The following is a 72,089-nucleotide window of genomic DNA, read 5'->3' on the forward strand; positions in this document are numbered from 1 at the left end:
AAGTTTGGATTTGATTGAAAATCAATTAATAATTTCATAAATATAGAAACCTAAAAATATGATTGTCATTGATTATGGTTGCTCTAATTTTTTTCTTCGTATTTTTGCATCACACTATTATTATTATTATTATTATTATTATTATTATTATTATTATTATTATTATTATGTTATAAAACTATTAAGAATATTGAATATAAATTATAAAGAAAATAAATAGACAGAGTAATAGAGAGAGTGAAACTCTTGTGTCTTATTTCAATGGGGATGGACCCTTATTTATACAGATAAATATGATCTAAGAAAATAAAATAAGTACCACAAATACAATCAATAATTAATGTTGATATTTAACTTTGGGTAACCTGGTGATTCTCCATTATTATGGACATCTATATATATAATATTTATAATACTTCTTATTAGATGTCCATAAAAATTGTCTCATTAAAAACTTTGTCAGAAAAACCAAGTGAGACAAAAACTTGCTCAAGGGTAAAAGGGTGCAGTGTGCATTTACTCCCCCTCATTTTGACGTTCTTGGAGATCCTTAAATCAGCGCATTCCGATCTTAAGTACCATAATCTAGAACGTTGATATTGATAATGACTTTATGAATAAATCTGTAAGATTGTCACTTGATCGAACTTGATGAACATTAATATCACCACTCTTTTGAAGATCATGTGTGAAGAATAACTTTGGTGAAATGTATTTAGTTCTATCTCCTTTAATGTATTATCCTTTTAGCTGAGCAATGCATGCATCATTATTATCTTCATAGAGAATTGTTGGTACTTATTTATTGGGTGATAATCTACATGTTCCTTGAATATGTGGTTTCGTTGATCTCAGTCACACATTCTCCACTTGCCTTACGAATTGCGTGTATCTAAGCATGATTTAAAGTTGTCTTGTTAAAAACCTTGTCAGGAAAACCCAGTGGGACAAAACCTGAACTAAGGGAAAAAGAGTGCAATGCGTATATATATCTCTCTCATGCAAATATCCATGTAACTTTGATGATCAAATATCTCATATGATTTAATTGGTTATAAATCACCACTTTTACTTATCACAACAAATTATCTATGACCATATATTTACTATAACTCTTCTAGAGCATGTGTGTAGAATGGAACATCAATATTTTACCCAACATATTAGATCATTCATGTATATGTGACATTGTTCATTATCATATCATATCAACAATGTTATAAATATGCATCATATTTGTGGATAATCATTATATAAGACTATGTTAAACCCAAAATTTGAAATTTAAATGTGAACACATGAATGAATATCTTCGATAATATTAATTTTCATTTGCAATAAAGATAGTACTTCAGGACCGTATATTTGTTGCACTCCCATTACATGTTATTTAATTTCTACATCAAGTGATTTTATACACTATGATTCGTTATGCATGTGAAGTACTTCGGGACTTCGTTACTCATAATCTAATTTATGAACAAACAATATATTTTATAATCATCAATCTAATAGTTCGTTATACAATAATTTTATGAAATAGTCATAAGCTCTTCATGAGCCTTTTATAATTATATATAAATTATAAATCCATATTGCATAGACAATCTTACTTGTAATTACAAATAATTATTCACCAGCATGTCTTTAATCCATACAAAGTTCTTTGTTATATAATGCGTGCGACTGAGTTTATATCTCTTAAGACATGCTAAATTCTTCTGGAATTTTTTTGGTAAGGCATATTTCAAATTCTCATAATACTAGGAGCTCCAAATAAATAATTTTTGTTGCAACGTTTATGTGACGCATATCAATTCTTATAAAACATATATACTCCAGGCTATAATCAAATCTTGATTATATTTTCTCATAACAATTTGTATATGCCTTTATTTTAATCAATCTCTTGTATATGTAAATTTTGTACAATAATTCATTTGTGTACAAATATACCAATTTCTCATTAGAATTACCATTTCTTCTACAAATATTTATTTGTACTGCTACAGGTTTTACTTCACTTTATGTGAGTAAATTTTATATTGTCTAGATTGTGTCTGTAACGTTCCAAATTTGCTAATAAGACTTAGTGCCCTGATTAGTGTGCCAGGGGACATAATTGGATTTTATGTGTTAATGTGATTTAATTTTGATTATATATGTGAATTCTATGATTTATATTATAATATGACTACGTGTGCATGTTTAGGGGTATTAAATATGCTTATAGGCCTGTTTTAGTTAAAAATTGTATTTTCATAATTTTGACTCATTGAGGGTATATTTGTGATTATATGTGCTTTGTGAGAAAGACCACATTATTGTGTGGATATATTTTAGATGTGTGGCCCGAGGCGATCCTAGTGAGTAATTTGGCGGAAAAGTCACATCAGGGATTAATATCCGGCTCGGGATGAGCCTAGGGGTATTTTAGTAATTTGGTGAGTTACCGAGGATATTAAAGTATGAATTGTTATTGGCGGGAAAATACTAGTGTTTGGAAGATTAGTGGGATTAATTGGGAATCTTAAGTGGAATTTGAGGTTTAGCGGGAAAATGTGGCAAATGACGATATTCCCCTTTGGGGCATTAAAGAACTAAGTAAATGTTAGGGGCATTTTAGTCTTTTTGTGTCAAGGGAGATAGACTTAGCCTTGGTTCCCCTCAAAAGCTAAGTGAAGCAAACTCAGCAGCTCAACTCTCTCTCTCTCTCTAAAGCCCTGGTTACCCCAGAACAGTTACGGTGATCGGTGAACCGGAAATTTGACCCGCTACCCGAGTCCTTTGGTTAAAAATGTGCTCTAAGTGTTATTATCAGGCTAAGGTGGAAAACCAATAAAAAGGAAAAGATATATTTTATTTAATGCATAAAACTATTCATGGGCCCATAAAATCTTTTACAAGCTATTTACAACTCAAAATGGTCATTATTATTTCAAATTTACAAACCCGTCGACCTAAGCGGCAAAAATAGGGTAAACCCCCTAGTTCCTCTGAGAACTCCTTGGCCGTGGTGGTCAAGCGGCCGCATATGTACACATCACCACCTAAGCTCTCCACTCAAGGTTGGGTGAGCTTTTCTTTCCCTTTACCTGCACCACATAGCACCCATGAGCCAAAGCCCAGCAAGAAAACACAGTATTGCATATAAACGTTATCAAATGATTATTATTATAATCACACAGAGCTTATAGCTCTTAAACAGATGAGTGAATATCACTTGAGGTTCTAGTAAACCATACTGAGTGGCTGACAAGCAACTTACTAGCCTTAATAGATGAGTGACTGTCGGGTAAGTCACTAGCTTAAACAGTCAGGTGACTGCTGGGTAAGTCACTAGCTTAAACAGATGAGAGACTGATGGGTAAGTCTCTAACTTAACAGATGAGTGACTGATGGGTAAGTCACACAAGCGCTTTTAGTTTTCATCGAACTTGAGGTCGGTCCGGCATTAACGCTCTTCTGAGTCATTTAATGCAGATGTCGATTAGATCTAATCTTTATTGTTTTGCGTTGAATAAGCTAAGGCCGCCTTGACTTATAAGTCAGCACTGTGTGACCAGTGCCCAGTACCACTGCCGAACTTGACTAATAAGTCCCAGCTTCACAGTCGATACTGACACCTTTGCCAAATCTGACTAATTAGTCAGTACCATGCACAAGTGAGCAAGATTTGCTAAGCATAATCAATCCATGTCTACATTTACACAATCAACATGCCTCATGAACAACCATGCATGTCACATATGGGGTGCAGTTCTCTTACCTCTGGTTCGAGCGAGAATTATAATAAGAACGACTCCTGAGAACGATCGACCTTTGATTCCTTAGCGGTTACCTAATCATAACCAATTATAACCTCCATTAATGAAAATCAACATTGAAAGGGTCTTAGCCTAAGCACCACTCTCGGGACCTTGAAACATGCCCACGCGATGAGTAAATTCGATCCCGGGCCTTAAGGATTGAAACCCCAAGCCAAAAACCCTTAAAAACACCCAAAACGGGACTTTGAAAGAACAGAGTAACGCTACAGCGCTGCTCCCAAGCACCCCAACGCTATTCTCAGAACCCCAAAAACGCCCAAATGCCTCCTGTGTAGCGTTATAGCGCTACCTCCAGACCAGGTACCCCCTGAAACCCTCTTCTTCAACTCCTTTGATTATAACTCGATTCCAATGCTTCCAAATCCCATTTTTGATGCCAAATGAACCCAAAAACCATCCTAACATACCCCAAACATTACAACCATAAGAACCCTAGCCAACACTCCCAACAAAACCAAGTATTCAACCTAGAAATCACAACTGCAAAACAGAACTAAAACAGGGCAAACCAGGGAATTCAATGGCTAGAAACTTACCCAAAGCTCAGCTTATGGTGCTCTTCAATGGAGGAACACTCTCCTAAACTCCCAAGGCTTACTTCCCAAGATTGAATCCTCAAGAATGGTTCAAAAATCACAAAGAAAACTGAAGGAGAAGAGATACGGGAAGGCTCTTGAATATACTCTGTTTTTCTACCTCTTTCACAGCTCAAAAATGGTTTATATCTATCCTAGGGGTGAAAAGACCAAAATACCCCTAGGTCAAATAAGGTTTTCCAAAGGCTCCCAAGGGCAAAATTGGTATTCCCCACCTATCTCGTTAATCATAATTAACGCTCTCCAATTCCCGCTATTCTCAATAATCTCAAACACCAATAATTCACATCTTGTTACCCTTTAATTCCCGGCAACGTTCTAATCATTAAAATCACCCCGAGCCTCATCCCGAGCCCCGAACTTAAACCTGTTATGACTAGACCGCTAATTAATATTCCAAGATCGTCTCATGCCGAATAGCTCGAACAAACCCACATTATGATGTGGTCTCAACAATATATCACCGACATGCATACAAATATACAATTATACCCTCAACAGGCCAAATTACCATCACATCCCTGTAATTAAAATGTGGACCCACATGCACGCATATTACATCATATTATAATATAATTCACATATACATGCATATTATCAACTAATGGCATAATTAAGCAAGTATGGCCCTCCCAGCCTACTAATCTCGCCATTAAACCACATCGGAGAATTCGGGGCATTACACTCTCTCTCTCTCTCTCTCTCTCTCTCTCTCTCTCTCTCTCTCTCTCTCTCTCTCTCTCTCTCTCTCTCTCTCTCTCTCTCTCTCTCTCTCTCATTTCCCTCTCTCTTGAAGCTTGGTAGAGGTTTTTCTGAGTTTTGAAGAGAATTGAAGCTGTTAATTGAAGGTTGGAGCTAGGAATGGGATTAGGAGCAGCTCAGGGTTTGAATTCACAGTTGAGATAAGGAATCATACTCTGTTTCAAGTGAAATTTTGTTATGGCTTAATTTTTGGTTGGGCTTAAACTCAAGAGTGGAATTGAACTGTTTATTGGGGTTTTGATGAAGTTTATGGGTTCACTTTGATGCTTAGAGTGCATTAGTGATGTTTCGGGGTTCAATTTTGGGTTTAGTTGTGATTTGGGGTGAATTCTAGGAGATTTGGTTTGGAGGAAATGCTGGAAATTCTGGGTTCGCAGGGTTGCATCGCGGCGCTGTTCTTGGTGTGTCACGGCCTACATGAACTCAAAGGTTGGGGCAGTTATCTGAATTGCCTTAGCACCGCAGCTCTAGGTGGGTTGCATCGCAACGCGTGTCCAAGGAGTTAGCTTAGGGGGGCTCTCTAACTAGAGGAGCATCGCGGCCCTTCAGGGCGAGCCACGACTCTAATTGTGAAAGTTAGACAAAATGGGGTTTTTGAGTACAAGAACTCAAACCTAAAGGCTCGAGAAGGATTCTACTACCTGGTTTAGTAGAATTCGATGTCTCGGAGGCTAGGAATCAATCTTGAAGCTTTTAATTGGTTTAGTTCTTTATGGATATCTATTATTGTGTCGTGATTAGGTGTACCACAAGGCTTGGGAAGGATAGGATTGTGCTCATTGTCACCTCACCCTATCGCAGAGGACTCAAGGTAAGAAAACCATCTCTTGCACCAAGTGTAGGGCGTGCGCCCCAATGATAGGGCACGGGAATGACCGTGTCATGAAACCATTTATAGTTGAATGTCTGGTGTGTTTAAATTTATGTTGATATACTTCTTGGTACTGATTGCTTGGTCGGGAGACCGTTAAGGGCATTACATGTGTAATGTATGCCGTAGTGGCAGGGTCAAAACGCAGATATGATATTCGTCACAGTGGCGGGACCATTATGAAGATGGAATGTCCATCTACTCGACATGAGTTGTATGTTGTTTAGAAAATCTATGTGAACCAATTGCGATTATAAAGTATGCAATACATGTTAATGTTTTATCTGGATATCTGTATGATTTGTTTGGGTTTTCTTGCTGGGTCTTAGCTCACGAGTGCTTTGTGGTGTAGGTAAGGGCAAAGGGAAGCTGGACCAGCCATGAGTTAGAGAGTTGTAGGGGTGGTGTGTACATACTTAACCTGGTCGGTCGCCACGGTCGAGATATTTTGGGGAACAGGAGTCTTTAATTGAAAATTTGCCGCTTAGGTCGGCTAAGTTTGTATTTTTGATAAACTTGTATTTTATTAGAAACGTTTGGGATCCCCTGTAATTACTTAACCTTTTAAATGAAAAGTCCAACTTTTGACCAAAACTTTTGATACTTAAACTTTCATTTAACCCTAATTATACTTTTAAGTCCAAATGACTCGCTTAACGAGTTAAGCACTATTTTTAACACACGATGTGACGGTTCTGACTATTCAGGGCATTACAACGTCAATGATTTGGGCAAAATTATATGCACGTCGATAATTCTCAACAAGTTTAATATTATGATCCTTGCTATTTCATAATAGTTTATTGCATATGCAAACATTTAGTATTGTCTACAATAATTCATAATATGATAATTTCCTCTCATATTGACATAACTTATAGAGATCTCGTTATTTTCAACATACTTGTTAAACATATATATTATTTCTAGGTACCTATATAATCATTTCAAGGGCTTTAATTATTATCAACTTTATTATGTCTATAACTTCTTTAGGGAGTCTCTTCTGGAGCGCCATTTTTATTTATTGTTCAAATAATCAATACTTTATAATATTAAGGTATCTTCATGAGTACCTCTTGCGTACAACATCTTCAGGACGAACCAAATGAACATTTGTTTTCATAATTTCTACTTTGTTCACTTACGCTTCAAGCATTATTAGACTCATTCCGATTCAATTTAAATAATATTGATTTGCAGTTGTCATACATATATGTATGATATCATTTTGAACTTCTGGTTTTTATTTTGTGCAAGGATCATTTTTTCAAAATATTCATTGATCCAACTGCATTTCTCTCCCCATGATCGAGAGAATGTTTTAAAAATTAATATAACATGTAGGGATTTTAATATATCACAATAAATCAATATTTGTTCAAACTCATATATATTATTGAGTCATTGAACTTTAGGTTCAATAAATCACAATTATGAACTTATTTCATTTTCAAGAATGAGTCATATATATGTATAATTAGAAATACATAAACGTATAATTTTTGTAAGTCCATGATCATATGATCTTATCACATCGATAAAAAACTTATGCAATATAAATTCAACAATTATTCAAGAATGCAAAGAAAATACAATCAAACACTCATTATCAAGATAATATAAAAAATTTCCTTATACATATTGGACAAAATAAATAACTATATAGAAAAATAATGTATAAAGGCAAAATAATTTTCAAAATAAATACATTTTCAACTTATAAATAATTATGAAAAGTTTGAAAAATAAATGCACTAATATTCTAATGAGTAAGAAATTTAACAATAAAGTTGCACAAGTTAAAATCTTTTTAGAAAATAAAATATTTGAAAACTAGTTGAAATATATATTATTTAAATTACAACATATTCAAATTTATTTTCCCTTCCCATGTGCAAAATATATATACATATTTTTTTAGCACCATATAAGAATTAGTAATGAAAGAATCTTCTAGTTCTTCATTAAAATTTAGGAAAATTATTTCCATTTTATTGCATATGATTGGTCATGTCAAAACAATTCAATTAATGAACTTCAGGTTCACTATACTTTGTATTTCGCTAAAATTTTCAACATATATATAACCGCTATAAGTTTCATTTTTTTTATACTAGAGAATGAAACAATTTAAATATCCTTCAAAACATATAATATCATTGAATCTTTAGGAATCAGAAGTCTCCATTCAATTTTTGTAATATATTATATATCACCATTTTCTTTATTCAACGGTGTGCGGGCTTAAAAACACAATTATTTTTTTCAGATATAAACAACTTCATCATTCATTCAATTTAATACACAATGATAATAATCATATTTGTTGTAGCCAAATAGATATAATCATAATATAAATATGTCACTCTTTTTTTTCATTTCTTTCCAACAAGTGGTCAAATTTATTAATGAAATAAATCATTCATCATTCTTATGACTTGACATATTTTATATTATATATATTTAAATGTACCACTTGTACATATAATAAGTCATTTATTGCCACATTCACAATTAGATAGAAATTGTAGGACTGATACATAAAAATATATTTAACTTTAGCTATCAATTGTGTTAAGGTTTCATCAAGAACCTTTTTCAAATAATCTTTGTAGCTTTTCCCACAATTTGAGGAATATAATTGTATATATTTTGACTAATGACAAAATTTACTATAATACCAGTAATTTGGACATTCACTTTTAGGAATGTGCAATGAATAATTAACATAAATAGTGACTATATATTTTTCATAACACAGATAATTATTTGAGTATCATTCACTTCGCAAATTCACTTCAAGGAATAATATTGAAAAGATATTATTTGCTTCTTGGAAAGAAAAATTACAAATATGTTAACACGCCTAATATATGAATCTTTATAATAAAATTTTATTTTCTATCATTATTTTCAGGGAATGATGTTTAAATATTTTAAATGTACAACGAAATTGAAATACATGTTAACTTCTTCATTGTACAATTCACATATATTCAATTCAATAATCAAAGGTATTTTTACCGAATCAATTTTCCTTTTTCGTCAATTATATTTTAATTATTTCATATTTTGATGTTTTGATGCAATTTTCTAAAAAAAAAATATTTTTGGGACTTCAAAAATCAGTCTCCAATTGCATCAATCATAAAACATTTCAATGTTCTTTAGTTATATTCATAGATGTAATATTATTGACAAATATGAAATATTCACTTCAGGGAATGTTTGCTAAAATATCACATATGTTTAGTAATTATATTTATTTTTCAATATTGTCAAAAAACACATAAATATATATATATATATATATATCTTAATCAATAATTATAATGATGAATATCACTTTTGCATAATCTTCGGGGTATATGCAAGATCTTACATCAAGGATCTATGATTTTTTTTTTTCAATATGTCATAGACATTGGACTTTACAATTTCTAATGTAAGCATTGTAAATAACTATAAAATAAACACTATAGAGAAATCAAGATCAAAGATGTGAGCTAATATTAACACATACATATAAATATAATCATATTTATGATAATAAGTCATTAAATCTCATACGTGCTATCACAATGGTGAAATAGCAACTCATATATATACAAGTTTTATTATCAAAATAAATAGTATGATAATGATATAAACATACATTCGCAACAAAAGATTTTTACCTCAATGAAATATGATGACTAGAAACTTGATAATGAATTTTGATATCAACACATGATGGTAGTTGAATACTGAATCTTTAAGTTTAGATTCAACGAATGATTATGGCTAGAGACCCATCATAATATTTTGAAACTACAACAACGATAGTTAGAGAATCGTGTTTATAGCGTGTTATAAAACTATTAAAAATATTAAAATATAAAGTATAAAGAAAAGAAATAGACATAGACATAGTAATAGAGAGAGATGTAAAGAGAGAATAAATCTCGTGTCTTATTTCAATGGGGATGGACCCCTTTTTATACAGATGAATATGATCTAAGAAAATCAAGTAAGTACCGCAACTACAATTAATAATTAATGTTGATATTTAACTTTGGGTAACTTGGTGATTCTCTATTATTATAAACATCCATGATAATTTTGCAAATAGACAAAGAAGATTTGAGAGAATCAAAAGGGAGGCTAGATTTTCATTATATCAAAAAGATAAAAATAAGAGTACAAGAGCAACAAAATATATAGCCAAAATAATGAAAGGCTAAAAGACTAAACTACCCTTACATATTAATAAAAACTTATATTATTAACATCCCCCTCAAACTCACGATGCATTTGCAGGAAGCATCGAGAGTTTTCTAACTAAGAAATGAAAACGAGAAATAGAATGAGCCTTCGTAAACAAGTCGGCAATCTGCATAGCGGAAGTGACAAATGGTAAGGTGATGGTCCCATTCTGATAGTGGTGACGAGTAAGATGACAATCTATCTCAATATGTTTCATTCGTTCATGAAAAACGGAGTTGTGAGTAATCTAAATAGCACTAGCATTGTCACAATGCATCGGAGTGCGATCTGAGAGAATAACACCCATATCGGCAAGTAACCAACGCAACCAAACAATTTCAGTGGTAGTTGAGGCCATGGCACGATATTCTGCTTTTGTAGACGATCAAGAGACAACAGTCTATCTTTTACTCTTCCAAGAAATAAGAGAATCTCCAAAAAATATACAAAAACCAGTGGTATAGTTGCGATCAGTACAATCACCACCCCAATCTGCATCTGCGTAGGCACGTAACTCTAAAGTAGACGTAGGTGGAAAAAGCAGACTCTAAAATTGAGTTCCCCGAAGATATCAAAGAATACGAAGCATAGCTGCCCAATGAACGATAGTGGGAGATGCAACAAACTAACTGACAATGTGAACTACATAAGCGATGTCTGGCTTGGTGATAGTAAGGTACACTAAGCTACCAACCTGAGTGCGATATAGAGAGGGATCTAACAAGGCAACACCATCAGAAGAAGAATACCTGGCATTAAACTCAAGAGGGGTATCAATAGTGTGAGCATTAGAGAGACGAGCCTGATCGAGAATGTCAGCAATGTACTTAGATTGAGAAAGAAGATAGACACGAGGAGAGTAAACTATTCTTTCCCTAAAAAGTACCGTAGGGAACCCAAATCTTTCATCTCAAATTCACGAGTCAAGTGCGTTTTCAACTCTGTTATACCATTCGCATCATCCCCGATGATAATCATATCATCAACATATAAAGAGAGTAAAGTGCGGCCAGAAGAAGTACACCTAACAAAGAGAGCTGAATCATGTGCACTGGGATGGAAGCCCAGAGAAGTAATCACGATGGATAATTTTTCAAACCAGACTCGAGGAGCTTGTTTAAGCCCATAAAGAGCCTTCTTCAATCTGCAAACTTCTCCTGAATTATGAGGAACACCTAGTGGAGGAACCATGTAAACTTCTTCTTGAAGAGTCTCGTTCAAGAAGGCATTTTTAACGTCCATTTGAGAAATGGACCATTGTCGAGCAGACGCAATAACAATGAGAGTACGAATACTGGTATGTTTGGAAACTGGAGCGAAATTTTTCTCATAATCCATCCCATACTCCTGAGCAAAGCCTTTATGTAGTGCACCAAAAAAAAATTTATAGTTTATTAGAATTTTTGTGTTTTATTTTATTTAAGTGTTAAGTGTGGTGAATTGTTTTATTTGAATGTTGTTTATTTTATTTAGTTGTTGTTTGTTTTATTTGATTGTTTGTTATTTTATTTAATTTTTAGAATTGTTTGAAGAATATTTTTTGTGAAATTACTTTTTAAATGATATATAATTATTTTTATTTTAAAAATGTGATTATGTGAGATTTGGTTGAATGCACTAAGGTGCATGGTAGATAGTGTTATACCCTAGTGATTTAGTGTGTGCTAGTGCATGGTAGCATGGTACGCATGTGTAGATTTTCTATACACCTTATATTTCCTTTTATTAGATTTTAATTGATTTCATTGAAAAAATAAAATAAAAGGAAGGGTAAGTGATGGTGGACGTGTAGCCTGTAGTGGGAAAGGACTTGAATTTTTTCCATTTATTTTCTAAGGCAATAAAGTCAAAATTTGAAGAAGATAGCCATTTTTGGAAAGGAATGTGATCACCATTTTATCTCCAATCAATTGTGATAAAAGAAAATAATAAGAAAATAAAAAAAGAAAAGGAAATTTACCATTTTATTTTGATTAGGCTTTATTGAGAGAATTAAGATAAAGGGGGAAGGAAAGGTTGGGAAGGGTCATTTGCTCTTGGCTACCGTGATCTAGAGAGAGAGTGTGGCATGATAGAGAGAGAAGGAGAAGAAGAAAGAAAGGAAGAAGAAGAAGAAGGAGAAGGAGAAAGGATCAATCTTAGGGTATGGTCTTTGATTTTGTTTTATGTTTTTCTTTCTTTTACATTTTTAGTATGTTGATTAGAGTTGTTTTTAACTTGTTGTTCTACTTCTTCTCCATCTTGATTTTCAAAAGAAAACCCCTAGGGTTTGAGCAAGGAGGTGGTCCTAGTTGGGTTCTTGATTTCTATCAAGAGAGGTATTGAATTTTTCCCTCAATCTTTTGGTTATTGGTATTTGATGATTGATGTTTTGGAGAGACTATGGCTGAAAGTGGTTTGTTTGTAATAGGATAATATGTGGTGTTGATGGAATATTTTTCTTATATTTTGATGAATGGGAAAATAGACCTAGGCGTAGGCATGGGTTTATGGGTTGGTTTGATTTTTTTTGTAAGTTCATAATATGTGTAATGAGATGATTATTAAAATATGATGTTGATGATATTCTATGATTTTATGTATGTATGTTTCGGCCTATGTGGTTTGGGCATATTGGGTTGTTTTATTTTTGTGTCACATTTACATGTTAGAAACATGCTAGGTTTCATGTGTATATAGATGAGGATTTTGTGTAAATTATTGTTGGGTATCCTAGGTATTTCGGCCTAGGGGTGATGTTCAAGCATGATTGTTTTTCTTATATGTTTTAGATCAATTGTGAATCTAGAAACATGATAGGGTGTATATGAGATTATGTATCAATATATTATGGTATGCATGAAAAATAATAGGAACATGTTAGGTTTAATATAAAAGCATATATGAGGATTTGTGTTATGTTATTCATGCATGTTGTATTATTATTTTGTTGGGTTACATGCATGAACTCATTAGAAAAAGAATAAGGTTTTATAAGGTTGAATATGAATATGTGTTAGATATGTTCTTTGAATTATTTGTATAATAAGATCATGTTAGGATTTGTGAATTATTGTGTTAATGAAACATGAATGATCTTGTATGAATTTTATGAGGTATGAGGTAATAGATAAAATTCATGGTGATTTATGCTTGTTGATTTTGTGAATAAATGATGACAAGATTGATGAAATAAGGATATGTGTGCATAAGAATGACTCTAATGATAAGTGGTGTTTGTGAAAATAAAATGGTGTTTTAATTCACAATTAAAATGATGTTTTTGCACAAATAATTACCTACAGATTTTTTGTTATATTTTTTAGAAAATATGAGTTCTTAAAAATAAGGATGGTGATTTTAATGATAAATTTAATTGCTGGAATTTTTGTTTAAAAATGTAAAGTGTGTTTCAATAAAATGAATTTGATTGGTATTTTGAAATAAATAAATAACCTAAACAATGGTAAAATTTAAAAGTGATGTTTTTATTATAATATGAGTGGTTATTTTACAAGTTATGATTTTCTTTAATTGGATTAAGAAAAAAGTTGGATTTAATTCACTTGTGATTTTTAAATAATGGCTGATAGTTTAGTTTAAATAGTTATTTAATTTTCACATATGAATTTGTGTTACATGAAATTAAGTATTAAAAATAATTCAAACAAAATATATTTTGCCCACACTTAATATTATTATTTTTCTCACATCAAATTATGAAATTCTATTAACTTAAATTAAATTGATATTTTTCTAAGGAAACATGGTAATCATAGGTATTTTTCTTTTTAAAATACTTTCCAATGCCTTTGCTTTCTTTGTAATTTAAAAATAATAAATGGGTCTTTTATATTTTCTTAATGGCTAAATAAAATTGTTTTTATGAAATAAAAAGAATGTCTTGGGAGATTTAATCAACCTAGTAATTTTAAGAAGATAAACAATGGTAAACAAAACATGCTACAAGTCTATTATTTTTTTTAAAACGATAAAAGTAGACGCATAGAATTATCGTTTTTAACGCAACATTACCACATATGCATGTTACATGCAAATTCACTTTTACGTCCAAAATAATGTCTATTATGCAACCATGTAGTTTTTATAGAACAATCATACATGTAATATAGGTAGAATGAGCATTATTCTTTTTATGACCTTATGTGTAACCAAGCATATTGTATGTTGTGTGTAACTCTCACCATGTGTGCATGGCCCCATGAGTTATATGAAATGGCAAAATAGTAATTATATGAAGCTAAGAAATGTCGTTTTGATTATGGTATAGGCTCGTTGAGAAGTTGTGGTTTTACTTAGCTTGGACCAGAGGTAAGGAAGTTAGATAGAATTTATGATTGTTATATTATGAATGGTAAGACTGTTGTGTGAATGAAATGTTATGAATTATGAATGCCATAATGTGATGATATGATGGCTTGTATGAATGTTGTATGATATGAATGGATGTTAGCGTGATGAACGCGACACATCAAAATGGGTTGCTAAGGATAAAGAAGACGTAACCCGAGTTACTAAGAATATAAAGATGTAACTCCAAGGATGGACGCGCCGAGGTTATTCAAGGACCAGAGACTCTTGTTTACCTCAAAGGGTGGCATGGACAAGTTAGCAGGCCATGTTCACAAGGAATTGTACATGATTATGTTATGATGTTTGGTGATGTTTATGAATTTGTTATGATGTTTATGATATGATGGTGGCATTATGTTTATGTTTATGATATTGATGCCAATTTTATGATGATGCTATGATGTATAAAGATGAATGATAGTGTTTGTAAATTGTTGTATCTTACTTGCTTGTTGTTTGTACTTCTTTACTAGGCTTTTAGCTCACCCCCCTTACTTTCCCTTCCAGGTAGCAAATAGGTTTTCTCTGTGGCACACGTGGTGATGTGGGAAGTTCTATCGTCCTGGTGTGTATGGCGTGGGGGCATCCTATGGATAAAAAACGATCAATTAAAAACGCCATTTTTAATAATGTTATGTTTTATGAGACTTTTTTTTTTAACTTATCAGTGGGACTTAAATTATTGGTTGTTTTAGAACTTTGCATAAAAACTGATATTTTCTTTTAAAACTATTGGGCCCAACTTGCATGTTTTTAAGTAAGACCCCACTGAAACCTTTATAATAAGTGGCTTTCTTTTATAGACCAATGAAAATGTGAATGTTTTATTAAGTACTAGTTAAGGGCATTTTACACTTTAGCAACCAAACAAGCTTTGTACCGCTCTACTGACCCATCATACTTAGTCTTGATCTTGTAAACCCAACGGGAACCAATAGCACGCTTCCCCACAGGAAGAGGAAAAATATACCAAGTATGTGTCTTGTACAACGCAGAGAGTTCTTTAGCCATTGCCTGCTGCCAAAGAGGGTCAAGAATAGCCTCTTTATAGGAAGAGTGCTCAGAGAGTTGGTGAATAGAAATCAAAAAAGAAGAGAAAGAATCAGAATTAGGTAACATATGATGTGAGGCTCCAGAATCAAGGACCCATATAGAGGAAGATATACCCGGAGTGCTACTAGAAGGCAAACCTATGTGTGAGGGGGCTGAGGCGTGTGGCTGCGAGGCAATGAACTTCTAAAACTGCTCTATGAGTGTAGCAATTGAGGTACTAGGAGTGCTTCCAGAATCTGCAGGTGGAACAATAGCTGCCATGTTCGAAGACATAGAGTGTAGAGGTCGGTGAGCTTCGTTGCTAGATTTCTAGTAAGGAGACTGATTCGGTGATTGCGCCTTGTTCAACAGTTTGGGACATTGAGCCTTCCAGTGTCCTTTTTGCTTGCAAAAACTGCATTTGTCATAGCCAACCTTGGCTTGAGTCTTGTGCTGATTGTTGGAGGCTGGCCGATGAGGAACTATAAAGACAGAGGGGTTCGGAGAAGGAAGAATCCCCTCCCCCCCCCCCCCCCCCCACACACACTTTATAAACTCGAGACTTCAATCGCATCTCTTCTGCTAACAACTCATTAACCACCGAATCAACCAACGGAAGAGGACTGTGATGCAGGATTGTTCCACGAAGACCTTCAAACTCATCTCGAAGAGCCATCAAAAACTGAACCAAACGTTGTGCGTCTCTCTGAGCAATGTAAGGGGAAAATGCCTGTAACTCTGCTGATTCATTCAGAGTAAGTTGATCCCACAAATTAAACATAGTAGAATAAAATTCCTGAACGTTCATGCTATTTTGTTGAAGGGCCTGAATGTCAATCTCCAACTGATACTGCTTTGCGAAATTAGACTGTGTATACAGCCTTTCCAAGTGCTCCCAAACTTCCTTCGCCGTCTCATATTTTTCCAACTGGATATCGATTGATTGTTGAACCGAGTTGTTGACCCAAGTGATGATTTTCGAATTTTTGGCATCCCAAAGATCGAACTGTTCTGCAAAGCTCTCATCCTTATCGTCCTTCGGTTTTGTGGAAGTTCCAGAAACATAACCCCACATACGTTTCCCTTTCAGAAAAATTTTCATGACATAATGCCAATACGAATAATTCTGCCCATTCAATTGCACATTGATGGACTGAAGCGAATCAACTTTTGCGCCAGCCATGACGAACATTCGAAATCCAAATAGAAAGAAAAAAGTGTGAAATCCCCAAAATTGGTGCAAAATCCCCAAAATCGGTGCGAAAACCTCAAAATCAAATCCAAATTCCTAAAAAAAAAAATCGGGGTGTTGCCCCGAACCCCACGATAGCCTAATCCACTTGGAGTTGTGATATATAGATCTACACTTAAGATCAGATGAACCTGTATCAATTGAGTTTCTCAAGTGTAAATAGAAAAATACAGAGTTTCTCTCTCTAAAGAATACAAACTTTCTCTCTCTAAGCTCTCTTAGAAAATGCCCCAAGTAACAATCCCAAAGTCTCAAAACTAGAGAATTGTTCTCCGTCTCAAAAGATCAGTCCCCCCAAATGATGCCATAAGCTATTTATTTATAGGATCATGGATCGTATATGAGAAATATCCCATTTTGACGGGGTCTTTGGTTGTTTCAACCAACTTTACTTAATAAAATAATAAATAAATTCAAATTACAACAATATAGCTATTATTCCGGGATGTATGAGATATTCCTGCGACAGTTGCGAACGACTCGGGTTGAAGTTGTTACTGAGTTACTTAGATGGTAATTTCTTAGAACCAACTCCATCCCCGAAGTAATTGGTCGACCAAGACAACGCCAAACGCACCACCGGTCGGCATAGACAAAACTCTCCTCTAGCATGACAAATTTTCAGTCTAGTGTGGCACATTTCTGGTTGGGCATGACATCTTCATAAGTTGACTGGCTGGATAAACCTGATTCCCAAAGTGACTAGTCGGCCAAAATACTTTACTGGGTGGATAATACTATTTTCTGAAGTGACTGGTTGGACATAACTTTTTACTGGTCGGTCAAGAACCTTACTGGTCGGACAGAAATTTTACCTGGTCGGTCAGATTACTTTCTGACCAAATAAATCAATTTCTTGACCATTAATAACACGAATCCGAAGATTAATTTCAAACCTTTGAACTTCTTGGTCAACCCATTTATTGACTATTAATGTGTCATTCATTACCATGCATTGCCACTTGTCACTTTTGATTGCCACGTCATTGAACGAAATTTTGGGGATAACATTTGCCCCCCAAGTTTATTATATGATTTTCTCATACGATAAACTTTTTCTCTAGCTGATAGTTATTCACGTCGTCCAAAAGCTTCCATCCGGTCAGTAACTTTCACTTTTGAAGTAAACCCACAATCAAACTTTTCCTTTAGCCCATCAAACTTGTTTCTTTTACCATTCCTAACCAATCAGATTTCTTTTGTCCCTCAGAATCCTTGTGCCTCGGAACCCAAATAGCTCCTTGGTAATGCTACTCCTCGGACACACCCCAGATGCTCGTACACTACCCCAGCCGCTCAAACACCACCCTAGCCACTCGGACACCCATGCCTATTCGGACATGCTACTCCTCGGACGCACCCCAGCCGCTCGGACACTACCCTAGCCACTCGGACACAACCCTAGCCGCTTGGAAACCCATGCCTATTCGGACATGCTGCTCCTCGGACGCACCCCAATTGCTCAGACACTACCCCAGTTGCTCGGACACTACCCCAGCCGCTCGGACACCACCCTAGCCACTAGGATGCCCATGCCTATTCGGACATGCTTCTCCTCGGATGCACCCCAACCGTTCGGACACTACGCGCATCCGCTCAAGAACATGGCGCATCCGCTCGGGCAGACAGCATGGCCACTCGGACACCACAGCCGCTCCGCTCAGACATGCCCCATAGTTGCTCGGTTTTGCATGCTTTCAAGCTCTCGGGCATGGGCAAAAACTTCAAGGTTCATGGATTTGGGCACCAAAATTTCTGATTATTATTGTTGCTCTCATACTTTTTATCTGGGTAGTAAAATATTTTTACTATTCAGAGAAAATATTTTACTGGGTAGTAAATATTTTTTTCTTTGCATTCATTTGCTCATGTTTGTTTTTACTCCAGGGACTTATCACTGTTAGTTATGCTCAACGTCGAGCAGTAGACTATAAGGAGCTGGTCCAGGTCTTGACGAAGGTGTTAACCAGTCAGGGACTAGTTTACCCGACCAGTAGACACTTTTAGCCGACCTGAGAGCTTCCTGTCCATCAACAAAGTTTCCTACTCAACCAGTGAAACATGCTCAGCCGACCAGGGAAGTTGTATCTGCAAACTTTACACCTGTCCAGCTGAACTTTGTATCTGGCTAGTAGTGTACTCTTTGTTCTTATACTTTTGTGAAGACAACTGCTGCTTAGCAGATTTGATATTTTTCTCGTAATGCCGAGCTGTTGGCAATTATATTTTACTTTTCTTTGCTAACTTGAAACATTCTAAGTCTTTTTAGACTAAAAATTTCTAAGTTTTTTTTGAATGGTAAAGTCACTATGATATATACCTTATATTTTCGCATGAGTACTTAGTTTTCTAACTTAGAAATTCTAGACATTTCATAAGTCCCTACTAAGTATGCTTTCTCACACTCTTATTGCTCTAACATTTTATGAGCATAATGTTTATTGTCACACGAATATTTGCTTCTAACTTGAAATTTTGAAAAATTCCAAGTTACTTAAGCTTTGTCAAACAAGTTAGCTTAATGGCCTTTTTTTACTTCAAAAATTTACAAGTCAGCCTAAAAACAAATATGTTTACTCATGCTCGTATTGCCTATGTTAAATTATATACCAGCATACCCCATGTGCCCCCCAAGTGATCGAGGGTTGAAAGATCCTGGGTCACTTGCTACTTGACCGAATCTGTTCGAACAGTTAATTACTCATGAAACACATAGAATATATGGAAAATATTCGAGCAGTTGAACACTGCTTGAATGTATTGACCAGTTGAACACTGTCCGATTTTACCGACCAGTTGAACACTGTTCGGATAATTAACACGCATGCACATTTGTAGCAAGAATCGACCACGCTGCACGTAGTCTCTTTTATTACTCGTAAATTAACAAAGGACAAAACGTGTCTAATAACGAGTCTGAAACAATAAAAATTGTTCAAAAATTAAATGACTGGTTAGCAAATAACCAGCTCATAAACCAAACTTAAATATCAAGTCAAACAACTTGAAATTAAGCTACCACTCTGAAAGCGGTATTTAGAAACAATATATCCACAGACGCTCGTCGTTGCTTTGTTACTATCTTCAGCCAAGTGTGGACCTCCACATATAGTGTCTAAGGTAAAGTCCACAGGTCCGGGTTGCAAAGGTGGAGATCTCTGTCGTTTGAACCAAGGATTGTTGCTGCCTCCTCTTTGGGGTGTCTCTGCCCGGTACTTTTTCAACTGGCCCGACCGGAGAAGAAATTATATCTCGTCTTTGAGGTGATTGCATTCATTCGTGTTGTGACCATAATCTCCATGGAAACGACAAAACTTATTCATATCTCTCTTACTTATCTCTTTCCTGATGGGTGGAGGTTTCTTGTAGGGAACCTTTTCATGACTAGCAAAATATATTTCCACCCGGCTGGCTGAGAGAGTGGTGTAATTAGTGAACTGAGGCTCATTCTTGGTTGGTTTTTCGTTTGAACTCGACTTAGCCTTCTTTTCTTCATGGCGGTCAGACCCGTTATTCCCCCGTTTCTTTCCGCCATTCTGATCGTTTCCACCATTCTTAGGAGGGTCAGCTGATCCACCCGGATTGTTTATGCCATTTTCCTCTTTCTCGATTGCATCATCCAATTTCATATACTTGTCTGCTCGGTCAAGAAATTGTTGAAGTGTTGAAATTGAATTTCTATGTATACTATCCCACAAAGGGCTTTGATAAGTTATCCTCGAGGATATGGCAACCATCTTCCCCTCGTCTCTCACAGCAGTTGCTCTATTGGCTTCTCTCATGAATCTCTGTATATAATTCTTTAAATACTCATCTTTTCCTTGTTTGATATCTGCCAAGTGGTTGGCATAAACTGGTGGAGTCCGAGCAGGGCTGAATTGTCTACAAAACTCCTTCCTGAATGCTTCCCAAGAGGTAATGGAATTCGGTTTAAACACCCAATACCACTCCTGGGCAGTATCTGACAATGTGGTTGGGAAAACTCTACACCGATAGTCGTCACTTACTCTGAGCAGTTCCATCTGATCCTCAAATTTCCCAACGTCTCTGATGGGTTTCGCCTTTTCTGTATATACCGGCAGCATCAGTGCTGTATATTTTGCTGGCGGTTGGGCTGCTCTAACCCGGGCACAAAATGGGCTGCCACTCCGGTGATCTATCGCATCCATCCTGGAAGGTCGTTTTGACAAACCTTGCACTGCAGCCGTTAGCATGTCAAGCTGGGCTTGGATGGCTGGTGCAATTGACGAAGCTCCAAGGTCTTGACCGCCTGGTCGGGCATTACCATCTGGTGCACTGTCGTCAAGTATTTCTACTTGACTGGCAGGGCGGTTCAAATTTTGCCCTTCGACCAGGACGGGTCCTCCTCTTGTTGATGATAACGTCCCTTAGATCCTTCTGGGAAGCATGCTCTCCTGCCTGATCGAACATCGTGCTTTTTTATTTTTCAGATGGCTTACTACGCGGGACTTGCTCTCTCCCACTATGCTGCTGGTCGGGGTGCGGTGGAGGCTTTTCGGTACGTCTCGGGCAGTCTTTTCCTCCTTGTGGGTTGTTGTCTTCTTTATCCTTTGACTGGTCGATGTGATGACTATCAGCCTCATTACGACCATGCCCATATTTGAACTGTGAATTCCTCTTATCTCGAGGAGTCCTGGTTTGATCCTGTATGGGTGGAGTCTTTTTACTGCCCGATCGGTGACTCCCTGATCTAGAAGTTTCTGATCGGTGGCTCTTGGAGAGGGTTCTAGAGTTCTCCCTTTGTGTCGAGGCAGTTCCAGATCGGACCCCATCATCTTCCCGACCAAGGGGGTTACTCCTGCTTCTGTCCGGTCCCCGAGAATTGGCTCTGTAGTGGTCCTCTGACCAGCATTATTATTTCTTGCTCCCTGGGTGGCTGCTTGTGCCGCGGCTTGAGCATTGGCTTGGGCTAATTGGGTAGTCGCTTCTAGAGCAAGTACTGCTTCATGATGTCTCTGGTCGACTTCCTCCTGTCGTTGTCTGATCTCTTCACTTCTGGCCTCCATATCACGCCTTTGCTGCTCTATCGCAGCTCTCTGCCTGGCCATCTCTTCAGCGAAAGACTCCTGTCGAGCATTGAATTGAATCATCTCCTCTTGGAAAGCGCCTATTGCTTCCTGGAGTTGTTCAACTTCTGGAGTGGTCTCCTCAAGAAAGACCCTGGGCTCAACCTTCTGATCTAGCAGGCTCTTTTGACGTGCCTGAATTTTTGGAAGCCACATTGGTATTCTTGGGTGCCATCTTGATATGATAGTCGTGTGTTTCTTCTCTTCAGGCTCTCAATGAAAGCACCAAAATGTTGACCACGATTTTGGCCAACGATGAATAGACGTCAAAACTACAGTAAACCTTCAAGAGAAAATACGACACTGATAATTTTATAGTGGTTCAGCCCCAATTTATTGGTAATATCCTAATCCACTTGGAGTTGTGATATATAGATCTACACTTAAGATCAGATGAACCTGTGTCAACTGACTTTCTCAAGTGTAAATAAAAAAATACAAAGATTCTCTCTCTAAAGAATACAAACTTTCTCTCTCTAAGCTCTCTTAGAAAATGCCCCAAGTAACAATCCCAAAGTCTCAAAACTAGAGAATTTTTCTCCGTCTCAAAAGATCAATCCCCCCAAATGATTCCATGAGCCATTTATTTATAGGCTCATGGATCGTACATGAGAAATATCCTATTTTGACGGGGTCCTTGGTTGTTTCAACCAACTTTACTTAATAAAATAATAAATAAATTCAAATTACACCAATATAGCTATTATTCCGGGATGTGTGAGATATTCCTACGACAGTTGCGAACGACTCGGGTTGAAGTTGTTACTGAGTTACTTAGATGGTAATTTCTTAGAACCAACTCCATCCCCGAAGTAACTGGTCAGCCAAGACAACGCCAAACGCACCACCGGTCGGCATAGGCAAAACTCTCCTCTAACACACCTCTGGTCGGCATAGGCAAAACTCTCCTCTAGCATGACACATTTCTGGTCTAGCGTGGCACATTTCTGGTTGGGCATGACATCTTCATAAGTTGACTGGCTGGATAAACCTGATTCTCAAAGTGACTGGTCGGCCAAAACACTTTACTGGGTGGATATACTATTTTCTGAAGTGACTGGTCGGACATAACTTTTTACTGGTCGGACAAAAATTTTACCTGGTCGATCAAATTACTTTCTGACCATATAAATCAATTTCTTGACCATTAATATCACAACTCTGAAGATTAATTTCAAACTTTTACACTTCTTGGTCAACCCATTTATTGTCTATTAACGTGTCATTCACTACCATACATTGCCACTTGTCACTTTTAATTGCCACGTCATTTAATGAAATTTTGGGGATAACAATATTAATAAAACTTATATTATTAACAATATTATTATTATTATTATTATTATTATTATTATTATTATTATTATTGTTGTATATGACTAAACATAAGTTTGCCCATATATAAGGAGTGCAAAGGAAGGCCCAAAAAACCATGCCGAGGGATTAAGTGAGAGGAATTAAAGACATGGTTAAAGACAATTTCTTGGAATATGATATTTAGTGGTGTCAATATAAGTCATGACACGATAACATGATTTGAAAACGACACAAAATTTGCAAGTTTGGGTTTAACATAAACAACTTTGGATGAAAATAGGTTAAATTTGACCAGCCATGGTTAAATTTCAGGTCAAAATCAAGTTAACTTGCCAAACCTGAAATCGACTCATTTAATACAATTAATTAAGTACAAATTTATTAAAAATGTCGTAAATGGATTAACTTGAAATTAACCTATTTATGACATATTCACTACATTTAATTAATAATATAATGAATTTATTTTGGAGATGGTTATGTAATTTTTATTTTGGTATAATTAGTTATATTTGAATATTGCGTAGGTTAATTGTGTAACCTATTTATATAAATGAGTGTTATATGAGTTAAAATAACCAATTTGAACTTGTTTATATTTATTTATATAGGTTAAATAAGTTCAAAATGTAAATTTTTCGTGTAAGATTAACACGACCTAAATATGACCTATTTAAATATTGTGTTAAATGTCTCGTGTCACGGATTTTACCTATTTATAAATGTGTCTTGTTCGTGTTTACATTTTATGACACGTCATCTAATCGTGCCGTATCCTTAACAAGCATAATTGTGTTGTGTCATAATCATGTTGACCTAAAACATGACACAATAACACAAACTGTTAATCCTAATTCTAATAATATTCGACCCACTTATTGGTATCTTGTTGAGCAAGGTTCATGTTGCGGTGTGAAATAGTTAAATTGAGAAAACTAACGAAGCTTGGGTATGCTGACAAAACTATCCATTTTCTCAACTAAAATGACCTAACTACCCCTAAAAACATAACATAACATACAAACACAAAAAAATTACCTATCAAATTCAAAATCATCACAAATCCTCTAGTTTATGGGCATGTCATTAAGAGGTTTTAATTATTTTTTCGAGTTGTTTTGTGTTGAAAATTGATGAGGAAAATGAATTTGTATTAAGCTTACTGATTTCCGCAAAAAGAAAAAAATGTTTTTGGGTATGTTCGAACCTCGATCGAACATGAAATGAAAATCTCATAGAAATAAAATGAACGAGAGGACATGTTGGGTGTTTGGTTACGAAATAGTCGACGAAGAATAAATGATAGGAAGAAATTTAGAATGTAATTTATGTTTGTATGAGAAGATGAATACTTTGAGAATGGCCATCGAAATGGTAAATAAAGGTTGGAAAGACGAACTGCATGACTTCAGATAGAGAATTGCGTCGACTGGATATGTTGGCGAAGATGGTTGGACTAGGCAGCTTCAAACGGTGGAAGGTGGTGATGATGGGCGGTTGGATTGGGGGATGAAAGAAGGTAAGACCAAGGGATGCCCTAATTTGTTATGAGGGGTATTTTTGTCTCAAAAGGGTTTTTTTTTCTTTCAAGAAATATTGAACGAGGAATAGCTTTAGTATTATTAAGTATGTGGAGGATATTTTGTGAAGTTTTCCATAAAAACGGGGTCGGGGGAGCTTGTTCAATCCCTAAATCAAATTTAATTTGTTTAGTTCTTGGGTAAAACAAGGTAGTTATTGTTGGATTTGCTATTTGTCCTACTTTTCTAAATATCGATAGAAATTGAATTTTTATTTTTTATTATTAAAATAAAACTCTTGATTTAACCTATTTTATCATATTAATCATTTAATGTTTTATACTTTTAAAATATAAAAATATGAAGTGAAAAAAAAAACAATCATTGATAGAAAAACAATTATCTTCTTATTAACTTCAAACTAACAATAAAGAATAAAGAGTAATGATGTAACATACTTTTTTACATAAATATTTATATATATATATATATTTATTGTATGTATTTTAAAGCTATTATTTAAGGGTAACATTATACTATTTTTAAGTATTGTTTGAAACATGTATTATATAGTGTGTTTTTTTAAAAAAGAAAATTATTTCTGTAATATGTTTATAATTTGAGTAAAGAAATAATATTTTAAAATAAAAAAATGATGGAATAAATTAAAATATAAAAATAAAGAAAATGTAAATATTAAATCAAACAACTCGATCAATTGAATCACAATATTTTTTCTTTCTAAAAACACTCTCAAAGGTCGGCATGTTTACACCAAGAGATTATCAATTTTAAAAGCTTAACTCCTATTTGGCATTGTTTTTATTTTATTTTTTATTTTTAAAGTTGTGTATTCAGAAATGAAAATAAAAAATTATTTTTGTTGTTTTAGAAAAATAAAAAATGATTGGTTAAAGTTTTTTAAAAATAATATTTAAGTTTTTTTTTTAAATTGAATAAAAAGTTAATAAATATATTTATAATGAAAAAATATTTTAGAAGTTTGTAATAAATAATTAGATAAAGTAATGTGTAAGAGAAAGTGGTGAAAAAAATAAGGAAAGAAAAACTGAGAAAAAAGAAAGTGATTATAAACAAAAATGAGGAGAGAGAAAGTAAAAGTGACAAGAAAGAAAGTAATTTGAATAAAATTATGAGAGAAAAAGTGATGTGAGAAGAAGTGATACAAGAGAAAATGAAGAGAGAATAAATGATATGAGAAGAACTGTCATGTAAGAAAGTGATGTAGGAGAAAATGATAATTTTTATTTTTGAAAACCACATAAAACAATATTTTACTTTTCTCAAAATTTTCTATTTTTTGTAATTTATTTTTAAAAATAGTTCTATGAAAACAAAGGATGGAAACGGGCCAAATAATTGAGAGGAGGTGCTCCCCTCACCCCATCCCCGTTAACTATTGAGGAAATTACATTTTATATGAGATTTTTAATAGAATGCAAAAAATATGACTTTTTTTAAGAATTTTCACTTTTATGGGTTTATTTTCCCATATTTTTGTATAAAAGTTAGTTTATGCCATAGTTTTATTCTTAATCAATTTTTATTAATTTGGAAGGGTATGTTTGTAATCTGATTATTATTTTAGTTTTTTTTTTTTATATTACTAATTTTAAATTAAAAAATTGTTTGGTTATTTTGCATTTTTTTTTTGCAATATGTATTGTGTTTGAAATTATTTTTTATTTATTATAAACATTTTTTTTAATTATATGTTTCTTTTTTCAAATCATAGGTAAGGTAACTGGTTAGTTGATTCATCTTAGAGCTATGTTAAATAACATGTACTAGGAGGGGTAATCAGCTTTCTGCCATAAGAGGAGGGGTGATGAGTTACTCACATTAAATATGAAAAGAAACATCAAATTTGAAAGAAAAAAAATGAATAACACTTCATTAAAAAAGAATAATAAATAACTATGATTTTAGTAATATAGGTAACTAGTTTTCATAATGAACCCAGAAATATACACATATATCAGAACGTGAAGGTAATCAATTACCCCTAGAAATATACACACAAAGAACGAGAATGTAACCAATTACCACAGTTCTGAAGATAGAAAAAAAAATCAGATCCACCCCATTTCCCTTCTCTCCCATCTTCTTCATATAATTTTTGTATAGATTTGAATATTTCCATCTGGGTAACTGGTTACTCATTCACGTTTTCATATTTTTATTAGTTTTCTTTCCAAATTTTGATGTTCCTATACAAGTGTTATAGTAAAAAGCAAATGCTAAAAAAATTGATTTGATTTTTTTTACGCATAGTGGAAAAAACTATAAAAAAAATTACAATAATAAAAGAAAATAAATAAAAAAATAGTAAAATAATTATGTAATGTTAAAATATGTGTGAAAAAAGGGAAAAAATAGAATGAGAAAAGAATAAGTACAAAAAATGAAGGAAAAAAAACTTAGGAAAGAAAACTAAAAAAATTATGAAAAAAAAAACAAAACAAGAGAAATGATGAAGGAAAAAAAATAGATGAATGAATAAAGATGAAAAGAAGAAGAAGAAAAATAATGGAAAAATGGAAAGAAAAAAAATATGAAAGAAAAAATTGGTAGAAAAAATGAAAAAAAAAAAAAGAATGGAAGAAGAAAAAAAGAAAGAAAGAATAAAAGCTCATATGTGTGGAAAAAAGAAAAAAAACATTGAAGGAGAAAATAATAAACACAAAAACAAAGAAAAAGTAGTTTGAAAAAATGAAAAAAAAAACTATAGAGGAAATAAAAACAGAAAAAATTTGAAAATAAACAAAACAATACAAAGGAAATAAAAAAATAGATAAATGAATAAAAATGAAAAGAATAAGAAGAACGAAAAAATAGCAAGAAAAAAAAGGATGAAGGAAAAAATTGGTAAAAAATATAAAAAATGAAAAATAGAAGAAAAAATAAGTAAAGGAAAAAATAAATAAAAAATAACTGAAAAATAATTAAAAATTGAAGCAAAAAATAAAAAATTGAAAAAATAAAATAAAATAAAATTACTTTCAAAATAAAAAAAAAAACATAACCATGATAAAAAAATGTGGCATTTCCATATTTAGTTAGCTACTAATTGTGTTTCTCATACTTTAATTTTTTTTCTTTAATAAATTTTCTCATACAAATTAAAAAAAGTATAATTCATGGATATTTTTATAAATTCCCCTAACTATTTAATCTTCCTCGTCAGGGCCTGGCCAGAGAATCCCCACTCGTACTCATTTATTTAAAAATGAAAAAAAGTTAGATTATATATTACACTATGAGTGTGTTTGGTATATGGGTTTGGTTTGATAGGAATGAGAATGCTAAATTTAACCCATATTTGGTAAATTTTTATTTAATGGCTTGGGAGTTTGTATTTCCAAGTGAATCCTATTTTTTTAGTTTGATTAAAGAGTAATCTTAACCCCTTAAACACTTGAGTTTCATATTCCCTTAATCTAAATCCCTCTAACTTTAATCTCACAAACTCAAACCTTACAGCAAACACTCCATTTATTAGTAGTTCAAAATATTAAATATTGTCCAAAATAAAATTAAAAATCTCTAAAAAAAAAGTTACTAATATACTATAAAATCATATAAATAAACATGTAAAATTAATAAAAATAATATATTTTTTTAAAGTCGAACGTTAAAGAAAGGAGAAACAAGCATATATAAGTCTACAATAATAAGAAGAAACTAATAAAATGAATATATATACCATTCTTAAAAGGGGATATCCACTTGAAGGCCAAAAAAAAATCCACTTGAAAAATAATTATTCATTGAAAAAACTCAGCGAATCCCCTATATCCTGCCCACCATCCATCTGAATTATAATCATAGTAAAAAAAGAGAATATATTGTGTTTTTTTAAATTTTCTGAATACCATACTATTTTATTAAGAGTGGATATTACCACAGACCAAAAGATGATTATCGACTAATGATATCTTATAATTAGTCTTATAAAATTAGAAACTGAAAGGAGAATTTGAGGTAGAGTAACTAAAAATTTAGTACAAAAAAGATCATTAGATAAATCAGTCTCTTTGGTATCAAAAACAAACAAAACAAGCTCTAAGACCATTAATTATTAGGCAAAATATGCCCATTAGCAGATTGCAGCCACGGTTTTTAAACAGGGAGAAAACAAAGTTGCATCTCGAATGTATCTTTTTATTTTTAGAGCAAAAGAGTAGTCTGAGCAGATGTTGTACACAAAACCAAAACCCAAACCTACTACACGAACAAGCCACCAAAGAATAGTCTTTTTTTGTATTGAAAAAAAACATTGCTCACCTTCCATTTTTCCCCATTTGTTCAACTTTGCTCGAGTTTTTCAGCAATTCCAAGAATTCGATCGCTTAATAAGAGGCTTCATCTGCTTGTCCTCTTCCAAGGAGATCATCCCCAAGTGGGAAGGATCCTCTAACATCATCTTTGCCACCAAATATCCTGCAATCGACCATGTTTGGTGTTTCCTTGCTTGTTTACCAACATATCTACCAAGCTTCCCATCATAATATTCTGGCCAGCCATCCTTTAGTAAACGACTCTCAGCGAGCTCAATAGCTCGCCTTGCAATCTGTGGTCGTCCCGTTTTGATGCAAGCAGCCGTCAGAAGCCACAACAGAACTGCACTCAAAATGAAAAACAGAAGATATTGCAAAAAAAATTTACATGAGTATAAACATATAGGATTTTCTACTTTGAAACATGTTGCAGTGAAAGCCGGTGATGTTTCTGGATTCTACAATTCCAAACCACAGTAAAGCATAAAACTTGACATACAGTTTAAAATACAAACAAAACAATAGGATAAGCAGCAAAGGAAATATTCTCTCTAATTACTGGTACAGGAATTTCTGTTTGCACAATTATAGGTACAGTACGGGGATAGGTATTATGTTTTAACTAGTATCTAAATGATATGTTAATAAAGGTGATTAGTAAGAATTCACTATCTAGATAAGTGAACTTAAATGTATCTCTCACTATAAACAGGTATGGACTAATCTTCAAACCCATCAATAGCAATTGATAATGTAAAATGGAATTGGAAATGGTGCCTTAAATAAAAAGTGTAATAACTAATTAAGTCATATAAGCCAAATTAAAAAATAAATAAAAATATTCGTCACCAGATAGCGCTGATCTGTCACTGGTTATAAAGGCACTAGTTGAACTATTTTTTTCACAAAGTTCTTTTACCTACTTAGCCCAAACATTAACAAATATGTATGCAACTTTCAGCTAAAAATGTAGTGAGTTTGTGAGTAATCATAGATATGCAGTGTGCTGATTTTTGCAATATTAAGAAATAAAAAATCTAAAACCAGCATATGATCTATCTTCTATCAACGCATCCACAATGAGAGGACAAAACAAAATGTCTTCACCGTGACAACTATAATAAAATTGTAATAAATAAAAGAAATCAATGGCAAATTGTGGAAAAGAAAAGGTAAAACCTGGCCAAGATCCTCCATTGTGGTAACTCCATCTGGTATTCTTTGGATCACAACCGGTTACAATTCGCCACTCGTGACTTTCAATTGCCGGATAGGCAATTTTCAAAGGCATTTCACCAACTAACTCTTCCCAGCGAGCTTCAATAAGATCCATGATAGCCATAGATTGCTCTGGAGTGGCAAGAGAAGATAGAATGGCAACACAGTTACCTAAACAGAACCAACGAAAATCCATCCTTGCTGGACTGACATTACCAATGAAGTAGCCTCCACGTGTGGGCATAAATTCAAATACCCATTCTGGGATTGAATCAGGAATCACATTAAACTTATTTACTGCTGTGTGTGAATACTCCTCTGTCTTGTAACGATATATGTCATTTAGTTGTTGAAAATCAAGCCAGAAATAACTTCTCATGTGATAACTTAGAGCATGCAAACGCTTAACAATTCGCTCTATACATTCTTTTCCTTCTGCATCATGCTTAAGCAATTGCAAAGCACATCTCAATGCCATAAAGAAGAGAGCTTGAATTTCAATAGGATAACCATAAATACCCTGAAACAAAGAAGAAATAACTCAGTCACCAAAAGCTTGAATAAGTGTATTTGTTAATTAAGACAATAATTACCCATTACAGAGAACTTTAGCCCTTGTGCGTTTGGATAAAAGACAATAAAGTGCAAACTAAAATGGTGTTACTGCTGATGGTGCAACAATTAATTAAGTTCTTTGTTCGAGTTATGGAACAGAAGAAGATAGTTTTTTCGTAACAGTGATCCTAGGAAACAAAACGCCTTTTTTGAAAGATTAAAGCTGAAAAGGAAAGAGTACTCTTTGGAAAAGCAAATGTTACTATACTAACCCACATCGTTAAAATAAACACACTTAAAATATATCAGAATCAAGAACTAGAATGAGAAACTCTAAGTTCCTCAATCAGGTTACGCTGAAAGAATCTTTCCATTCCAGTCATTATATGACAAGATCTGTAAAATAATTCAACATAAATTTGTCCTTGCTTTAAATAATTTTAACGGAAAATAAAATAAAATTATATAAAGAAGCCACACACATAAATACTTCCATTAAACAGACATCTTTCAACATACAGAAAATTTCACGAAGAAACCATCACCTGCTTTTCTAGAAAAAGTACGGAACACATAAATATATTGGTAATAGATCAAATAAATTTTTTTTCTAATTATAAACTAAAATTGTTCAAAAATGATTGAAAAGCTAATAAGGAATCTCTTAAATCTTAATGAAAGTTATTCTTGATCTCCTTCAAAGACAGGCCACTTATAGATGCTTAATCTTAATATGAATGTAAAAAAATAGAATCTTTTATATTTAAATTTCATTCCTTATCAGCTAAATTTATGCAAATAAACTCAAATTTACATAAATTACTAAGACTGCGAAATCATCATTTTAAATAGAAATAATCCCTCCAAAGACACTGGGTAAAATAGGCTTAAAAGTAACTAACATACGGTTTCTACAAGTATTCATTCAGCCTAATAAGCAGCTCTTGTTAGACCAACGATAAACAAATATATCTACCCTTCCATTATGAATTCAAATAAATGTCATTCCATAGTCCACACTGAACAAAAAGAATGTATAGAAGTTTGAGATTTGAATTCTTAGGCTGCTGAAATATCACATGATTTATGGCTGATCTCAGTAGGAAGCTTGGCAATCAACATACCATAACAAGTATGATTCGGATTTATTGAAAAGCTTGAGAAGTCTTACCATTCTTCTATCAATCATAGAGCAACCATCAGCACAAAGCAAAGTTGGGAATGTATCAAAACCCTCTGACAGACATAGAGTTAATATAAGCTTCATTCCCTTCTGACACTCAGGTGTTTCCGCCAGAGTCAAATCCCCTGTTGACTTCGTATACGCACGAAGCAGAATAATCCACCAGAAACCAGAGTCGACAGGAGCAACTCTACCAATTGCGCTCTCACCAAAATCTGCAACAATGGTATCCGTTTTCCGGACAGGATCATGAAGAACTTTAAAGCTAGCAGGCATAGCTCCTTCCCCAAGCTTGAACCGGTCTATTCTTTTCTCCCACCCTTGAAGCTGCAGCGTCTTCAAAAGGAAGTTCTTCACTATCTCTGGTTCACCATTCATTAGAAAAGCCAGAGCACTTGGTACAAAATCACGTACGAAAACCTGATAAGAACCAACAAAACTTGATAAGGTTTGCGCACTTTCTTTTTCATTATATTCTAGATGCCAGTCTTTTCCTCACATAACCAACGCAAATATCATAATATATGACCATGTTTACTATCCTTAATGACTGTGAAAGGACGGGCAATTAAAAAAAAGACCCCTTTTTCTATATATGTTATATCTTTACACCCTTGCTCAAACTATTATCCTTTAGTACCTTTACAATTCTTTTTATTACGGATTAGTACAGCGGGTCTTTAATGTTCGAACAACAAAGCCAAGAAATTATAATGGGATCTTAAAGTATAATCAAATTATACAATATTTGTAAAGGTAAAAAAAAAAATTAAGAGAGGTCACCTGATCATAGTTCAAAACTTCCTCCGAAGCATGATCATACGCAGCAATGGTACCAACTGGTTGGTCACGGAAGTGGACCAGAGAACGGCGGAGGGCATCCCATGCCTCAGCCACCATTGGATGTGGCTCAAAGGAGTTACGAGCAGAGGAAGCCGGAGTGTCAAAACCAGAGCGGTAACCAGGTGAAGAACTGTCCAAGTTGTCCAATCCAACTCTGCCGAGACCAATAGAGAGCTCGCTGAGTGACCTCTCATCGAAAGACCTCTTCCTTTCAATGTTGATCCTGGGCTTATCGAGAAGCCGAGAGAGATCGTAGTCATCCATATCGGAGATGGAGCAATGAGAGCCCACGTTTCTTAGCCCCGTTTCTCTGTTAGCTCCATCCATGTCTCCCAATTTTTTCTCACTACAGAAATCTGAAAGTATAAAAGCACCAAACTTTTCATTATAAATAAAAAATAAATAAACACATCAACCACACTTTCTTTCTTCTACAAAATTAAATAACTAGGATAATTTTAATTTTTACAGAAAAAAAAATAACATCTCTAACAAAGGAGACTTTGGAGTAATTTCAAAAGTCAACTTTTCAACTCAAGACGGATAAAAACAACTAAGATGAAAACAAAAATAGAATATATATATAAAAAAAAAAAAAAAAGTATAAACTGAGATGAAAGATAAAATTATTAAATAATTTACTGAATGAATGGTTTAATAAATCTGTAAGAAAAGTTCAGAAACCCGAAAAATCAGAATCTACCAAACTTTCTGCGTGAAGTTACGAAATTAGCCTCAAGAAATTTTCTGAAGAGTTTTATAATACAATAATGGTAGATCAAGATCAGCCAAATATGGAACAGAAACCAAAGCAGACTAAATCAGCTGTTATAAGGAAGAAATAATGAATCTGAATCAACAAAAAAGCAGATCTGCGTGGTTTTTTCATGGAAAACACAAAAGTTTAATATAATACTGAAAAGAAAAGAAAAAGTAGAAGAAAGAAACTGAACAGCTTCGACCTCAGAGGAGGGCGAGAATGGCGACGACGAAGAAGGAAGATATTATACGGTGAGTGATCGGAGAATGGCCGGCTTCGCCGGAAAAAGTTGCCTTCGAGAAAATATATATAAATATATGTGCGTATATATATAGGAGAAAAAAGAGGGAAGGAAGGAAAAAAAAAGGAATCTTTAGATGAGGTTCTATTTATAGGGAGAGAGTGAAAGAAGACAGTAAATCAATCACAAATCCAACTGCAAAGGAAGTAAACCGGAAACAGCCGGTGAGAGAGAGAGCACGAGGAAATTGCTGACGTGGACAAAACGACACAGTTCCTACCTTACTGGCTTCATTTGACCTTTTATTTATATATTTTAAGTTTTTACTGGCCACTGCCAATACCCAGCTTTCTTTTTATTGGGTATTGTTTGGATTTCTTATTATCCATATCATACGCCTTTTTATTTATTTAAAAAAAAAATGACAATTGATAAGCGCGTTTCCTTGTTGAGAGTTTGGAACTTACGTGATTTTCAGAGTTAATTTATTTATTTAATTTGTTAATGTGGGTAGGTGAGGAGAGGTGAATGAATATAGTTTTCGTAATTAGTATAATAATAAGAATTCATTAGGGTTGCAACATTAGGATTAGGATTAGCCTCCTTTTAACTCCTTTTCTCCTACTCTACCCCTACTACCTAAACCTAACCCTATTTATTATAAATGTATTATTTATTTTTCAATATTCGATACATATATATTCTATTAAAATGTCATTATTTAGTCAATTTAGTCCAACAATGAAGTTTAACATTTAAAAAAAAATGTAGTATTTCTCTTGACAATAGACCATAATAAAAAACAAGGAGCTTATTGATAGCTTACATACAATTTTTATATTCATCTACTTACTATTTAATTTCTTTTAAAATAATAAGTAACTTATTTATTGACCGGATACAAATTGAGTACCAACTAGGGAAATGATGTTAATTTATATATATGTCAGCAATTCATAAAGGAAACAAAAGCAATATCACAGATTTTGAAGTTTTCAAAGAGATTGTGCTTAACTATTTTAATAAAGTTCACATAAATAATTTTGCTTCCTTATTGTGTAAAATCTACTTTATAATTTCTTTCTCCAATAATATACTTACTAATTAAGATCTTTATACATTTTTGTGAGAGAAAATACCAAATATGTTTTTTTCCTGACTTTCCTTTAATTTTTTTCTTATTTCAGTTGACACATAAATTTTTTTTTTTAAATATAGTATAAAAATTAGTGTATGTAGCATATTTTTTATTTTATAATTCTAGTAATTTAGAGAAACGATGGTGAAATTTATGAGGAGTGTTGTTACCAAAATACTCAAAAGGTAAGAAAAAAAATATATATATTTATATAATCTGTGTAGTTATTAAGATTTAATCTAATCGGTAGTCACAATATTAATTTTACTTTAACGAGAAGATCTTTTATAAACAAATAGCGATAATTAATTAAAGATAGACGAGTGGAGCTTTGACTTTGATATTTATTACAACGCTGCTGAGTGTGGGTTGGCTTGGCCCTGACTTGGAATTCTAATCCATTTCGCTGTTTCCCGAAAGTAACACGTTTGGTTTTTTTTTTTTTTCTTTCCACTCAAAAAATCGATTCAACTAGGGTTTTATTTATTTATTTTTTAATTTCATTTTTTTAAAGCTTTTTTTATGATTGGGATTACGAAGTGAAAATGCGGATATTGTATGCAAATTATCACTATGCTGCCTATTTAGTTTTTTAAATAATATTTTATGGCATAAAATATACATATTATTTTATGATTATTAAGTTGGTGTGACCGTCTGAAATGTGCATACCTAACTAACTTTGTTTTATTTCGAATTTGGTCGTGATATGTTGCTTTTGAGTTTGACCACACATGGTCTAATACGTACCATACCATATAATCTAAGCATGAATCATGTGTGATGTGAATATTTTTACTAAGAAAAAATTCAATTTTTCTTTAGTTTAACAAATTCTAATATTTATATATAATAACAATTTTTCAATAATATTTCATTCAATAAATTACAATTATCCGGAATTATATATGCTTTAGTATTTGAAAGCAATATACATTCCTTTAAAAAAAACAAAGCAATATACACACTACATGAAGGAAAAAAATGTCATCATTTAGTGACAACCTTTTAATTACTACATAATGTTTTAAAATCACAATTATGTCACTTTTAGTCACAAATAAAAACTTAATGTAACTTAAAAAATAATATTTAGTTATAAATTCACTACTACAATTTGGACGTTAAATGTCGATACTGGGACGTCATTTCCACATAAATTATTGTAAAATTTGTTTAGACGTCGCGTGAAGCAAAACTGACATCATAGGTGTGCCAATGACAATTATGGATGTTGCTTTCTATAGAGCCGACATACTATGTTGGATCAAGTAAGCGTGGGATGTCACTTTCCCGCTAAACAACGTCACATGCTTATATAAGACACCGCAAATTGGTTGTGTTATACCAGACATCGTTTGTACTACACCAGCAACTTGTGGTGTAACAATTTTCACTATTTATTTTATAAGGTTTTATTTTTAATAGAGAAATTTCAGTTTCTATGCATCATATTAGGTGCTAATTAAAAAATATACTATGCATATTGGGTGCTAATTAAAAAATATGAAGTGTAACATGAAAAAAAAATACAAAAATACAAACGTACCTCATGTTTTGGTATGTTTTCAAGTTTTAAACTTCACAAATTTACACATGAGTATGCCAAACGTGTAGATCTTGAAAAAAATACAAAAAAGACACCACAAACGGACACCCGAGTAAAAAGTTATGTCTCTTATAAGAATCGCATCGAGTCTATCGAGCTGGTATCGAGCACCATCGAGCAAATAAATTTTTTTCAGGAAAATCTTGATTTTGAAGGCCCCATCGAGCATCATCGAACCATCAAAGTCGATTTTTTGCAGATTTCTGAGTTTTAAATATGAAAAAAATTGCAAAAAAAAAATCTAAAAATCTTGCCCAGATCTGTTTGAAATGCAATGTTTAGTGTGGTGGTCGTGTTGGTGATGTCGTGAGGTGAGAGAGAGTGAACCGAGAGAGCACTACTACAAAAAAGGTTTTTCTCTGCGGTTTTTTTACTTAATACACTGCGGTTTTCGAGAGTACTAAAAAACGCAGTGTATTCGACTGCAGAGAAAAGTGGTATGCCAACCGCGGAGAAAGAACATCTTTCTCTGCGATTGTAATAAGTCAACCGTAGAGAAAGATATACTTTTCTCCGCGGTTTTTTTAAAACAACCGCTGAGAAAGAAAGACTTTTCTCCGCGGTTTTATTGAAAAAACCGCGAGAAAAGTATTGTAATTTTTCAAAACTTTGACGAAGCATAACTTTGTGCTCAGTTGTCCGTTTTTGGTGTTTTTTTTTAACTTTGGTATTTTTTCGAGATCTATCTAGCTGCATACAAAGAAAACCTGAAAAAAAAAAAAAAAAAAAAACCAAAACTTTCAGGTTTTGTCACCGAAAAATTTGAAGAAAAAAAATTCAGCAACCAAATTAATGATTTATGAAAAACCTCTCAAAATTTTGATTTCTATTTGTCGATTTCACACAAAATAAACTCTAAAAATAATGATGAAAAAAAACAAAAAACTATACAAACAAAGATATATAGATTATTACCTATTTTGAAGCTGAAGAACACAATGTATGCCCAAAAATACAGTGAAAATGGACAATTTTTCGACCAAATCCTAACCATTTTTACTACCAAAAACCTGAAAATAGACAAATATCAAGCATCAACTTCAGTTTTTAACTAAGATTTAGCTAAAAATGATGAAAAAAAAATAGTAAGATTAAGGTTGAAAGACATACCGCCGATTTTGAAGAAGTTTTTCGCGAAATGAAGTAGGTTTACGAACCTTGTGGGGAAGAATGAGTTTATATATAGGTCTGGAACCTTTTCTCCGCGGTTTTCTTAAGAAAACCCCAGAGAAATAAAGACTTTTCTCTGCAGTTTTATTGAAAAAAGCGCAGAGAAAAGTATTGTAATTTTTCAAAACTTTTACCAAGCATAACTTTGTAAAATTACAATACTTTTCTCTGCGGTTTTTTCAACAAAACCGCAGAGAAAAGTCTTTATTTTTCAGCGGTTTTCTTAAAAAACCGCGGAGAAAAGTAGTGCAACTTTTCTCTGCGTTTTTTTTTAAGAAAACCGCAGAGAAAAAGTTTTCACTTCTCACCTTTCCTACTTTATATTGCGTTTTTTAAAAAACCGCAGTAACAAAGTTCCTAAGTGTCATTCAATCCTTTTCTCTGCACTTTTTATTTTAGATTGAAAAAAAAAGCGCAAAGAAACCCTATATTTGTAGTAGTGGAGAGAGGGAAGAGAGAAGTGAGAAGTGATAAGAGAAAAGAAGGAATAGATGAATGTATTTTTGGTAGAGTGTCAAAAAGTAGCATTATTTTGAAATCTTTAATATGCCTAGCATATATTTTAATTAATACCCATATTAAGCATAGATGTGAAATTTCCCTTTTAATAATATCTTTAATTTTTGTTATAATATTTTTTTTTATTATAGGTTAATTTAAATGATAGATATATGTATATATATAATTTATTTGTGTATAATTAGTTGTCAAAAATTTATACTTATTAACATTACCTTATGTTCTTTTGAAATTTAAAAATAAATTACATATTTATACTTACACAAGGGTTGAGATAAATGAAGTACCTGAAGAATTGCACAATATTCATGGATTTGATATCATATGTCTACTTATTTTTATTAACTCTTGCACTTAATTTGTAGGAGATATACTCATTTTTGTTGCTCTAAGTATACAGTTACAATCTTTAATTTTATCTTAGTTAAGATTCATAATTTTTTTGCATAAGTTTAATTCTAAAATCCATTCTTAAAATGTTATTGCGATATCTATTATGGGAATTGTTATATATGTTTGTATATAAAAAAATAGAATTGTATTTTGGGAATACAGTTTTAAGAGGAAAAGGAAAAAAAAAACAACAGTTTTTAACTATAATAGAGGTCAGTTAATTGGTAGCTAACATCTAGTGCTACTACACCACACGTCAATCACCAAGAAAATGACATCCCAAATGCGTCAAAACTGCTTATTTTGATACTTTTTAGATGTCATTTGTGAAACAATTGATGTTTGGTGTCTTACACCACGCGTCAGTTTGGCACCAATTGACGTATGATTGTTTTTCAATGGACATCACTACATGGGGCCTCGGTTTACGACCGAAGTGTGAATGTTTGTACATCGGTAAAAAAATGACATCCCATACATTTTTTATAGTAGTGATTGTCACAAATATAATTTTACTCACAATTTATTTATGTATAATGATAAAATTTGTTGTGACAAAAAATATATTTAGCACAACAAATTATATATTTTGTGAATAATACATTTAAATATGAATACTTTAAGATAATTATGTTGAGATTTTGAGAAATAAATTCTTTATTTTTAATTGAAAATTGTGTTGTGACCAAAGACAAAAAATTTCATAGTAAGAGAAGGATCGTTATCTTGTTTAGGAATTGGCCCATACCATGAAATTTGTAATATATAAACAATGATTGAAGATTATATATATATATATATATAAAAGTAAAAACCTAAGGTTTCATTCAATAATAAAACGAACCAAGTCCAATACAACGCTCTTTGATAAGCCACAAACGATAAATCACTGCTCCAAAGAGTGAGTGTTGTAGCACTCACATTATTTTGATATAATATAGCCAATAATCACATGATTGCATTGCATTACATATCATACAATATGTATAATTTGAGCATATGCATATTCTTATAAGTGTTTTCATGTATAAGTATAAAAGTTGTCTATGTGATGTATATATGTATGCTCAATATTATTAACCTTGTGGCATTTGAGTTGTCTTTTATGGGTGTTTGATGTGCTCAAGATATAAGAAATGATGAAAAATTTGGACAAGGCATGAAATCAAGTGAGAAAAGTGAGATATAGAAGGCAAAAGATGTTAAGTGGTGAAAAATAGTACAATGTCGATTACTAGTATTTCGGGGTAAAATTGAGTATTAGTGGATTTACCAAATATAATTGAGGTATGATTAAGGTCTCATTGATGAAGTAAAAATAGTTTTAGAACCATTTGATCAATTATTGATGGGAGGTATACATAATCAGTGGTATTGATGCAAAGTCAAAACGAGCTTAGCATAAGTGCGCTACGCTCGATCGGGTAAGCATAACTATTGGGTATGAACTCATATGGACCTAAGGTTTGGTGTGAGTGTTTTACACATAATGATAATAGGCCTAGCAAATTATTAAGTCGAAATTATTGAAATGATAAGGTTTTCATAAGTGAAAAGGTGAAATGATGAGATGAAAGGTGTCAAATTTTGATACAATAAGGCCAAATCATTGAAAATAAAGAATTTTCATCAACCTTATCACTTTGCACGACCAAGACTCTGAAAAACAGAGAGAAAAGAAAACCAAAAACCATTTCTTGGCTGGTTTGAAGAGATTCTAAGGAGATCCAAGTGAAATCAAAGCCAAAGAAGTGGATTAAGCTTAGTTTTGGTCTTTTTATGGTAAGTTCTTGTACTTGGAAGTTAAACCATGTTTTTGAATTTTTCTGAGAGCTTATCTATGGTGTTTTATCTTTTTAAGATATTTCTTGGTGGTTTCCAAGTGGTTTGAGGTTTAGAAAAGCTTGAAGATATTATTTTCGCCGAAAAGTTGCTCGGTAAGTGAAATTTTGTGTTTTATGAGGTTTTTGGGGTTCTTGGAGTACAAGATGATTTTTGGTTATTTTATTGAGTTTATAAGAGTATAGATATGTTTATAATTGTTTAAATAGACGTGGAGACTCATTTAATTTAGGTGATGATCTTGGAAATTAGAATTTTATCAAAATCGGTATATGATAACTTTGTGATGAATTATGTTGGTAATTGGGATATATGGTTATGGCAGGTTATTTGATGTTGATTACTGATTGATTTTGATATTTGGGGATAGCTAAAATTAAGGGGAAACTTTGTCAAAATTTCTCTAAGTGTCTAAGATAAATCTAACGCTCGATCTAGGTAATTTAAGGCATTTTAGGCATGATTTGGGTATGAAAGTTGATATGATGTTTTATGGGTATTTTTAAATGATAATTCAATGTCTTACTGCCATCATTATGATGAGAAATCCATGCCATTGTCAGGATAAGCACATCAACACCTAAGACACCACTTGTTACACGGTGAAATATATTTTGGACAAAAGGTAAGTAAAGTACTCAACTGCAACACAAGAATTATATGTTATGTGAAAGTATACATTATACGAATATTTTGTGAGTAAGTGGTATTAACATACATTGACACCTCATCATAAATTTTTAGGCATGACATAATAGTGATATGGTGAATTATTGTATGATATAAGACCATGCATAATATTATGATGATTAATTATATGATGCCTTAGCAAGTTTTATGCAACATGAAAGCAAGTTGTAATAAGAAGTTTAAGTTCAGCGCTACTGTTTTGAAAAGGCAAATGAAAGTGTTAATAAGTGTAAACGGAGGCCTATAGTAGGCTTATAGTGGCAGCCCAATAATTTGGGCTAGGTTTTAGTGAACCAATTATATTGTTTGCCATGTTTTCGTTTTTATTTCTCCTCCACATGAGTTATTGTTATATGTATTGACACCACAGTGTGTGGCCGCCTTAACTCTTGAGCCTGACGGGGCAACGATGGAATAAGGTTTTTAATGTGCCCTACTGTGGTGATGGCTAGCCGAAGGAGAACCCATGGGATTTTATATTATATGTGTAACAAGCCCTGCAGGCATTGACCAATTCAAATAGTGTGCACAATATTAAGGGGCCCAAAAATTAAAAATGAAAGTTGTGTATGTCCTTTGACATTGAGTAATCATTAGCATTGCATGCATTACTTTGCTTACTGAGCTTTAGGCTCACAGTTGTCTTGTGTTGCATGTAGAGAAAGAAATGAGTGAATGACATAAGGAGAACTGAAGCATGGTCCTGACCCTGATTTGTACATATGAACACATCGACCTTTTGTGGGTTATTTCAGTTTACCAATGTGATATTTGTAATAAAGTGTGAAGTTATGTTTTGAAAACAAATTGGGTTATTTAATACTTATGTATAATATGTTTGAGACACACTTTATGTTTAATGTAAATAATGTGAAATAAGTTTAAAAAAAAAAAAAATGTCCAGACTTCCATAGTAATAAATTATGATATAGTTTTAAAACGTAACACCTCAGATATGGTTTTTAACTAAAATAAGTGAGGGTGTTACAAGTGTAACATCTCAAATTACCTAATAAGGTTTAGGGCCTTGATTAAGGGGCCAGGTAGACAAGTTATGGAATTATATGTTTATGTGAGATATATTCGTGTGTAACTATGTGGTTATGTGAGCTATATGATAATATGACTAGATATGCATGTGTTAGGTGTATTAAATATGCATGTGAGCCCGTATCTTATTAGAAGGAAAATTTTTGTAATTTGTCTCGTTATGGGCATAATTGTATATATGTGCATATATGTGAGAGACCCCATTATTATGTGGGTTTATTTGGGTTACTTGGCACGAGATGATCCTAGGGAGCAAGTTAGTGGGAAAGTCACAACGTTACCCAATACCCGACTCGGAGCGAGTCAAGGGGTATTTTGGGTAATTGATACACTATCGGGTTATCGGGTAGCAAGAATGAATAATTGATGATATATTTGGAATTAGTGAGATTAGGAGAGAATATCGAGGATTTTGACCATTTTCCCCTCAGGGACATTTTTGGTACCCTAAGCCTCGAGATTAGCTTAAGTTACTTGAACCTTAAGAAAACAAAAACAAAACACTCAAACACTTTTATCAGCTCACCCAACCGACTCTCTCTCTCTCCCTCACTCTCTCTCACATTTTTTATTGAATTCCTTGAGAAAACTAAACAGATTTTTGGCTGAAAAGCTTGGGAATTGAAGGCCTGAACTTGGGATTGGATTAGCTACAGCTAGGAGGACTGGAATCATAATTGAGGTAAGCTTTAGACTCTGTCTTCCATTGAATTTTTGTTAAGGTTTCTTAATGTTCTTGAGCTTTGTGGCTCAAGTATTGAATGGTGAGTTTTGATGGGTTTTAATCAAGTTTTAGGTTGGGTTTTGTTGCTAGGAAAATGTTGAATCTGTTCTGGGGATTGAATTGTGGTTGAGTTTGGCTGAAGAAAAACCAAAGAATTCTGGGTTCCTAGGGTCGGGTCGCGGCCCTCTTGAACCCAGAGGTCAGGGGAGGTTTCTGATGTGAGGTCGCGGCGCGGCGCATGTTAGGCTACGCTGCAGTGCGTGTTCAGAGAGAAGGGAGGCTGGGGCCTCTGACTTGGGCGGGTCACGGCTCACATGCTTGGGTCTGCGACACTTAAAGGGTTTTGAGCCATGGGAGGGATTTTGAGTGCAGGAACTCAACCCTAAGGGCACGGGATCGATCCTACTACCCATTTAGTGGAATTCTACGTCCCGGAGGCTAGGACTTGGTCCGGAAGCCTTTATTTGCTCGTTATTAACGAGATCCTATATTATGGTTGTGACTAGGTTATCGCTAGGAGCTCAGAACCAGGATCGTGCTCGAGGGTCATTCTTATTATTACGATGTACTTGGATCTGAGGTAAGAAAACTGCATCCAGTACGTGGTATATGTGATTAGGGCTTGGCCTGGTTGTTGATTATAACAATGAATAGGGCTCGGGTCCCTGTGAATGAACGTGATTGAGTTATGTTTGCGCTTGTTGATTTAACATACTTGAATATTTTGTTTTTTGGTTAAGTGTTATATGATTGTTCGCATGGTTTGCGTAGCTAGGGCTCAGACCCGTTAAAGAACATGGTTATTACTATATTTGCATTTAATTGATGATATTATATGATTAATATGTATGCATACTTGTATTGTCTGAAGTAGCTTATCTATATCTATATCTGTATTTAAATATTTGGCTCAGGGCTTGACTTATTAGTCAAGGGTCGCAATAGCGCGTTGCGCGCTGGTCAAAAGGCTTAGGCCCAATCAGAAATGTACTATTACGTTGCCCGACCCTATGGTCATTGAAAAATTAAAGCGCCAGGTACGCTGGACTAACTCTATGGCTAGTTTCTCAGAGCTAAGGGCCAAGACCCCAGGTGACTCTATGGTCACATAGCTAGGGCATAGGGCCCGGGGTTGATTCTATGGTCAACTATTCAGGGCATTGGGCTTCGGAATGATCCAATGATCATGTATTTGTAATTGTATGCATTCATGAGTAGATTATTACTGCTGGTCATGCTAGATATGTATTTAGAACTTGTATTTACTGTTCTTGCACATGTTTAACTTTTCTTGTTGAGCCTTGGCTCATGGGTGCTATGTGGTGCAGGTAAGGGGAAAGGAAAGCTTGACCAGCCATGAGTTGGAGAGCTTCGGTGGCGGCGTGTATATATGCGGATGCTCATCCACCACAGCCGAGGGTTTCTCAGAGGAACTAGGGTTGTATCTCTTATTTTGCTGCTTAGGTCGGCCGGTTGTAACTTTTGATGTATATACACCATTTTAAACGATTGTTTGTAATATGTTGGCATTCCATGTATGTATGAAACTTTTAAATGAAAAGTCAACAATTCTTTTGACCAAATTTTTTAATCCTAACCCTTGACGTTAACCTTAGTTGCACGTTTATAACCAAATGACTTGATTAGCAAGTCTGACAAAATATAAAATACACAGTGTAACAATCCTGGATTAGGATGACGTTACAATGAGCAAGTGACAACAAAAGCCTATAGATTGGGGCATACAAGCCAAAGCTTTCATACAAGGGAAATTCCAAAAAGGAAATAAAAAACCAAAATACAACAACATAATTATAAATAACATTACAGGATATCTAAAATATTAAACAAAAATAACTAAAGGACATCCAAAACAAACATAGAGGAAAGTCTTTGTAACAATGACCCATCCACCCATCAAACCAGAGGGAGCCCCAACTAAGCTCAAATGGAAGACCCCTCCACCATCGACAAGCCTTCTAACCCCATATTAAAAAATTGTCGTAGTTTAGAGCCACACCTTGAACAGTTGGAACCAGATCTATCCAATCTCATCTAGCCAAACCTATAACCCGCTACACTATAGCTGTCGGAATCCATGGCAGTTACCCTACATCAGACCAATAAGTTGCATAAGAGAGCCACTGCTAGCAAGTCAAAAATGGAGATCCACCGTTGAAAAAGTGACCAGCCAACACAAGAAAGAAACTCTCCATCTGCCACCTACAAAACCATCATCCCCTCAGCCAGAGCACGACCCCTAACAGAGAAAATAAAGAGAAAAAGATGAAATCCTAAACCTAGGAGAAAGGAGAACACTCGGGTGGAGAGAGAGAATCTTGTCCATATTATGAATCTCGATTAAAGATTATTAACTAACAAATTTTATGTTTATGTATTATTTCATTTCCATGTATAAAGCTTTCATTTTATGAATGAAGGGAACTAGTCTTGTGATGGGACATGAGATCCATATATAAATAAATAAGTTAAAAGGGAGAGAAAATAAATAGCAAAGTAAACCACAAACTTATATCAATTTTTTTTTAAAAAAAAAAATTTGTCAAACCTTTTTCTTTACTTAATGAAGTTTTATTTCTACATCATTACAATTCAATTATGGGCATTAGTGAGAAAGTTTCTTACTTACAAAGGTAAAACTAGTTTTGGTTTGTTGAAATCATGCTTTGTATAAGTTTTTATGAGTTACCAAGTTTGGAGTATCAAAATTATTGAATTGTGGTATTTTTGGCCATCTCTTTACGTTGTCAACCATTTTGAACTGTGGAACCAGTTCTCAACCTTAGCAGCACCACAATATTGCGTTATTTTTCACTACGATGCCAAGGCTTGATGCTCTTCAAAATTGTTTCCAGCATTGTGCCAGAACAAGCTTTCTCTATCACTGTAGTCTTTGCTCTAGGCCTAATAATTCGCGTTGTAGTCAACATCGTTCCTCGTCGCATTCTCATTCGCATTGTAGTCAATCTCGCTATGATGCTAGTTTGTTATTTGGTAGCTATGCCTATAAAAGGCTCAATTAATGTATTTTTTAGAGATAAAATTTTGAGAAAATTGTCTTGTGAAATGTAACTTGAGAGTCTAGAAGAGAGATAGTGTGAAGGGTTTTGAGAGTGTGATCTCAAAGGAAAATTTCTAGTTGGGAATATCGTTGGTAAGGGTTTGGAAATATTTAAACAAGGATGTGTTAATTTGGCTATGACAATTTAAATTGATCTTCAAGATAGTACAAGGGACTTCTTAAAAAGAATTTAACGAGAAAGTAAGCATCGATTATTTTTAACCTTCTAAACTATTTATATATATATATGTATATGCCAATGATATTGTTTAGTTAACTACGTGATGAGCTCATATGAATATAGTTAGGTAAATAAAATTTGTACATTTAAGTCTTATTTATTACATCTCATTTAAACAATTTAGATTATTGACCACTGTGTATAGTTAACTATGCAATATTCTTATCATACATATATATATATTTATATATATATTAGGTACAAATAACGTGCAATATGCACATTTGTTTAGTTTTATTTATAGAATTTATTAATTATTTTTATTAAATTTATATTAATATCATATAAATTTTAAATAAATATCCTATTTTAATTAAATAATTTATTTATTTTTGTTTAAGTTTATGTTTGTTCTAACTTTTGAATTTGAAAGTGAAAAAAGAGATTATATATTATATGTTTAATGTAATATTAAATATTATTATACTTAGATTTTAAATTTAATAAGTTTTTTGCTAGTTTAGAAAAAACAATTTGTTGCTAATTCACAGTAGATTATATTATATGTTTAATATGATATTATTCTAATAAGTGAGTTTAAGTTTAATTAAATTTTATTTAAGTTATAAAACGTATGATTTTATTATTTTTAAATAATTATCATTGTAAAATATCTAAAAAATATCATATTTTAATTTGTTTAATTATTTATTATTTTTAAATAATTATCATTGTAAAATATCTCAAAAATATCATATTTTAATTTATTTTATTATTTATTATTTTTAAATAATTATCATTGTAAAATATCTAAAAAATATCATACTTTAATTTTTTATTTTATTTTATTTAAGTTTAAGTGTTTACAAACTACAGTTAAATATAAAAATATTCTGTTAAATATAAGAATATTCCGTTAAAGTTAACATTAAAAAAATAAAAAAACCGTTAAAACCAATAATTTCTGTTATCTACATACTTATTATATAGAAGATATATATATATATTTATATATATATGTGGCACTCTTAATGATTACTATCCATAGATGATTACTTTAATATTAATTATTGGATTAAGATCAATAGTTCATATTTATAATTTTTAAATAATATTTCTAAAAATAAAGTTTGACTTTTTTAAACTTTTAGAAGAGCTACCTGATGACATAACAACCACATATTTATTAAGTACAGAATAAAGAAAATCTTATTTAATATTTGTTCTTCATTCCTGATTCATTCCTTTTATTCATTCCATGAGAAAAAAATCATTTTGGAATTAATGGGAATAATTAATGTGACCATGATCTCTCCAACTAATGTTTATTGCCTGATTAATCTAAAAAATTTGAAATTATTGTTTTCATATATTTTATTTATTTATTTTCGTCATCATTATAATCATTACTCATCAAAAACTTGTTTAGTAATTTATGGTAACCATCTATGAGTAATAACCATTGAGAAGTTTTCCATATATATATGTATGTATATCTTCTATATAAAAAGTGTATAAATAACGGAAATTCTTGGTTTCAACGGTTTTTTATTTTTTCCGTTAATTTTAACGGAATATATTATTATATTTAACAGAGTATTATTATATTTAACGGTAGATTGTAAACATGACTTAAACTTAAATAAAATTAAATAAATGAATAATTAAACAAATTAAAATAATATATTTTTGAGATATTTTATAATGATAATTATTTAATAATAATAAAATCATATATTTTATAACTTAAATAAAATTTAATTAAACTTAAACTTAATATTATATTAAACATATAATATATAATATTTTATTGCCACCGGAAAATTAAAAAACTAGAACAAATATAAACTTAAACAATAAAAATAATAATTAAAATATGATATTTTAAAGATATTTTATAATAATTTAAATAATTAAATCATATTTATTTAAAAATAATCAATGCGTACATATCATTTTTTTATCTTATAAATTTGTGCGGTAGTTTGTTTTTTTATCAAGTGATTGAAACTCTTTTTCTTCATCAAATTCACCAAATGTCATTATGAGATACATTATAAATTAAAAATAGTTGATAAATATATACTACTGTCTACGCTATGATGACTTTTTCTATTATTATTTTATTTCTATTATTAATTTCTTTTTAGATATTATTGTATTTTATATATATGTAGCCATGTAAATATATATATCAACGTTGTGTTTAGATGTCATATATGTAGAGATTATTGATATAAATAATTATATATACTATATAACTATAATTAATTATATTATATATATATTTAAATAACAATAAATTAGTTTTTATTAAAATTATAGACAATATTTATAATTTTAAAACTAAACAAACTGCATATTTTTACCTAATATATGTATAAGTGTGTGTCAATATTTAATAAGAATATTATGTCATAATTCTCTAATTTCATTTTTATCTCAAAACCATTACGATATCACGGCATATTTCCTTTCCAAAATACGGACAACCTTGCTCTCTCTATCCTCTGTATTCTCTACAATCATTTTCTTTTCTTTCTACAAAAACAATTAGGTTATCATTCCCAATACCCAAAATCCTCTTATCATGATCACCATCCATAACTCCATCATACCTACTTCTACCAATTATATCTTTTTAGAAACTTCAGTTGGAATAGCCATTCTAATTTCACTATGTTTGCAAAATTTTATTGATTGATCTTATTATAAATTTAATAAATGTGTGAAAAATCAAACAAAAGGATGGCAATAAAGCCACCCGATTCTAAAACAACCCAAAGACAATTATTGAAAGAAAAAAACTACAAAAAAATTTAGTTTCACAACAAAAAAGATGAAATGCCACCCTACATCATCAACCACTTGTCTAAGTTTAATAATCATTGGATCAAACGATAGAGAAGTGCAACCCAAGTAAAGGGATATCATATCTTGTTTTTCATAATTTTATACATGAAACATATACTGTACAGTAGTTATAATATTGCAAAAAAACAAAAATAAAAATAAAATAAAAAATAGAGTAGTTTTAACTTAAAAGTTTAGATTTCATTCCTATAGTTTGCTGAATATGGGGATCCAACTAGGTAGCGTATATGAATTAGGGATTAGGTGAGATTTACACATTTATCATATTTTTAGATATATGAAATGTTTGTTTGTCTTCACCATTCGGCAGCACCTATAGTGCTCATTCACTGACATATTAATTTAATGAGCATGGAGCCACCCACTTGCAAAGCCTATTTTTCATGAAATACTACTACTACCAATAATAATGATAATAATAATAATAATAATAATAATAATAAAACATTATCACGTTTTGTGAGTGGGACGAAGTGTGGGACAACCATTCTGTAAGAGTTTGAATTTTACTTGATTGCTCAATATATAAACCTCTTAATTAACTTAAGAGTAATTTTTTTTTTCTAATATTAATTTTTATGTTTTAGTTGTAAATACTCCAATATGTCCTCGCCATGTATTGAGTGTTTAAGTTGGCAAATGGTCATATGAAACACGTACCTTTAAGATCCAAAAAGCGTTAGGAAAAAGGAAAAGATGTAGAAATGACTAATGAAATATCTTTCTCTTTTGTAGGAGAGAGAACTCTATCAACGATACCCTCGAAAAAGAAAAAGAAAAAAACAAACAAACTATCAACGAATCTGAATCGACAAGGAATTTTAACGTTGACATTCTATCCAAGATTACATTCATGTAATAATAATAATAATAATAGTAGGTTTATTTGTGTCGCAGGTTTTTAAATTATACATGTTTTGGCAAATTGATTCTCCAATTTTGATTTTCTTCGCACTGTTAATCCCCCACCGTAAATTAACCATTTTATGTTACTTTAGGGACCAATTTGCAATAAAAAAAATTTGGGAACCAACTTGCCAAAATAGGACATGACCCAATTTTTATTGTATTGGTACGACACACTCCAATTTCACATGCATGGATAAGTCATAACCCAATTTTTTTACATGACAGATTTAATTATAGTTACAACCCTCATGTACGTTTTTGGAAAATTCTAGATAATTTAGTATGCTGAAAATATGGTTGAATGTTTTTTTTGCTCATCTGGTGGTTTAGAATATCATGAATTCAGTTTTCAGTACACCAAACTATCCGTAATTTCCCGAAAACATCCAGGAGGGTCTTCGTAACTACAACAAACATCGTTATGTAAACAAATTGGATCATGACTTATCCAATTTTTGTTGTACTGGTACGATACACTCCAGTTTCACACACATGGATTGACCGTGTAGTTACAACAACCCTTTGTACATTTTCTAGAAATTCTAGATAATTTAGTGTGTTGAAACCAAGATTGTTCTTTTTTTTTTGCGCGTGTGGTGGTTTGGAATATTCGGAACTCAGCTTTTTGACAGAATCCCCACAAAACTATCCATTTTTATATCCATTGTTTGTACACTCCTTTATTTTATTTATACTAAAAAAATAAAAATTACTTTGAAATATATTTTTTAATAAATTTTTGTTGTACTGGTATATCACGCCCCAATTTCACAAATGTGGATAAGTCATGACCCAATTTTTTTACATGACAGTGTTTGTTGTAGTTACAGAAACTCTCTTGGACGTTTTCGAGAAATTATGGATAATTTGGTATACCAAAAACAGGGTTCCTGATATTTCGAACTACCAAGCGAGCAAAAATAAAATAAAATAAAAAAATCAACTATTTTTCACTACATTAAATTATCAAGAATTTCCTAAAAATGTACAGAAGATTTGTCGTAACTATAATGAACATCGTCATGTAAAAAAATGGGTCATGATTTATTTTTGCAAGTTGGTCCCCAAACTTTTGTTGTTGCCAAATTGGTCCCTAAACTAACATAGTAATTATGAATTAACGGTGGGGAACCAAATTGCGACCAATTTACCAAAATGTGTATAGTTTAGGGACCTACAACGCAAATAGTCCAAAATAATATTTTGAATCCCATAATTTTAGTTTTATCCCATTTATTAAAATTAGGAAGAAAATATTTTAGGGATCTTTTCATAACTATATTTTTTTATGAAGTTTTTTCAATTATACATTTTATAAGTTGGCAATTTGGTCTTTAGCAACCTCATATTCAATCTCAACAACCTCTTATGCAATTGGAGCTCTAAGAAACCTCGTGTACAATTAGAGTCTAGCAACCCCATTAAAATCATAGGTTGAATGAGGTTGTTTTGGTTTCTTTGAGGTTGATTTGGTTTCTTTAGATGTTACTGTAGAAATATCTTTGTAAATACATTTTGTACAGCAATTTTAGGTTGTAATTTACAGCTAAGTTAGGTTGTAATTAACAACTATGTTTAGGTTGTATTTTTTTCCTTATTTTTTGTCTAGCTCTTTGTATTCAGCCTATATATAGGCCATACTATTCATCAATAAAATAAGATTAGAAGTATTATTCACACAAATCTACATGGTATCAGAGCCATTAGTAGTCTAAAAATTGGAAACTCTTTCCAATCTTTTCTGCCCTCTTTCAGTAAAAAAATTAGGGTTTTGCACTTTTGAGCTCAACCTTAGAAAATTATTTTAGGGCAATCTTCTACTCTCACCTCCTTCATAGGAAGCTTCCTGCACCTCTGGTCGGCCAAACCCTGAAGTTCGGCACCCAGCAGAGCCGCACGTGAGCCTCACGCGCCGCCTCCATCTCCGGCCCCATCTCCCACACGCGTGGCGCGTGTAGGCGCGACATCACCCCGACGGCGGGCTTTTTTCCGGCAACGTCTTCCTCGGCACTCCTTGCTGCATTTCCTTGTTCTTATCAATGGCTGTTACAGCTAACTCCTCATATACAAGCCAATCTCAAACATATCAGCTTCTCAAATCAATGGCTTCTCCTCAACTTCTCCAATCAGCCAAACCCACTCCTCAATCAGCTGCTCTTGTCACCAATTCCTCTCATAAAGTCCTCTATTTTCAAGACTTGGAAGTTAGACACTTCTCAAAGGAAAAAATCAATGCAACTCCAACACCTCTTGGGCAGTGTATGCAGCAGCCAAATCCATCTTCAACCGAGGCAAATGTCAGCATAATGTGTCATCAAGGTTCTACGTCTCACACATTTACCGCAACCTCCAACAAAGGTACTTGGATTGTTGATTCAGGGGCTTCCGACCACATGACGGGTGATTTATAATTCTTTAGCACCTTCAAACCATGTGCTGAATCCCACACCGTCAGAATTACCGATGGTTCTCTCTCAAAAGTGATAGGGACCGGCTCTGTAACATTATCAGATGAACTTTGCCTTTCATCTGTTCTATTTGTCCCTAAACTAAATTGCAATCTTCTTTCAATAAGAAAACTTACTCGAGATCTGAATTGTGTAACTAAATTCTATCCAAATCTTTGTGAATTTCAGGTTGAGGGCTCGGAGAAGGTGATTGGCAGTGCTGAAATGCATGATGGGCTCTATATTCTCAAGGAATCTCCTAAAAGTAAACAAGTTCACAAATCCAGTTGTGGTAATCATTCCAATTTAGATTATGTTTCCAATTCTGTATCTGTTTCGAATGAAAATCGGTTATGTTGTGGCATTTTCGACTAGGACATCCAAATTTTGGTTATCTTGAAAAACTATTTCCTCAGTTATTTGTCCACAAAAGACCAAAATTCTTTCATTGTGAAGTATGTCAACTTGCTAAGCATACTCGAAACTCTTATCCCAGTCTTCCTTACAAACCTTCACAACCTTTTTCGATGATACATAGTGATATTTGGGACCCTCACGAGTAACTAATATTAATGGATCTAGATGGTTTGTATCATTTATTGATGATCATACTAGGACAACATGGACATTCCTTATGAAAGAAAAATCTGATACTGCTTCTATTTTTAAAAAAATTCATTCCATGATTCAAAATCAATTTCGCCGAAAAATCCAAATCCTAAAAACTGATAATGGAAAGGAATATTTTAACTCCATTCTTGGTCCATACTTGTTAGATCAAGGTATTCTTCATATTAGTTCATGTGTTGATACTCCGCAACAAAATGGAGTGGCTGAGCGAAAAAACAGTAATCTTCTTGAAGTTTCTAGATCCATCATGTTTTCAAATCATGTTCCTAAACAGTTTTGGGGGGAAGCCTTATTCACAGTCACCTATCTCATCAATCGTATGCCTAGCCGTGTACTACAATTCAAAGCTCCCAGAAATCTGTTACTTGCCACATTCCCTCATATCTCAGCTTTCTCCTCCGATCTTCCATTTAAAGTCTTCGGATGTACGACTTTTGTCCATATTTATGATCACAAATGAACCAAACTTGATCCAAAGTCTCACAAGTGTCTCTTCATCGGGTACTCCAACACTCAAAAAGGGTATAAATGTTACTCCCCAATTACAAAAAGGATCTATAACACTATGGATGTCACCTTTTTTGAACATCAATCTTTCTTTCCCAAATCTGGTATTCAGGGGGAGCATTCTCAGGAATATCAGCTTTGGGAAACTCTTCAGGATCATCAAGCTGCATTTCCTCAACCCAATGTTGTGACACATAAACATCAAAGTGCTCAGTCTTTGCCCTCTTTGCCTATCCAACCAGATCAATCAACTGGTCCTTCCTTACCCACTTTTCCTATCCAACCAGATATCAGTCCAGAAAACACACCCAACCCGTCCTTCTCTATAGTCAATCCACTCTCACCTTTCTCCTCAGAAAACCCAAACACTCCTTCAACTTTACCACCACCTCAAACTCAAGCACAATTTGATATAGGTAACAAAGAACTTCGTGTTTATAGTAGGAGAAAAGTTGGAAATATAGAGGTCAACATGCAAGACAAGAACTGCTCAAACACTCATCAAAGCCTTCTCAACTTCGAAAATTATGAAGGTAAGGATTTTGTGGTTCATGAGTTAGTTTCTCCTACTATTGATGATCTCGACCTACCTATTGCTCATCGAAAGGGTGTTAGAACTTGTACCAATCACCCCATTGAAAAGTATGTTGCTTATGGGAAACTAACACCTATGTACCAAGCTTTTGTCTCTTCTCTTGATCTTATTCAGATTCCCACAGACATTTATGAAGCCTTGAAAGATCCAAAATGGAAGACTGCAGTCGATGAAGAAATGAATGCTCTTGAGAAAAATGGTACTTGGGTTCTCACTGAGTTACCTCAAGGAAAACAGACAGTTGGTTGTAAGTGGATTTTCACCGTCAAATATAATTCAGATGGGAGTATCAATAGATTCAAGGCTCGATTAGTTGCCAAGGGATTCACTCAATCATAAGGTGTTGACTATCAGGAGACCTTTGCTCCTGTCGCCAAACTTAATACAGTAAGAGTTTTATTATCACTTGCTGTAAATTGTGAGTGGCATTTATATCAGTTGGATGTGAAGAATGCTTTTTTGAATGGGGATCTCGAAGAAGAAGTCTATATGGAAATTCCACCAGGTATGAAGAAACACTCCAGTGGTCGAGTAGTGTGCAAACTTCTCAAATCTCTTTATGGCTTGAAACAGTCACCTCGAGCATGGTTTGACAAATTTGCAAAGTTAGTTGTCAAACATGGATATACTCAAAGTCAGGCTGATCATACTCTATTTTTTAAGTTTTCTTCAACTGGGAAGCTAGCAATTCTCATTGTCTATGTGGATGACATAATCTTAACTGGAAATGACTTAGGAGAAATTTCAGATCTCAAAAGACTTCTTGCCTCCAAATTTGAAATCAAAGATCTAGGAACCCTCAAATACTTTCTTGGTATGGAAGTAGCCCGATCGAAAGAAGGAATTGTTATATCTCAGCGAAAGTATATCCTAGATCTTCTAAAGGAAACTGGAATGATTGGGAGCAAGCCGGTTGACACTCCCATGGATCCAAACTTGAAAGTTAATCGAAGAGAGGATTCAACTCCAGTAGAGAGGGGGAGCTATCAAAGATTAGTAGGAAAGCTAATCTATCTCTCTCATACCAGACCTGATATCGCCTTCCATGTCAGTGTTGTTAGTCAACATATGCACAGTCCTAGTGAGGAGCACTTGGAAGCTGTGTATCGTATTCTAAGATATTTGAAAATGACACCAGGTCTTGGTTTGCACTTCAAAAAACACAACAACCGAGACTTGGAAGTTTACACAGACTCTAGTTGGGCTGGAGAGCTGACTGACAGACGATCAACTAGTGGTTATTGCACCTATGTATGGGGTAATTTAGTTACTTGGCGTAGTAAAAAGCAGTCTGTGGTCTCAAGGAGTAGTGCAGAGTCAGAATATCGTGCTTTAGCCTTGGGTATTTGTGAAGGGATGTGGATCAAAAGACTCATGAATGAATTGAGGTTTGACTCTCCTAAGTCTTTTAAAATGTACAGTGATAGTCAAGCAGCAATTAGTATTGCTAAAAATCCGGTTCACCACGATAGAACTAAACATGTTGAAATAGACAGACACTTCATTTCTGAGAAGGTGAATTCAAAGATCATTGAGCTCAACTACATTCCTACAAAGAAACAAATTGCCGACATTCTAACAAAAGCAGTACCAAGAACAAGTTTTGAAGAATTTAATTCCAAGCTGGGTTTGTATAACATGTACAACTCAGCTTGAGGGGGAGTGTAGAAATACCTTTGTAAATACATTTTGTACAGCTAATTTTAGGTTGTAATTTACAGCTAAGTTAGGTTGTAATTGATAGCTATGTTTAGGTTGTATTTTTTTCCTTATTTTTTGTCTAGCTCTTTGTATTCAGCCTATATATAGGCCATACTATTCATCAATAAAATAAGATTAGAAGTATTATTCACACAAATCTACATTTACTTTGTTTGATTTGTCAATATGATAAATAATAATAAAAAAAATACATTTGGATCAATCTCAGCAACCTCGGGTGCAACCTCAACAACACGATATGCAACCTCATCAATCTTATATGCAACCTGACCTCTAGCAATGAAACTCATAAGTTGAATAGGTTGCTTATAAGGTTGCTTTTAGTTACTTTTGTAATGCCCTGGATAGCCAAGACCATTACACTGTTTATTTTAAAGAGTGTTGGACTTGCTAATCAAGTCATTTGGATATAAATGTGTAACTAAGGATAATTAATATATTAGGGTTTAAAATTTTTGATCATAGGAATAGTTGTTTCCGTTAAAAGGTTTGAGTCTGTACATGAGATCCCAAAATAAGTGTTTACAAGACATTTACAACTTCAAAAATAATTACAACATTAGCTGGCCTAAGCGACAAAATTAAGTTTTGGCTCTAGTCCCTATGATTCCTCGGTCGTGGCAGTCGATCAGCTGCAAATGTACACGCTGCCCCTAAAGCTCTCCAACTCATGGCTGGTCCAGCTTCTCCTTTCCCTTACTTGCACCACATAGCACCTGTGAGCCAAGGCTCAACAAGAAAACTTAAATCAATAGATTCAATAAGCAACTGAATATAAACAATAAGCTTAGCAGTAAAATTTTGCTCAAACAAACACATAATCCAAGTTAATAATCAATGAGTTAGACAAGTGCAGACGACACTTCTGATTATTTAGGTGGCGTTCGGGCCCGGCTCTCTTAGGCCGAGCTTTCAGATCTTATTGCTGACCCCGACACTCTTAGGCCGAGCTGCATTCCGTACACTTGTCGCCGGCCCCGACACCCTTAGGCCGAGCTTTCAGATTAGATATAATCAAACATATAGGTTGCCTAACACACAATCATATGCAGCATATACCAACATGCCTAATCAAATAATCACATTTATAACCATAGTCATATTCACTAACAAGGGTCTGAGCCCCGATTACAACCAGGGTGCAGTTTTCTTACCTCGAGGCCCAAGTAGATAATGTATGGCGATCCCGAGCACAATCCATACTCCTGAGCCCTAGCGGTATAACCTAGTCACAATGCAATAACCAACAACCATCAATCACTTAGACTATTTAAGAGCTTCAAGGCAAATTCCCAGCCTTTGGGATCTTGAATTCCACTAAACCGAATAGTAGAATCCCTCCCAAGCCTTTAGGTTTGAGTTCCCAAGCTTAAAAACCCTATTTGGCCAATATTACCTATTTGAGCCGCGACGCCCCCCACAAGCGTCGCGACCCTCAACAAGTCAGAGAGAAAAATTCCAAAATTTCCTAGACATGCACTGCGGTGCAACCCACCCAACACCGTGACGCTAAGGCGGTTAAGTGAACCCCCCTAGGCCTCTGAGTTCATGCGGGCCACGACGCTCCAGGAATAGCGCCGCGGTGCGACCTCGCGAACCCAAAATTTCTAAAATTTTTCCCTGAGCCAAATCAGCAAAATTCACCCCAAACGTGAACTAAAGTCAAAATTAAACCCCTACACCTCAATACTACACTCAGAGCAGCACAAACAACTAACAACTTAACCAAAATCCTCATAGAAACTAAGAATTCAAAAAGAACTTTTAAAACTTCAAAAATTTAAATCTCAGAACCTAAAACTTCAAATTACCTCTGTTCAAATCGTTCCTAGCTACTCCCTTAAGCTTACAAGCTCCCAGATCCAACTGAGCTTCAATTCCCAGCAATCCTTGCCCTAAAATGCAGAGTATCATTGCCTTCCCCTTTCAATTTTCCAAAGCCTCCCCTAAGAGAGTGAGAGAGAGAAAAAGGGGCTGAGTATTGTTTTTTTGTTTTGTCGTTGTGTCTCTAAGTGGCTAAGGCAGTACAAGGCTAGGGAAAAGACCAAATTGTCCCTAGCCTTAACCTTGGTTCTCTAATGCCCCCAAGGGCAAAATCATCTTTGTACCCCATTTCCGGCTAATCCTCAAGTAGCCCTATAAACTCCCAATGAATCCCGACATACTCAAATAATCATCAAATAACTACCCATCACCTGATAAATCCCGACTACGCACTAAGTTTTCCAAAATACCCATAGGCTCACCCCGAGCCGGGTATTTGACCCCGTTATGACCTTTCTGCCAACCCGTTCACTAGGATCGCCTTGAGTCGAATATTGCAAATATGTCCACATAATAATGTGGTCTCAATCACATAACACATATAATTACATTTATACCCTCAACATGTCAAAATTACAAATATGCCATTATTAATAAAAACGGGCCCACATGCATATTTAATACACATAAACATGCATAAATATTCATATTACCATATAGTTCACATATGCCACATAATCACGCATATGTTCAATTAATTTCACATAATTCGCATATAAATCCAATTAAGCCCTCCCGCCACACTAATCAAGGCACTAAGCCTTATTAGCAAATTTGAGACGTTACAACTTTGGTGGTTGTTTTGGTTGATAATAATAAGGTTGCTTAAGTTTTATAATTTGGATATGAAATTGCTTAAGTGGATTTAGGTTGCATAGCTAGTTGTTTAAGTATAACAAATTTTTTGCCTCTTTTTTACTAACTGAATTAGTGATTTAATTGAATGAAAAAGAGTTATTCATGTTTCAAATTTTGATATTCAAACTTGTAGCTAGGTAACCGTTTTCATTTCAAATTTTGATATAAAAAAATAGAGTGTTTGAGATTTCAAAAGAAAAATATTATAGGAGCATTCAATAAAATTAAAAACTTGGAGAAAGTTTCAATACCAAACCATTTAAGATGTCTAAGAAACTCTTTATATTACCATTTAATAAAAGAAAAAACTTGAAGAAAGTTTGAACACCAAACCATTTAAGATGTCTTAGAAATATGTTGTAGTTCTCTGTAAATAAAATAACAAATTTAGTAGCGCATCCTAGCAAGTGATGTTAGAGTGTATTGCTACAAGGCTGGGAAGGTTGAGTGTTATCAGGTGCAATACCAAAACAGTCGATCTTTCGTTGAAATGACGATAATATCAGTGTTGCTCGATGAAAGGTTTGGTGACAATAGTATTGGACCTTCAAAAAGATCTCATTTGCTCATTGGTTCATCGTATATGACATCCTCATAAATGACATATAGTCAAACCTCATTAACAACGTAGAATTTTCTGTTAATGTATCGAACACTTGAAATTCCGGTGTTGTGCATACTATTTATTTTTACCAGCATCTTATAATATTTCATTAATGCTAGTGTTCTGATAGGGACAATCACCACACGGTCTTCTTTCATTTGAATTATGTTACCTTCCTTGTTTAGCACACCTATTTCATATCCAATGACCACAGTATCGTCATTGTAGTGAACACTTTACTTTGGAGATATAGTAAGTCATGTATATTCGACGTGTCATGCATGATCAGAGATAAAAAAAAATGTGCAGAATATGGTCTGTGCAATAGACACCGTCAATCCCTGTGTCACATAACTTGTTCATGTAACTCATTTATTAAACTATAATTAGCACACGTTGAATATAAATTATGAGTTAATATCGTTAAAATTCAATATAGTTTTAATGAATTACCTATAATAATCACGCAATGTGATATCACCCTCTTGGTACTCGATATGAGTGGCCACGATGTTCCCAACCTCTACCCTTGTTGTGAGGACATGTTTCAGCGTGTTAGAATTCACATCCCAGACGGTTATGTATATTTTGCTCGTAGTGACGACGAGATGATTATTTCTCCAGTGTATTCCATTGGAGAATCGAAAAATCATGCAGAGGTTGATCTAGGTACCATTGCAAAGTCATATCTCCATTCATTTCATCGTATAGTATTACTTTATTGCTATAACTCCCTAATTTTAACTAGGACATATTCTTTGAATAAAATTTTGAATGCTAAAGAAAATTAAACTTTATAAATGTACGCTCTGATTTTCCCACGGGCTGATTAGCGAGCTGAGAAACGGCCTAATCATGACTACCATGTGGACATCCCCAAGACCGGAGCTGCCATCGTAAGGTCCTACCTCCTTAGCTCGAGGTAACCTAAGGGTTCGCCAAGATTGCTCAAGGACCGAGTCTGGACTCTGAAGGCCGCAGGTCGAGGTAAGCATCCAGCTTGTGATACGAGCTGGAGTTGGAGGCTGTGACCTTTTATAAAGTCAACCACGCAAGGTAAACATGCATATATCAGACATCACGTGTCTGATATACCCCTAACTTCTCGGACACGCAGCAGGAACGTGCGTATTCAGACACCCACGATTGGGTTGGGCCGTGCGGCCCATTATCCCCTTACCTATTGATTTGACCACACTTATGTGTCAAGTTTAGGAATTAATCATGAATGTCATAGAGTTGACATGATAGGTAAGAAGGTCACGGGATGACCTTCTTACCAACTCTCAGGTGCCTTCTCCTATAAATATGGAGACCTTGGGAGTTAATGGGGGTTGGATTCTCGATTGTAAGAAATACCCTGTAATCAAATACCCAATATATAGAAATAATACTGACTAGTGGAGTAGAAGAATTTTAACCTTTGAACCACTTAAAAAACGTATTCTGAGTCACCATTTCATTTCTAAGATCCTTTATCTGTTTCGGTTCAACCTAAGCACTAATCTCTTTTTCTTCTTTTCTTAATTACTTGTTGGCGAAGAACCGCGTCAACAGTTTGGTGCTTTCATTGAGAAAAAGTTCAATTAGTGCTGTTGCTAACATCCAACTATGGTGACTACTCGATCTAGGCACGGTAATGAGATGGAACAGCATGATGGGCAGGAGGCTCATCATACTGCCATCCCTGGTGAACAAATTCCTGAAGTCCAACAGCGGCCCGACAAGCAGCCGGCGGGCCAAGACGACACCGGAAGTTCGGCGCCCCGGCCACCTAATCCGAACCCATGTTATTATACTGCGGTGGAGATGGAGAATGCTCAGCTGAGGAGCCAGCTAGCAATAGCTAACCAGCAGATCAAGGATGTGCTAGCCCGACTACCCCCTCTCACAACCGACGCCAACGTCAGAGAGAGGCAAGGCGAGTTTCCTAAGTCTTGCCGGGGTAATCAGTCCAGGCATAGCCGCTCGGACAGACTTCTGATAGCCAACTCCACTCCTTCATCGCACCATCGAGAAGCAAACTTCGGAGAAATGCCTAGAGCCGAACAACAGCAGTACAGCCGTTCGGTCAGAACTTCGACTCCTAGCTCCCAACCAGCCTCGAGTGCGCCTAGGGCAGCTCGAAGAAATTCTGGAAGGAGGTCCGAGGAGGGCTCACAGTGTCAGCCCGTCCCCAACAGCCGTCCTGCGCCTCGTGCAGATCGCCAGGCGCGGGACCCGCAGGTTGGCAGAGCCGAGAGGCCCCCACCTAATTTGATCCGTCCTGACGGAACTAGGATCGCCTCTCCGGTCAGGCATCCTCCATCTCCGATCAGATATCCATCTCCTCCTCGGCCCGCCCGAGATATTTCGGCCTATGGAAGTAGTAGGAGAGGCCCGCCATCAGCCGGACCTCCCCGACGTAGCAGGGCGCCAAGGGAAAGCCCAGATCCTCACCACAAAAGGCTAACTCTGAGCCTATCTAACAGGAGCTACTGGACCGGCAGTCGCCGGAGTGACCTTTCTGGCGGAGACCTGCGCCAGCGCCTGAGCTCGGCACAATGTCCACAAGCCACCCAGGGGGGCGACCTGCGAGATCGCCTTAACTCTCATAGAGGGGAGCCAACAGGAGGAGACAACCATGCTCGCTTAGGGGGGGCTGTCCGAAGTACGTAACGGCGGGAATGCCCCAAATAACCTATCTCAAGATAGGAGTGGCAATAACCCGCCAAATATGTACAATTGATCCGGAGCTGTTGAACAGCCCCGGAATAACCAAGGACATCAGGACCAAACCCTCGAGTGCCTGGCCCAGATGGAGGAGCTGATGAGGAAGCTCTTGTCGGAGAAAGAGAAAGATGAGTATGATTCAGGGGACGAGATGGAGCTCTTCGCCCCCAGCATAGCAGCAACGGCTTACCCACCTGGTTTCCGTATGCCGCACCTGTCCAAGTTCAATGGGGACGGAGACCCATCAGATCACCTAGGGATGTTTAACACCCTGATGATGGCACACAACATTGGCCCTGAGCTGAGATGTTTGATATTCCCTTCCACACTGACTGGACCGGCCAGGCAGTGGTTCAAGCAAGGCAAAAGACAGTCAATCAGCTCCTGGAAAACTTTCTCGGCTGACTTCAAAAGGGCATTCCGAGCCTCCCAGGCTGCCCGCGTTTAGGCCGACTCTCTGGCTAACGTGAGGCAGCAGCTCGACGAAACTCTGAAGGCCTACCTGAGCAGGTTTGCGAACGTCGTTGCTCGGGCCAGAGATGCGGATGATAGCTCCAAGCTCATGGCCATGAGGACTGGAATCCTCGTTGGAGGGGATCTCTGGAAAGATATACAAAGAAAGGGAGTCAGCTCGGTTAACGAATTCCTCAACAGGGCCCAGGAATGGATCAACTTGGAGGAAGCCGAAGCCTTAGCTGCAGGAACCAGCCAAGTCCCTGATCAGCCCACTGGAGTGGGGACGGAGGTCATGGCAGTAGCCCAAAACGTCACACAGAACAACCAGCTCTGTGGAGGCAAAAGAAAGGGGAATGGTGAAGGCAGCCAGCACAGCCAAAAGAAGAATAAGTCCGTAGACAAGTTCAAGCCCGTCTACGTGACTTATACAGAGCTCGCCCAGTCTAGGGAGAATATCTTCCTAGCTAACTCTACTGACCTCCCCTGGAAGAGGCCGGAGCCATTGAAGCACCAGAAGGGGAAGAGAGACACCTCCAAGTTTTGCCATTTTCACAACGATGTTGGCCACAATACTGATGATTGTAGGCATATGAAAGATGAGATCGAGACTCTCATTCGAGCCGGCCCCTTGGCTCAGTACGCGCGGAATAGGGTTTCGGCAAGTCGACCTGCTCCGGAAGTCCCGGCCAGTCAGCCTGGGTCTCGGATAGATTAGGAAGTCCCGCCTCCCGTGGTAGGAGGGGAGATATCCACCATCTCTGGAGGTCCGCATATGGTTGGCACGAGCAGGGGTGCCCAGAAGAGGTACGTAAACGAACTTAAGGCGCACAATGGAGTAGAGTTCATCCCGGAGCAGCGCCTGCCAAAGCAACAGCGATTGGAGAAGCAACCGATCATTTTTACAGAAGATGATGCGGGCCATGTCCAGTTCCTGCACAATGACCCTCTGGTCGTAGCAGTTCAGCTCGCTAATCGGAGGGTTAGGAGGGTGCTGATCGACAATGGGAGCTCCGTAAACCTCCTATTCCGGTCCACACTAAAGAAGATGGGTTTAACTGTTGCCGAGCTGAAGGTGACCTCCATGATGCTGTATGGTTTTTTGGGAGAAGGATTGGCGGCCATAGGGACGGTCGAGCTGGTGATCACCCTGGGAGAAGGACCTCGGACAGTCTCAAAACTCCTCGAGTTCGTGGTCATCGACTGCTCCGCTGCATACAACGCAATTTTGGGATGACCTACGCTCATAGCTTTTGAGGCCGTCACTTCCATTCGCCACCTCCCGATGAAATTCCCTACTTCCACGGGAATATGCACTGTCCACGGCGATCAGCTCACTACCAGGGAATGCTACAGCATTTCCATGAAGGGAAAATCTAAACCCAGGAAGCTGGCAATGGCCATCCAAGGTGGGGAAGAGGAATCTCAGGAACCCTTAGCTGATCCTGAGATTGAAAAAACTCAAAGCGCCGAAGGGGAAAATATTGTCTTAAGTGAGGATATTGACCCCCGAATAGGCGAGGACAGATCCGAGCTCCAAGCTATTGAGGAGCTCGAGGAAGTAAACATTGATACGCAGAACCCATCACGGATGGTCAAGCTCGGAAAAAACCTCTGCAGCAAGAGGAAGGCGGAGCTGATAAGATTTCTGCGAGATAGCCTGGATGTGTTTGCGTGGTCACACGAAGACATGGTGGGAATCAACCCGAGTGTCATCATGCACACACTTCATCTGGATAAAAGCGTTCCTGTGAAGTCCCAGAAGCAGAGACGCCTAGGAACAACCCGGGTTGAAGCCTTGGAGGAAAAGGTAGCCCGGCTCAAAAAATGCGGCTTTATCCGTGAAGCCAAGTTTCCAATTTAGGTCGCCAACCCCGTGCTGGTCCCGAAGCCCAACGGGAAATGGCGGACCTGCATCGACTTCTCCGACCTGAATAAAGCCTGCCCCAAGGATTGTTTTCCATTGCCAAGGATTGACCAGTTGGTGGATGCCACGGCGGGGCACGAGCTCATGTCCTTTATGGACGCGTACTCAGGCTACAATCAGATCGCCATGAATTCGGCGGACTAGGAGCACACCAGTTTCATGACCCCGACTAATGTTTATTGTTACAAGGTCATGCCCTTCGGGCTGAAGAACGTCGGATCTACGTATCAAAGGTTGGTGAATAGAATGTTCGCAGACCAGATCAGAAAAAACATGGAAGTGCACGTTGATGACATGATAGTCAAGTCAAAGATTGCCGATAACCATGTTTCCGACCTGGGAGAATGCTTCAAGATCCTGCGGGAATATGGCATGAGGCTTAACCACAGAAGTGCACTTTTGGAGTCGCATCGAAAAAATTCATGGGGTTCATCGTCAATACCCGAGGAATCGAGGCAAACCCCGACAAGATCAGATCGTTGCTCGAGCTTCCCTCACCCAGGTCGTGCAAAGATGTCCAAGGCCTGACAGGAAGAGTAGCAGCTCTCAATCAGTTTATTTCCAAGTCCACCGATAAGTGTTTGCCATTCTACAACCTGCTCCAAGGAAATAAGAAGTTCGAATGGACGGAAGAGTGCGAAAGCGCTTTCCTCGATCTAATGGCACATCTAGCCGAGCCACCCGTACGATAAAAAAAAAAAGCAGGAGAGCCTCTTTTTCTCTACCTGGCTGTCACGGAGGATGCAGCTAGTGCCGTGTTGGTCCAGGAAGAAGACCGGATTCAGAAGCCAGTCTATTACATCAGGAAGAGACTTCTCGGAGTTGAATCCCGGTACCCGTTGATGGAGAAATTGGCATTCTGCCTTATCACGGCCTCGCGAAAGCTCAGGCCGTACTTCCAGTCCCACTCAATACACGTCATGACCGATCAGCCTTTAAGGCAGGTTTTGCAAAAACCTGAAGCATTGGGATGCTTGTTAAAGTGGGCAATCGAGCTCAGCCAGTTCGAGATTCTGTACACTCCGCGAACTGCTATAAAGAGTCAGGCCCTGGCCGATTTTGTAGCCGAGTGTACAGGATTCCGGGAGGATCCTGCAGAAGACTCACCCCAGGTAACCTCGGCCCAGGCGTCGTGGAGGATATTTGTGGATGGTTCATCCAATGAGAACGACTCCGGAGCTGGAATCATTTTGATATCCCCTGAAGGACATAGATTCCACTTGGCGCTGAGGTTCGGGTTCAAGGCGTCCAACAACGAGGCCGAGTACGAAGCTTTGTTGGCCGGGTTGAGGATAGCCCAGGAGCTGAAGGCGAGCTCCGTCCAGTGCTTTAGTGACTCCCAGCTCGTGGTAAACCAGGTTCTGGGCGAATATCAAGCACGGGGACCTAAGATGGCTGCCTATCTAGCAAGGGTAAAGGTTGAGCTGTTCGCGTTCGGGTGGGGCTCGATCGAGCAGATACCTCGAGAGCAGAACGCTAATGCAGACACTCTCGCCAAGCTTGCCACCTCTGGGGAGACGGAAACCTTGGGGTTAGTGCCTGTAGAATTCTTGGAGAAACCAAGTATAGAGGAAGCCAGGACGGAGGTCGAGATGATCGACGCCAGGCCGACCTGGATGAATCCCATCCTTGAGTATCTCGTCGAGGGAAAGCTACCTGAAGGGCGTTATGATGCGCGAGGAGTTCTGTATCAAGCTCCCAGGTACACTATAGTAGATGGGGTGTTATATCGACGTGGGCACTCCCTACCTCTCCTGCGATGTGTTCTTCCAGGCGAAGTAAAGGCCATCCTGCAGGAAGTGCATGAGGGTTTTTGCTGAGATCACACTGGGGGGCAAAGCTTGGCCTTAAAGGTCCTGAGGCAAGGTTATTACTGGCCAACTCTGTCCAAAGACTCAATCTCATACGTGAAGAAGTGCGACAAGTGCCAGCGATTCGCCACAGTTGCCCGAGCTCCCCCAGTCGAGCTGAAGATGATCTCGTCCCCATGGCCGTTTGCAGTTTGGGGAATCGACTTGGTTTTCGCCCTCCCTACTGGGAATGGCGGGGTCCGTCACGCCGTGGTAGCCATCGACTACTTTATGAAGTGGGCTGAGGCAGAACCTTTGGCAACGATAACTTCCAAAAAAGTCCTTGACTTCGTGGTTAAGAGCATCATCTGCCGATTTGGGCTGCCCAAGAAGATTGTTTCCGACAATGGAACTCAATTCGACAGCGACCTGTTTACCGAATTTTGCGAAAGGTACGAAATTGTGAAAAGTTTCTCCTCCGTGGCCTATCCTCAGGCGAACGGCCAGGTCGAGGATGTCAACAAGACTCTCAAGGCAAGCCTCAAGAAGAGACTAGATGAAGCGAAGGGGGTCTGGCTAGAACAGCTCCCCCAGGTCCTATGGGCATACCAGACCTCGCATCGGACTCCTACGGGTCATACTCCTTTCTCCCTGACCTTTGGGAGTGAAGCAGTCCTCCCCGTGGAAATTAAGGTGCTTTCGCATAGGGTTCAGTCTTATGACCAGGATCGCAACCACGAGCTACTTCGCACTTCCTTAGACTTGATTGATGAAAGAAGAGAAGATTCACAACTCCAGCTCGCCCATTATCATCAGAAGATCACCCGCTATTTCAACTCAAAAGTCAAAAATCGCGCCTTTAACATTGGCGACTTAGTCCTCAAGAGAGTTTTCTTGGCATGTAAGGACCCCAAAGATGGGGTCTTGGGACCGAACTGGGAAGGACCATATCAAGTCATCGAGGTCATTAAGGAGGGAACTTATAAGTTAGCTCGTCTTGATGGAGGGGTAGTCCCACGGACTTGGAACGCCATCCATTTGAAGAGATATTATCAATGATTCACTTGTAAGGCCTGAAAGGCCATATGTTATGTATTAAGCAATGAGAATCAACTTTTTGTTTATATTTGTACATGTTTTCAAGTGTAATCTAAAGTAACCACGAAAGACCCTTTCCCAGTTACTTGGGGGGCATATGGTACCTGGATATAACCAGGTCGCCTTAATGACTTAGAAGTTGATTCATATCGATTGATCGTTGTTTTTCTTAAAAAAAACGCGAGATATTGGTAAGGATTAACGCAAACTAAGTCCTATCCTGGATTTAACCAGGTCATATAACTTAGAAGTTGATTTAAATCTATTGATCGTTGTTCTTCTTAAAGAGCTCGAGATATTGATAAAAATTAACACGAACTAAGTTTTCAAAATAAGTTCCTGGATATAACCAGGTCATAAAACTTAGAAGTTAATTTAAATCTATTGATCGTTGTTCTTCCTAAAGAGCTCGAGATATTGATAAAAATTAACACGAACTAAGTTTTCAAATTAAGTTCCTGGATATAACCAAGTCATAAAACTTAGAAGTTGATTTAAATCTATTGATCGTTGTTCGTCCTAAAGAGCTCGAGATATTGATAAAAATTAACACGAAATAAGTTTTCAAAATAAGTTCCTGGATATAACCAGGTCATAAAACTTAGAAGTTGATTTAAATCTATTGATCGTTGTTCTTCCTAAAGAGCTCGAGATATTGATAAAAATTAACACGAACTAAGTTTTCAAATTAAGTTATTGGATATAACCAGGTCATAAAACTTAGAAGTTGATTTAAATCTATTGATCATTGTTCTTCCTAAAGAGCTCGAGATATAGATAAAGATTAACGCGAACTAAGTTTTCCAAAATAGTAACTAAAATGCGTAGAGGCAAAGGGTAGTAAATCAATTAAAAATAAAGTTGATAGTTAAATTGTCTCGAGGTGTAAGAACCTCATGCAGAAGTTACACAGAAAAAAAAGGGAAAAACAGGGCGAGGTGTAATAATAAAAAAAAACACAAAAGGTTGAGGTTAGCTTACCGTTAGGGCCATGCCCAATGAAGACTCCAGCACGCCCACCGGGCTCCTGGTTTCGATGGCCCTGAGCTACTTCTCGTTGAACTTGTATATGTGGCTGACGGTGTAGTTCGCCGACTCATACACCGTTCCCCGGAAGGCCTCTGGAATCTTCTCCAGGTCCTGGGGATCCACTGGGATGCGCACCTCAGAGGTTGAAATGGCCGAGGTCCCGGGCTCCGCCCCTGTGTCCCGGACGAGGGCCGGAGCTCGCGGAGGGGGTGGGGGCATGTTGCTCCCCCCAGCAGCAGGAGGAACAGTTCCCACGACCTGGCTGGCTGGGGGCTGCTCCTTCTCCTTTACAGGAGACTTAGTTGGGGTTCCGGTGGCTTTTTTCGATGTCCGGAGCTTCTTCATTTTTGGCCTAGAGGCCCCGGCTGAGGGGTTCCCCCCAGCGAACGCAGCTCGCAGACTCCAGTCGGGCTGAGACATCTCTTCTGTCAAAACAAAGATATGGTTAGTACACAAGTTAACAGCCGTTCAAAAACAAAGGGGGAAAAGGAGAAATTCAAGTATATATATATATATATATACTAAAAGGGATCCTACCCCCAAGCTAGAAGAAGAACCTATGGTTACGACCATCAACCCCGGAGCTCCTGCGGGAGAATCTAAGTCGATTATTTCCCGAGTTGGCGAAAGTTCTGGATCCGACTCTGGTTCCGGGCTAGATTCTTCTACATATTGCCTAAGTCTTGGAGCTACGGCACCCCTCCAGAGTGATGGCCATGACCGAAGGTTGGTCCCATACTCCTAAAAAAGGATCGACCTAAAGGCTAGGGTGTTATCTACGACTACGGTACCTCTAGGTCGGCTATCTTGGTAGTCCAACACGAGCTGGTCGACCCAGTGAAGCAGGGTTGTGTCCAGGTCCGGATCACTTCGGTTACGTTGGACAAGCTATCTGGGATTGAACCTCGCTAGCCGGGGGTCGGCAATGGCCCTATCTAAATTCCTAAACATGTAAGGGTTACCTTGGCCAGAAGGACCCGCGGCTGCTCCGGACCAGATCCTCTCCTCGTCCGTTCTCTGGGCGACCTCTAGCGCCCGCTTCCTATTCCTCACAAGGGGAACCTCGTCCTCCTCATCTTCGTCCCCCGCGACCTCCTCCACGATGGTAGGTATGGTGTCGCGAGCTGGGGGAAGCCCCCAGGGCCTCCTTAGGTTCAGAGTCTGATTTGGGAAGATCAGCTTGCAGGCCACCATCGTCTCGTCTGTCACAAGCATGCGGTAATCCTTTTCACTGAGGGGCAAGCCCGCCAGTGTCTCGTACTGGGCCCCGAGGGTCACAGATTTCTCTGTCCTCGCGAAGATAGCTGCGGGATTAATCTAAGTCAGAAAGGGATACATGAGGAGCTAAACGATACTTAACTCACGAGCTAAGGTTGAAAAGCACTTACGAGGACGATTGAAGTAGTGGAGCTCGCAGTTCCGGAACCCCGTCGACATAAAGAATTGATCTTTGAAGTCGTTGGGGTGGCTGGGCAGCTCGATGACCGCAGCCGTGTTGGGGAATCAGGTTAAGTAATAAAACCCGTCGCCTTGCCCCCGTTGCTCCGGGCTGGCCTTGAGGCAGAAAAAGTACAAAATATCTGCAGGAGTGGGGACCTCCCACTCCTGTTTCAAGAATAAATATCTTAACCCCGTCAACAGCCGATAAGAGTTGGGGGGGGGGGGGGAGCTGGAAGGGGGCCAACTTCACGTAATTGAGGAAGTCAGCAAAATACTGATCCAACGGGAGGAAGGCCTCCGCCTTGAAATGCTCGTCGCTCCAGGCCGCGAATGCCTCGTCAAGCGGCGCGCAGCTCCGCTCGCCCTCTGCGGGAGGTCGGGCAATCACTGATTCTCTCCCCAGCCCGATGTTGTGGGAGAGGAATATTTTGTTGACCTTCTTCTGGTCGGTAATCTTTGAGACGATCCTCTCCGCTTCAAAGAACGCGTCAGGAGCCACCTCGAGCTCCTGTTCCACCGCTGGCCCGAAGTGGGGGATTGGGGATTCGGCCATCACCACCTTTCCTTTGTCTTGCTGGGAGGCCGAGCTGCCTGCAGTCCTTTTTGGGGCACTCTTCTTCGGTGCCATCTGGTCGCCTAGCGAACAAAAGAAAAGATTTTAGAAAAGGCGACCTGAGCATGAAGAAAAATCAAATGTTCTTTGGACGAGCTGAGGTAAGCCCAGCTAGTGGAGAGTGAGACTACGCGGTTCTATGAACACGCGCCTGTGCTCCCAATAGATCCCCGATTACTCAGAATTCGTGTGTCAGGAGGGTCAGGTTAAAGTTTTGCCTTGGAGGGAAAGTTCCAATAGGCAAGAAAGGCAAAACTGCCTGTGAAACGTGTCCCCTAAGCTACCCTGTAACGCCCTACTACCTTAGAGCCGTTACTAAGTGAGTTTAAAACAGAAATTGTGCATTTAATTGACTCTAAGTGGTTTCTAAAACCAAAAGTGTAAATAAACCAGAGTTTAAGGCTGTACTCTTCGAAAATGATTAGTTTCATTGAAAACGCTAAATGTAAAACATCTGGGATCCCAAAATAAGGCTTACAAAATATTTACAACTCAAAAATAGATTTACACTTGATCAGTTATCAAAAGAATGATTTAATACAGCCATATACAAAAATGCCCCCAACCAAAGCAGTCGGGCAGGCCGAACATGTACGCGCCGCCCCCACGCTCTCCATACTCATGGCCGATTGACTGACTCCTTGCTTTTACCTGCCACACGGAGCACCCGTGAGCTGAAGCCCAGCAAGAAAACCCAAATAGTATATAACATGTGAAAATCATATAGCTGGCATAATTCACTGATAAATAGGAAAACCATCATAATAAACAAGTACGGCCATGCCGCCCCAGAGGCCTTACCAAAGCCTGGGGTTTCGGTTCTCATCGCGAGGATAACTCATGTATCCCTTGGGTCCCACCCTGACTATAAGCATCCCATGTGCTAAGTGTTACTTTCGGCCCCACGGCCGTACCCGACCTACGCCGCACTCGGCCCTTGCCGTTCATTTCATTATAATCACATATATAGTATATTCGAAATATTCATTCACACACATCATGATTCATTTGAGGTTAAACATTTGCACATAATACAATCTGGGGCCATGCCCTGCGATCACATAGTGGGGCCATGCCCTATTCTCGGGTGTTACAGTTTTCTTACCTTTAGATTCAGTAGCCTTGATCAACTTGACTCCTTGAGCACGATCTTACCCAAGCCCTAGCGCTTACCTAAGAAAAATCCACAAGTCAAAGTCATCACCAATCCTCAAGTCCAAAACCTAGCCTCGGGACTAATCCCGAGCCCCCAGGAAGTCCTAGATCCCCAAAACAAAGTGGCGGAATCAAGCCCCGAACCCTAGGTCAAAAATCCCTTCACAAAAGCCCAAAAATCCCCTCTGTGAACAGTGCAGCGCTACAGCGCTCAAAAGAGGGCGCTGTAGCGCTACAAGCAGAACCACCCTCACCAGAATAGGGGCTAGCGCTACAGCGCCCCCTGACTAGCGCTGTAGCGCTAGTTGCAGCCAGACCTAGCCCAAAATCGCATTTTGCGATTTTCTCCTACCATTTCAACTCCCATCTTACCCAAACCTTTTCCAAACACAAAAACACATATATCCACACCTAACACTCACCCCAAGCACCCCATGAACTCAATCCCAAGCTCAAGCAACCCACAACTCAAAATCTAACTCAATGAACCCAAAAAAACCAGAAAATCACTCAAACAACAAGGATAGGGTCTTAG

The 72,089-nt window shown here is 36.2% G+C and overlaps 2 protein-coding genes and 1 long non-coding RNA gene across 3 annotated transcripts; 1 reads left to right on the forward strand and 2 right to left on the reverse strand.

Annotated features, from left to right (window-relative positions):
• Positions 1 to 15,509: 15,509 nt before the first annotated feature.
• Positions 15,510 to 16,875, reverse strand: LOC133805845 (uncharacterized). Its single transcript, XM_062243996.1, has 2 exons — positions 16,240 to 16,875; positions 15,510 to 15,677 (listed from the first exon to the last, which is right to left on the reverse strand). Exons 1-2 carry the CDS (start codon positions 16,873 to 16,875, stop codon positions 15,510 to 15,512), a joined length of 804 nt encoding a protein of 267 aa, XP_062099980.1.
• Positions 16,876 to 28,874: 11,999 nt separating this feature from the next.
• Positions 28,875 to 34,111, reverse strand: LOC133804750 (probable alkaline/neutral invertase D). Its single transcript, XM_062242893.1, has 5 exons — positions 33,931 to 34,111; positions 32,909 to 33,324; positions 32,114 to 32,545; positions 30,349 to 30,907; positions 28,875 to 29,512 (listed from the first exon to the last, which is right to left on the reverse strand). The coding sequence occupies exons 2-5, from the start codon at positions 33,293 to 33,295 to the stop codon at positions 29,217 to 29,219; spliced, it is 1,674 nt and encodes a 557-aa protein (XP_062098877.1). The 5' UTR covers positions 33,296 to 33,324; positions 33,931 to 34,111; the 3' UTR covers positions 28,875 to 29,216.
• Positions 34,112 to 40,405: 6,294 nt separating this feature from the next.
• LOC133806977 (uncharacterized) lies at positions 40,406 to 41,275 on the forward strand. Its single transcript, XR_009879097.1, has 3 exons — positions 40,406 to 40,580; positions 40,660 to 40,735; positions 41,204 to 41,275. It is a non-coding gene; the product is annotated as an uncharacterized LOC133806977 (long non-coding RNA).
• The last annotated feature ends 30,814 nt before the right edge of the window (positions 41,276 to 72,089 follow it).

This window comes from Humulus lupulus, chromosome X, assembly GCF_963169125.1.
Source record: "Humulus lupulus chromosome X, drHumLupu1.1, whole genome shotgun sequence".
Lineage (NCBI taxonomy): Eukaryota > Viridiplantae > Streptophyta > Magnoliopsida > Rosales > Cannabaceae > Humulus > Humulus lupulus.

Coding starts and splice junctions, on each gene's coding strand:
- LOC133804750 (XM_062242893.1), bottom strand. CDS start 33,295: ATGGATGGAGCTAACAGAGAAACGGGGCTAAGAAACGTGGGCTCTCAT. Junction 32,546..32,908: donor AAGTTTTGAACTATGATCAG/GTGACCTCTCTT, acceptor GGTTCTTATCAG/GTTTTCGTACGTGATTTTGT. Junction 30,908..32,113: donor CTATGATTGATAGAAGAATG/GTAAGACTTCTC, acceptor TCTTTGTTTCAG/GGTATTTATGGTTATCCTAT.
- LOC133805845 (XM_062243996.1), bottom strand. CDS start 16,875: ATGGCTGGCGCAAAAGTTGATTCGCTTCAGTCCATCAATGTGCAATTG. Junction 15,678..16,239: donor TGAAGTCTCGAGTTTATAAA/GTGTGTGTGGGG, acceptor CCTCTTTGGCAG/CAGGCAATGGCTAAAGAACT.